This window comes from Sylvia atricapilla, chromosome 1 (assembly GCF_009819655.1).
Source record: "Sylvia atricapilla isolate bSylAtr1 chromosome 1, bSylAtr1.pri, whole genome shotgun sequence".
NCBI lineage: Eukaryota > Metazoa > Chordata > Aves > Passeriformes > Sylviidae > Sylvia > Sylvia atricapilla.
In genome coordinates, this window is record NC_089140.1 from 41,315,106 (window position 1) to 41,387,194 (window position 72,089).

Genomic DNA, 72,089 nt, shown 5'->3' on the forward strand with positions numbered 1-72,089 from the left:
TAATGATGTATTAAATTTCTGCATACTGCTGAAAACTGGAAATTAGTCAATTTTAGATATGAACAGATAAAAATGGGGTTGTCATGATGCCAAGCAGCACTGACACTGAGAACGCAAATACCAGCATGACAAGCTTTATAGTTCTGTTATTCTCATTATTATTCCACTCAGTCTTTCTGGTCTATTGCACCTGGGCATGCAGGTCAGCTTTACATGATCATGTGTAAAATGAGAAAGAATTGTTATAAATCAAAACCATAATAATTTACAACTATTTGGCTGAAAGGCAGACATGTTTTTCTTCTTCTGAGCAAGACCATTTAAATGAGCTCCAGATTCTTCTACACTCTAAATATAAACTTCTCTCCTCCCAATTCTTAGTTTTAATAAACTTATACTGTAGGAGAAAACAAGCATCCATGTGAAAGAAAAAATACAATCTGAAGTGATGAACTGAAGCTCCTAAAGCAGAAATTTGCTGCAGTTTCTGCAGACATGCTCATGCAGCCCTAAGCAAGGCTGTGAGTGAATACATGAGTTCTTTCTGTTTAGCTACATCAGCAAGGCTAAGCAGATCTTGGCAAGTTCATACCACAAGGTTGCTATATTGCTTCCAGTAGCCCTAGTAACTCGTGATTCCACAGACACATCCTTATGATATCCTCAGTGATCTCATTACAGTGTTGCCTCATTCTGTAAGTTAAATAATATCCAGGCTGCTGTGCCTCAGGCCTGCACTACACCACTTGTCTTGTTCTGGAAGTCAGAAACCGAAACGTGTACAAGTCCCTTAATGTAAACGGGCGAGTTTTCCATTGATAAATAACAACCTCTTTCTTCTGCTGGGACTACCTAATTCAGGTGCCAGATGGTTCTCATCACCACACAGCAAGGAAAGGTTTAAATATTGAGAAAAGGCAGCAGTCAGGCAGGATATAGCAGTGATCCAAAAGGATTACCAGCCACTGTAGTAAACAACGTTCCAATTGGTACAGAGAGGCAAAAATTAAATAAAATCCAGATTCCACTTAGCCTCAAGGCAACATTTTCAGAAAAGATCTCATCTTAAAAAAGAAAATGTTGGAAGCATAACCAGTTCAAACTTGTCACAAAAATCATGTGGAAGAAAGAAATTATGTGTAAGAATAACAAACAGGACTGGAATAATTTGGACTCTGAGCCTGCACTATGTTCCCTCTGCTTAAGCTTTTAAGTCAGGACAGCCCTTGAAGAGAAATGGCACTCCCAAAAGGCAGGTGTCTTCCCATGTGACTATAAGATTGAAAAGAAATATTATAAAATGCAAATGATCTGAAATTTGATACGGGGGAAAGTAAACTGTCTTTTTTGAGGGGAGAGAGAACCTGTTTATTTTCTTCTAACTCACACGGTTTACAGAATGATCCGTGACTAAGGAACCTAATGTAATTAGGAACTGAATAACCTAGCAGCAAATGCATCTTAAGTGGAGTTGAATGCTGAATAATGGAAGGAACAGGATGAATTCCTTACATGCTCTGATGGCTTGTGCTCATAATCATTTAGAAAAAGAATTAGACATCTTTCTGAATAGCACGAAGTCCAATGGCAGTATGAAAACCACAAATAACCTTTTAGCCTTCATTAAGAAACAGATAACAAGCAATCTGGAAAATATCAAAGTGCCATTATATGAAATCAACAGCACAATCACATTTGCTTTCTGGTCATCCAATATCTACAAAACCAAAGCACAAGTATTAGAGAACAGGGAAGGGCAATGAAAACAACTAAATGCACAGAATATCTCCATTTTGGAACAGATTGAAAAAAAAAGAAATACAATTTTTGTTTGGAAAGTAAAAGAACCCAAAATGTGGGAATATGTAACAGTATCTTTGAAATAGGTAATGTATGGAGAAATGCAGCAACTGGATCCTAGCTAATAAGAAAGCATTCTAAAACAGAAGATATTTCTACAACTGATAAAACACATGAAATTCAGTGTTCCAGTTCCACAAGATACAATTGAAATAAAGATTTTCACTAGGACTAAAAAAGAGCTACCTGAAAAAATACATTTCAGTAACACCAATCTGGTTGCTTTCAGATATCAATGTACATCAAGATATAACTGCAAATCTTCCAGATTTAGATTATTAGATTCTAATCTTTCTCTAAAAGGTGCAGTATTGGATACTGGTGGTCTTAGGAAATACAGCTCTGTTTGGATCTCGAGGCTGGTCAGATCCCAGTGTTACTTGGGCAGCTTAGGAGTCGTGTCCACTAATAAATTAGCGAGTTTGGAAATTATCCATTTACTTCAGGGTAAAAAAGAAAAAAAAAAAAAAAAAAAGAAAAGAAGAAGAAGAAGGAGAAGGAGAAGAAGAAGGAGAAGGAGAAGGAGAAGAAAAAGAACAAGAAGAAGAAAAAGAAGAAAAAGAAGAAGAAAAAGAAGAAGAAAAAGAAGAAGAAGAAGAAGAAGAAGAAGAAGAAGAAGAAGAAGAAAAAGAAAAAGAAGAAGAAAAAGAAAAAGAAAAAGAAAAGAAAAAGAAAAAGAAAAAGAAAAAGAAAAAGAAAAAGAAAAAGAAAAAGAAAAAGAAAAAGAAAAAGAAAAAGAAAAAGAAAAAGAAAAAGAAAAAGAAAAAGAAAAAGAAAAAGAAAAAGAAAAAGAAAAAGAAAAAGAAAAAGAAAAAGAAAAAGAAAAAGAAAAAGAAAAAGGAGAAGAAAAATGCAAAACATTACATTCCAATGAGTTATTTGTCAAAAAAAGGAAATTAACCAAATCAAACAAATAAACCCCCTACAAAGAAAATATGGGGAGCATAATGCATATATAGGAAGTCTTGTTGCTTTGAGTTGCTGAGCACAAATAACTTTTGCCATTATGTTCAAGACCTACGAATGACGAAAACTTCTGAAAATTATTATTTATATAAACGCCTTTAAATGGAGTGCTTTAGCTAATTGCTAAAAAGGTTAATAGTTTCTCATGCCTCCCCCACCAAGGTTAGCAATTTTAATTGAGCTACTACTTCATGTAGTGAAGCACACTCTCAAGGTATTCAACTTTTTATGAAAGATCAGAACAAGGTTTAGTGATTCCAGTTTTTTTACCCCCTTTGGCTTAATGTAGGAAGTTTCACACAGTATAATTGAAATAAATGAGATATTAAACCCTAAAAGTCAAGGTACATATAATTAAAAAGTAATCACTGCTCACTTCAGCTACCTGCTAGGACATCATCTTATAAGCCTCAAAAGACACATCATTTTAAGTGACTCATTTCTGTCTGCCCTTTATTTACAAATTACCAGCACTATTGAAGTTTGTCTACTTTGATTATTCCACAGGCACCACCTAATAAAGAGGTTTGAGCTTCCCGAGCTCATTTGACAGAGGTTCACAGATCAGACTCAAACCAAGGGCTCCTAGATAAAATGCAGCAAAGCCATCTACTGGAAAATCAATATCTCAGATGTAATGAGTTGTAAGACAAGTAAATTAGAGTACAGATTACTCTGTCAATTGGAACACACAACTTTTCTCTGTAATTAAGTATTTCATATGTGATGCACTGCAGTTGGCACTGGTTCCTTTGTCTAATTACTGTACATTTTATTTTAAATGAACAAGAAACTTCCTAAAATACCTTGGCTTCCAACTCCAAAGGTGCGTGAGCCAAAAGAGGCTCTGGAGTAAGGAGAAACATTTCCTGCCCTAGCAGGAGCTGGCACTGGAAATAAAGTGTGCTGTATAATTAATGTGCCTGTCCTTTCTCACTTTAGTGCTGCTACTGATAGGAAAACAGTTACTTTTAGAACAGCTCTAATCACCACTTATCCAAATCACAGAAACAGTGTGAATATGGAAGGCAACATGAAAAATTATAGCTCAAATCCATAACTCAAGGAAATATTTTCATTTAAAAATACAGCTAAGAAGAATACATAACTCCTTCACGTTATTCTTAAAACAGTCATTGATTAAGAGCTTGCAAATCCCATTCCAGTTTGAAGATGACTGAGGCACCTAAAATACAGTTACACCTGTACTGGCATGGAACTATGCAGTGAGCTCAGGACACGCACAGGCAATTACATTAACTTTGGAAGAAGAAGATCTTGGGCTAGGATGTGATTCTGGACAAACAGAGACTACTCTGAACACTTGAGAAGCCTGTACCATAGCTAGATCTTCCATACTGTTGAAGATGAAGAAAGAGTTTGGAATTTGTCCATGTTACTACAGAAGCATGAAGGACCAGCAATAATTTGAGAGTGAGAGTTCCTATGTTATGTAAACCTCTGGTCTCAGAATGGAGACACCAGAGAGGATGTGGTATTTGCATGCCACAAGGTGGTCTGAAGACTTGTGGATATGAGTAGTGTCTGAACTCTCAGATTTAAGAGTCTGAAAGTTTCCAACTATCTCTTAGCAGATTTAACAAAGATTGATAAGCATGATGCTGGCATTTGAATAGATCTGCAACTTCCCTCTGTTTTTTAAGAATGGTCTGGGAGACTGCAGATGTATGGGTGTGGAGGGTTATATACCAGAAGGACCAACTGAAAATACCCTATCACCATGTATGCACTGATACATGCTTTTTACGAAAGACATTTCATATTATTCTGTGATTTTTAGATACTGTTCATAGAAAGGTTTTGCTCACTCTGAGAACAAAAAAAAACTGAATATCTGTAGTTCTAAAGAACATCTTTGTGGACAGAGATGAAAAGTTCACTTTTTTGTGTTCTTCATTTATTCTTTATCTCCTTCCTTCTGACTGCTACATCTGATCCGCTACCCAGAGAAATCAAAGTGAGATTTTTCTGATCAGTGCTCCACTGCTGGTGTCAGATGTAATCAAAGACTGGGAGTTTATTGCATTACAAAGTGTTGGGATTTAGTAACAGATCAGATCAAACAGGTTAGGGGAAAGTGCCACAGATTGGCATTTAAAGTGCATTGGCTTCTTCTTGAGTAAAACCTGGACACTTGCCAAGGAAGAAAGCTTTTCATATTTTGATACCCACTTTGTCCTTTCAAACAAAGTCACATAAAAAAAGAACCCCCACAGGTTCATGAGAAAACAATTTGTGGAGTGTCTGTTAAGAAGGAATTATGATTTTATTTAACATGCACGATAAAGAAGATTTTTTTTTTCAAAAGAACCAAAAAATATTCTAGATCAAAGCTCTCCTGTGTCACCAATAATAGAGAAGAGAACCTGTGTAATTTTGAGCTATACTTACCTTCATTCTAAGTTCATTTTACATTCCTTGAGTGATGTAAAAAGGTCATGGTGTTAATTAAGATGGGGTCGTTTCTCATCTTCAAAAGTCTTTACCCAAACATTTTCTAGATGCCTAACTGAGAGCTGCTGTGTCTCCTTCAGGCCTAACTACACCATGCAAAGTTTCTAGGAAGCAAATCTAAAAGCACAACACAGAGCTGTGTGTGGTAACTAGCTCAGGTCAACAAGATGTGTCTGATGAGCTCAGGCACCACATTGGAACTATGTGCCCATCCTGCTTCAGAGACTAACTGGTTCAAACATGGCATTACACGTTCCCTCAAAGATTTTCACAAGGCACATGCCTTTCTTATTCTTTCAAACCCCCTCACAATCAAAAATAATCCATTTCCAGCAACACAGACATAAGTCAATAAAGCAAGGACAGCTTTAGGATGATTTTGTGAATCACAGTTTAACAGACCTAAAAAAGCAGCAGCATATTTGTGCATTCTAATTCAGCTGACAGGAATCACGACTTCTTTGCATGACAAGTCTCATCAAAATCAGAAAGATCATAAGGATTTTAAGCACTGATATCCTACATAAGAGCACACGGACCAACTGCTGAGACTACACACTGTCACACTGAAAATCAATAGATGTCCTTTCTACTCTGGCTGCTGAATTTGAGCTACATATTGCAGTCTTGTAGTAGGGTATTCAAACACACAGAGAGAAAATAACTTACTTGCTCATGTTTTTAAATACTGGTTATGATTTTCTGCGATCCTGACCTTTAGTTAGTAAGCTGCACTGCACACCAGTTTTCAACAATAAGCATTTTACAGTTACCTTCACATTGTGCTAAAGAGCTGATAGTGTAATTTTCAACTTCATATTGAATATACATGTCTTCTTTTTAAGGTGAGAAAGCTAGTTTTTTATTACTGACCTGAGAAAACAAGCAAATATAAAATACAATGAAAACAGCACTGTATTTTTCTTTTAACCACAGCATAGATGAGCAAAGTCAGATTTGCCACAGACTGGCTAGATCAAATGCAGAAGTACCCAGCCCTTTGTCTCCATCAGGATTAGACCAAGAAAAAGTGGAAAAAGCTGTACTCCTTTAGAGTAAAACTGCAGGAGACAAAGGTTCTGCCACACTCATGAAAAAGCCAGGGAGCTGGGCACACAGAGTGATCTCACCACCTGAGCAGCCACCGGCTCAAAGTCAAGATACATAACAGATAAGAACTTCAAAACTTTCCCTGTCATTCAGCACTCAGCAGAACTTAAGGTACAACTCACCTGCTAACCTTGAATAGCAGAACGTCAGATTACATAAGGAGGATCATAACACCCTTAGAGTACTCTGATCCTAGAACAATAAGAATTCAGGTGATTCAACCTGCCCACCCCTTATGCTACTTCCTCACAGTTTGCTGCAAAAATTAGATGCCTTTGTCACTCTGCATGTAAGCATCCACTGGACACTGAATATAGGGAACTGGAATGTTTTAGTTTTGCACATCAAACTTCATAAAAATCTATTCTAATCTAATCTTAGTGTCAGGTTCAACCAGGCCATGAAACCCTGAAGAAGGCAAAGGTAAAGTCATTTATGTTTTAATGCAAAAGAACTAGGGAGAGTATTCAGAAAAAGTAATCCTAATTCACTTTTTAATAAGATTAGTTAAACTGCATTAAGTTGGCAAGTGGATGCTTTTAGTCAGAATGAAAGAGGCCTTAACTTGGTTTAGTTTAATTTGCTTTGGAAGAAGTTCAGGAATTAATCTGATTTAACTAAGCCAACTATTAAATCCATTAATTACTTCAGATTCTTGAGTTTTCCTGTGCAGACAAAACCACTTTCACCTTAATTGTCCGAGTCTAAGCTTGAAGATCTAGACAGAACAGCTTAAGGAGCACATTCCAGATACAGATTAGCATCTCCATGGCTAAACCTCATTAAATAATTCTGTGATCTTAATACAATTCTATTGCAGAACAAAAGAGATTAATCACCTTCAGTGGTCTACAGAACAGGTCATGTGTACACTAAACATAACAGACACATTTTGGGCAGGCTCACCAGACACTCTGTTGCTCAAGAGGCTTTTAACTGACAGTGGCTGGAGGTTTTATGGGTCAGATTGTTTTATCAACAGAACTGGTACATTGAAAATATTAAAAATAGATCTCAAAAGGAATAAAATATAGAAGTTTTGTCTCTGACTTTAAATTCACTTTGGCCTCCTATCCAGGTTTTTAAGAGTTTCTCCTAGAGTAGTTGATATGCAAACAAGATAGATACTCTGAAGCAGAAACTTCCAGGTGGCCCTGGGGCAGCAATACATCTCCTGGTGCAGGTATGAGCCCTTCTCAGTATTTTCAAAGCTTTTCCATCTATCACCTAAAGGAAGGTCAAATAGATTGATTATTTTGCCATTCTTCAGAGGATGGAAATTACCATTAGATTAGGGGAAATCTGAACAAGTGACACAAATGCAAATGGAAATTCACTCAAGGCAAGACATGCTGAAGTCAAGCCTGCTACATTTACTCATTTGAGTTTTGTGACACTTTTCAGCCAGGTATCACAAGCTTGCTGCAGGGAACATGTAGACAACAGCCTTACTGTTGCCAACCCAGCCCAAATATTACCTGTATTTTTCACCTGAAAAATCCTTCAAGAACTCATGTTTCCACATTTCTCCTTCTCTCAGCCTTCTCAGGGAGGGGCTTCTACTTTCACTGCCTCACATCCTGACTGACCCCAGAAGGCAGGACTGAGTGCAGCTGGGGGCGTGCCACTTTGCTTTCCAGAGGACCTGTTTAACCTGGATATGGAACAGAATTGTGGGGCAGGATATACCAAATCCATGCTAGTGTTCCTTCAGACCATCAGAAGGAGGGATTGGGAGGTGCAGATTTCAGCACAAAACTCAGAAAAAGACAAGGATATGGTAAAGACACCAAACCATATCTACTCATAGCAGGAAAAGTGTCTCAAACCCATTCATGGCATGTTGGTCTCAGCCTGCATTCGTCTACGTACCATATCCCAGAGCCAATGAACTGATGCCTAAAACACAAGCAATGACACATTTCACACCTCAGAGGGGTGTATGACCTATTCAATCAGAGACTGAACAATGTCTGTCCTATCTGAACATTGCCACATACTCGCCAGCCAGTTAAAAACATCACCATCCACTGGCTGTGACTGACTGAATGGGAGAAATCCTCTAATCCCACCATGAGCTCCTATATCATCATCATGAGGCCAGAGAGATGCCTTGTTCCTGATTTGCTGAATATGCTCAGCACTTTCTTTCACTGCAAAATCTGCCTAGGTGCTCTCTGAAGGTGCAGAACTGATGCAACTCATCTACATTTTGACTAACACCTTTTGGCTAAATCCAGTTGCCACAGAACTAAAGCCATCATGACATAGTCCCAGCCAGTGAAAGTAAACTCACTTACTCATCTAGGAAGTTAACTCTAGAAGGTTGTACCAGGCTGAAAAAGAAATAGTTTTGTGTGGTTTGCCTTCTTCAAGATTGTTAAACTTCTACAACAGCAAACCCCTAAATTTAGCACTAAAAAGACTTTCTATTTTAAGGCATATTTATGACACTAAAAACTGCTATCTTACACACACACAAGCAAGTGCTGTTGCTGGGATTTCTTTATTGACTTAGAAAAAGAAACATTTTCTGCTAGCCTGACATTAAAGCAACAAAATAAGAACCTCATGCACCCTATAAACAAAATATATTGACCATAAAAGCCAAACTCCATGATTAATAGAGAAATAAAATCTTATGTCTAATCATATTATTATGATTGACCTGACCTGACTGTCAGTTACAGTAGTGGGCTGCAGTAAACTTAATTTTCTTCACTCTAGATAGTGCAGGGATGGGGTTTGGATTTGTCCTGAAAACCATGTTGATAACACAGGGGTGTTTTTGCTTCTGCTCAGATGTGCTCACACAGGCCTTTTCTGCTTCTCACATCACCCCTGCAGTGAGAGGGCTGGGGGTGCACAAGGAACTGGGAGAACTGGTGATACAACCAACAGACCAAAGGAACATTTCATGTTGTATGCCATCATGTTCAGCATATAGAAAAATCGGGAGAAGGAAAAAAAAATCAAAGCATTGGAGCTTGTGATCCCAGGTAACCATTAGATGTGATGGAGCCCTGTTTTCCTGGGGATGGTTGACCACCTGCCTGCCCACAGGAAGCAGTGAACTAATTCCCTACTTTGCTTTGCTTCTGTGTGCAGTTCTTCTTTACCTATTAAACTGTCTTTATCTCAACCCGTGAGTTTTCACACTCTTACTCTTCCAATTCTCTCCCCCATCCCACCCAAGGAGTAATTAGTAAGTGGCTGTGTGGTAGCAGGAACCACCTGAATCCACGGAGGGTTAAGGCATACGAGAAGAAGTGCAAGTGTAGCAGTATGGGACCAAAGCTGGCTTGGTTGCCCATGCAACATTTCCTCTCTCCTGTCCTAAGTGGCCACCATAAGCAGCAGACAACAGGAAAAGAATGTTCACAGTCTACAGAGTATCTATCTCCATAACCATCTTTTGTCTTGACACTCTCCAGCCCATCTCCTTTAGCTTTTGGCTGGAAAAAGAGCAAGAAGGAATCCGCAATTAACAAGATTTTCTAAGCATGGTGTTCTATTTGTATTCATCTTTTCCACAAGAAAGAAGAAGGTTGAAGGTATTTTCCACAAGAAAGAATAAAGGTGGAGGAAGAGTCTCTCAAAAGTGCTGTTACAGATGGATAATTGACTATGCACATTCTCACCCACAATGGCTATTTGTCTATGTTTTCAAATAAATTGTATGTAGATATATAAAAGATATTTCCAGACAACACAATGCAACATGAGGTTTCATACTAAGATCACATTAAGCAAGAGAGAGATATACAGGAATTTGCTACAGTAAGTAACTCAGATGCTATGACTTTTCACAAATTTTAACAGAATAGAAGCTCAAGACACAAAGCAAAGACTTTTTGTTTGTTGCTTTTTTTTCTGTGTCAGGCCTGAAGGCCCACAGGACCTGAGGTTCTGGAGGCACTGGGCTCAGCAATGCGAAGAAATATCTTCACTGATACCGTTCTTGCACTCTTTCATGGGAAGGGTAAAAACACAAGTTACTCACTACTGCCACAAAATCTACTCCTGCAGAGCTGTGAACCCATAATGCAGCTGTCAAGGTATGTGAACAAGAATCAAATCTCAGTACAAGTGCTGGATGACACTGAAGCTCCTTTGTGTGAAAGAGTCTTTCCTATTCACCTTCTTCCTTCTCAGCAGTGGCTCCTATTTTCATACTTTGATCAGCCTTAGCACCTTTCCTTATAACCTAAGGACTACAGATCAGCTCCTCAAAGTGCCTAATCCCCTCAGCCACCAGCCTCCTTCCTGCCTGTGCCTAAACTCTCTGGAGTTTCTGAGCCTTTTTTTCCATTGCCTTTCTAGATCTCAGATTTGCAAAGGTATCAACATAGCTTCTAACCAGATATTTTCCAGACTTCCTCCTTTCCACCACAAATCATACTGATCATACACCTTCTCACGGCAAATTTTTCCTACCAGCAATCCTTTCTCAGCATCTTTTGTAACCATATTTCATTTACCCTCAGCTTTTCCATGTTTCTTTAAAGATGCTACCTGCTTCCTGACTCTTCCTTTTCTCTTCTGTAAGTACTTCTTGGTACTTACAATTTCTTCCTTTTCTTTTCACAAATGGTTCAATATGCCCTTTTCTCCCCTCTCTCAGAGGCTGTGTATGCTTCTGTTCTCCACTCATCCTACACTCTGATCCTTCCTTCTTACATTTGATTTTGAAGCTCCATTCCACAAAAACTAAATAAAAGGCAGAAAAGAAAGCAAGCACTAGTAAAGCCCTAATCAGAGCTCCATGCATCCTCCAGCAAAGTTTAGGTTTAGAGGCCTTCAAGGAGAGCAAACAGACCTTATTCAGGTAACACACCGGGAAGAGGAATTGGCTGCACTCAGCTGTCTTGGCTCTCACATCACTGTCAGACAGACACTGCTATGCTCCAGGAAGCCAGGCATTACTCTCAGCGTAGATTATAAACACCAAATATGCAGAAGAACCTTAACACACGGGAAAACTACTCACTTAATATTAGTAAAGCATTCTGGAAAATAAATTCCCAGAAGACTAATGCTCTTCCAGGTGTGTGGCCTTCAGCACAAGCCCCTCAGGTATCCAGCTGAGGCAGTCAATAACTGCTTTGAAAGATGCTCCTACCCAGGGTGAATTATTGCTTAATTAGATGGAGCCAGGATCTTCTATATCACATGAGCAATGCTTTATGAATAAAATCAAGTGTATCCTGCTTTCTAAGCATTCATCTCACTGCAGCACAAAACCTGGGAAGTGACAGTTTGCTACCAGGAGGAAATCTACCCAAAAGAGATGTTTCTCTTATGTTTCAAAAAAAGAGTGCAGCTATAAACAGTTCAAACAACTCAATAGTCTGCAGTGCTGTCAGTCATAAATGCTTATGTGGTGCAGGAGCAGAGAAAAGCTCCAGTCAATATCAGGGCCCTACTGTGATGAGCTGTATTGATGTGGGAAAACAGCCTGGGCAGTTTCCCCACAAAAGCAGCTCCATGGGCACTCTTCTCCTATGCTCACTCTAATGCCCCAGTAAGGAGGACATTACACTAATCCACTTCCAAATCAGCTCGAAGCAATTTCAGAAAGATCCTCTGTTTGGATTAAGGATGGCCACATGAGGAGCTGGCATGCTTTCAAAGTTACATTCTAGATTGTTTTGAAACAGCTTTCACGTAAAAGTGTATACTTTAAAATAAAATCTCTGCCTTGAAGGATTTATTATCCAAAAATCCAATCTTGCAAATGCTTATACACCTTCTCAGCTTGTGATACATAATTAAATCCTTCCTGTGTGTCTTAAGAAGCTTGCATAAAGTTTCATGATCTGAAATGCTGGGAACATTTTTTAATTTCTGAGTTAATTGGAGGTGATCTCCCTCATGTCAAACTCCTAACAACAGGTCAATAAATTCAGTAGGAGGTCTTTTCAAGCAACATTTAAATTTCCAGTTCATAAGAGAAGACTCTAAAATCAGCATATACTTGAGTGAATATTGCACTTCTCAAGAGGATAAAATCACTTATACTTCCTACATTTCAAATGCTTTGCTAAATCAAATACTATAAAGACACATGTTAACACTTTAATTATTTGGTTAGTCCAATAATTACTGAGAGTTTTCTATACAAAATTGGCACATTAATTCCCTCATTAATTTAACTCCTAAAGAGGTAGTGCAAAGGATGAACAGAAGGATGAGGGAAGATTGTAGTTAATACTCCTCTTAAAAGGTTTAGTAACTTGTGCAACACACTAAAAGTCCTACAAACAATACCTAGAGAAACATTTTTGTGATATAGACAGACAGATAGATATGGCTAGAAGTCCAGGGAAACAGTGATAGTAGGATGAACCCAAGGATTAATTAAATAAATAGAATAGCTTAGGTTGGAAGGGGCCTTAAAGGTTATCTACTTCCAATTCTCCCACTCCTTTCACTGGACCAGGTTGTTCAGAGCTCCATCCAATTTGGCCATGAACATTTCCAGGGATGGGACATCCACAACTCACTCAGGTAATTTGTTCCAGTGCCTCACCAGCATCACAGTAAAGAATTTCTTCCAATATCTAACCTAACCCTACTCTCCTTCAGTTTGAAGCTATTCTCCCTTGTCCTGTCACTTCATGCTTTCATAAGAATCTCTCTACATCTCTCCTGTAGGCTCCCTTCAGGTACTAGAAGGCTGCAATTAGGCCACCCCAAAGCTGCCTCTCTTCCAGGCTGAACAAACCCAATTCTCTTATTCTTTTCTTGCAGGATGGGTGCTACATCCTTCTAATCATCTTGATGTCTCTCCTCTGGACTCACTCCAACAGGTCTATGTCTGTCCTGTGCTGAGACCCCAGAGCTGGATGCAGTGTTCCAGGTAGGGTCTCACAGACAAGAGTAGAGAAGAAGAATCCCCTTCTTTGCCCTTCTGGGCACATGGCTTTGGATACTGGCAGGGATAGGATTGGCTTTCTGGGCAGCAAGCCACATTGTGGGCTCATGTCCAGCCTCTCATCCTCCAGCACATCCATGTCCTTCCCACTAGGGATATAGAATAGAGATGCATATAGTGAAAAATTATTCCAGCCTCATTCAGTAGAGGGTTGAGGGCATCAAGTGTCACAAATGAGTGGCACCATCCACAGAAGAAATAACTCAACTGAGAGTGCAGATGGTGTACTAATTCTGCTGAGCAGCTCTACTGGTGGGTCTCTGCCAAAGGTGCTGACTAGACAAAGCTGCTGTTCTCCAAAAGGAAGCCCTGAGCAAATGTAGTCAGAGGCTCTCCAGCAACGAGTGGGAGATGGACTGTATAACACTGAAGGTGCAAACACTAAAGGCAAATGTGGATGATGTGCACTGGACTATTTACCTTTCTGTGGGAACTGTCACCACTGATATTTAGTGTAAAATCTCCTTTGAAAACTGGTAATATACTGGAGACCATGAACTTAGAGAATGCATGCACCATTTATCTCTTCTATAACACAAAATATATGACATTTATAGCTCCCACATGATGCTAAAGTATAAATTCCACCATGAAGAAGAGTAGCTAGCCAGCCAGCTGGCCCCAGTGCCTATCTCCAGATCAAGCCACCAAGTCTCCACATTTTTATTCCAAACCTCAGTCCTCAATGATACAGACCACATGTGATTGAAGACACTCAAGCCTTTGAAAAAGATGAGAGGAGATTAAGTTCCTACAGAGAAGAGGATGAGAGTCCTCTTTGCTACTCAGTGCAAACTTTGAAGCTGAGGCAGTAAAAGTAAGTGGGGAGTGACACTGGAGGGAGACTGTCCAGAACACAGACACATTTAGGCTCTGGTTGAGAAAGGATAAGTGTGGCTGCTCACTTACTTAGGCTAACTAGATTTAGTGTGTGTGTGTGTGTTTCTAACACTTCCTTCCATGTTAGCAGGAAACTTGGCCTTAAATTTTGCTTGGCCTTGTGTTTGGCTGGTTAAGTTTGTCTGAAGCTGTCTACAAGGTGGCTTGGGGAAAACCCTCTGAACTGAGCAGACAGTAAAAATTTCAGTGTGACAATGACAATTGTGGACCTGCAGGCATTTTTAGGAGACCCAGTGCTGAAGGTACTTCTTGCTACACTGTTAATGACCCTGATTTGCAGTTGCTACCATTACTGCCAAGCCTTGGAAAATGTGTTCCCTGTGGCAAACACAAATCGGCATTTCTCTTGCAAAGAACAGATGGATGAGCAGTATCCTGGGACTCTAGGCAAAGCCTGAGGCATCACATCTGGGAAATTTTCAGTTATTTTTCCTTTCTGTGCTTTCATAATTTAGGGACAGCTTAAACGAAGTCAGGCAAATACTGACATAACCTAAGTGACCTTTCTGAAAGTCATATGGTTACACTGCTTTACTGGTAACACTATAAACCAACCTTTTTTTTGTTAATCTAAGCAACTGTTGATGCTTCTTGTTTCCCTTCAGTGGTGATAAATGCCTTTGTTTCTCAGCATACTAATTCATACTGACCCCTCCAGAGTGCTGCAGATAAATCAGCTGGGATTGCAAGAAAGAGGGGCAAGATCTACAATTCCAGAGGTCACTGGACTTAGTATGGTAGCCTCTGTCCCGGTTTACATTGTCTAATCTTTCAACATTCATATATACAGTGGGAGACACCCTGGATGAGCTGGTTATGAAAATAATTGGGGTTTTCATCTCACAGTCTACAGCTGCCCATCTTGAATAGACAACCACCACTCTCCAAGCGAGCCTTACCTTAAAACAAATTTTTGTTTTTTATCAGGTGTCATTCCTCATCAGCTACCATCTAGGTTTCTCTGGGTTACAACAGCTCTGCCAGGCATGTGCATTTCCTGGAAACTTTGTGCCAGCAGCCCCACAGAAACAGTCTGCATGAAAAATTCATTTGCATCAAATCTCTGCAGCATCTATTTTATCAAAGCAAGTGCTTGTATGCTCAATGAGCATAAGCCACAGATGGGAGGTTTTAGGCAATCAGCTGCAAGATTAGGAAGAAAACCAAATACATATCCTGCTTATGTGTTTCTGAATGAAAAAGAAAAACCAAACCAGTAGCATAGAAACAGTAAGAAGCAGGTCACCAATGTCAACTATTCTATCAACTTCAGTAACAGAACATGGATATTTATCTGGAAGGAAAACACATTGCTATATAGTCTGCTTTGATTAACTCAGCACATAAATCCTCTTTTACAGGAATTTTCAAGAGGTATCAAAAGCGTTATCAGAAATGTCAAGGTGAGAACTGTCTAGAACTAGAGTGTGCAGCAGCCACAGTTGAACAAGGCAGAGTGCAACAAGTTGAAAATCCACTGAATTAAAAGTTTTTTATTAATTTAACTTTCTTATAGGAAATCAAAACTCCAGTTTGTTCCTAATCCTCCTCTTGCTAATCAGAAAAGCATCTTCTCTTTAGAACATTATTTTTATTTCATTTCCTGCTATGATTTCCCCAAGCACCTTTGCCAATTGGATGCCTCAGGTCAGATGGATTTTCAAGAATGACTGGACTGCTGAAAAACTTAAAGCTTCTTATAGTCTTAATATCGCCTCAATAATTATATATCCCTCATAGATCCAGAAATAAATATGATTTTTCATAAAGGTGATAGCATATACAAAGAAGATCCAAACTGATTTGCAGTCCTGTGGATGATAAGAGGGTATCCCAACAACTGAAGAAGAAATAGCACTGTTTTGGAGTTCCTAAGAAACCTACAAAAACTGCAGAAACGCCAGGAAGACCCGTTAGACACTTGCAAGAAAAAGAAACTTTATGTGTTGCTGCTACTAATAGACAAAAATAAAAATGAATAAAATTATAAATAAAGTTTTGATAAGATGCTCTCAGTTTTTATTCCATTTCCTAAATGTAGTTTTTGTGATGCTGATCTATATTTTAGCAGCTACACATCATTTTCATTAAATAATTTCCTGTCTTAAAAAATATTTACTTCATTGCAAAATAAAACAAACATATCATAAAGCTGGAAAGGTCTCCATTTTTTGTTTATATATGAAAATCCATTTTATGTGGTCGTTTTATTACAATACCTCATGGAAGCCATACACTGGTTGCTGAATGCTCCCATTCTCCCCCACACATTGTGCTCCCTAGCTGCGTTTTCTCTTCCATCATTAAAGATCTTCTCTCACAAGGGATGATACTGTCATAGTCCTATTATAAGGAAAGGAAAATATGAGCCAACAGGGAAATAGTTTTGAATCCAAAATATAGCTGATTTGAATTAAATGTTCCATATTCAAGTGTTTTGACAAAACCTTTTTTTTTTTTCAAGACAACATAAACAAATTAAATCCTCCATGGAATTATACTCTAAAATTTTGTCAATAACATATCTGGCAATGTATCAACAGTGTAAAGTTGATCTATAAACGAGGTAAAGTTTTGTCTACAAGTATTCAAAGGCAGGTTGCCAAGAGGATGGAGCCAGGCTCTTCTTGGTGGTGCCAAGCAATAGGACAAGACACAACAGCCAGAAACTGATGCCCAGGAAGTTCCCCCTGAACACAAGAACTTACTGGCTTCATGACTGTGCACTGAAACAGGTTGCCCAGAAAGGTTGTGGAGTCTCCCCCACTGGAGATATTCCAGAACCATCTGGACACAATCCTGTGCCATGTGCCCTGGGATGGCCCTGCTCATGCAGGGAGCTTGGGCCAGATGACCCCACTGTGATCCTTTCCAACCTGACCCATTCTGTGATTCTCTGAGTGGTAAACCATGAAACACCACAGTGTTTGCCCATATAAAGGTCACAGGTAAGTAAGTGTAAGAAAGCTAGAAATCCCCAAATTCAGTCATAATAAAACCAGATATTTCTGTAACATCAATAATACCACAGAAATTCATAATATTATAACCTAAGCATAATAGGTCATATGTCATTTATTCAGGCAGAATTTGTTCTTCCCATAGGAGCATCTGTGAGAGGGGCTGATGGAAAGAGACAAGTATTCCATGCCTCATTCTGTTTTCTCCTACTGAACCAAATATATTTACCTAAGGTAGGTAAATATCAGCATAGTAAAACCAGAGAGCCACTGCAGCAAGGGAATGCTAAACTCTTTGCCTTCCCCAGAAAGAGAGCAAACAGGATCTGTGAGAAACAGCAAATGAATGACTCAGACTCCCCGGCATAAAGCAAACATGCCCTCTAAATGTGTCCCACAAGTCTTTTGGGCACTAAAAGCTTTCTTCACCACAGCATTCCAAGTAAGAAAAGGTGTGATACTGCAAAGAGGGTGAAGAATGGCAAATTTTGAAGGAATAATGTCATAATAACCTAACTAAGATTCCTGGTCTCTGTTAGTGCTACAACCACGTGTTCTTAAAAAGATGCTTTTTTTTTATTCTCTTGTGGTTTTTAACATCTACATTGCTTGTTTCTTTCTTCCCACGCAGTTTGGCAGGTAGTTTCTTTTCTTTATTTTGTTTCTCTTTCATCTGTCGGTTTTCAGGAACAAGAACTATGTTTGTGTTTTGAATTTATAGCACAGTAAGAACATACTGAATTTCAAGCCATAATCTAATGTAAAGACATTAAATCACCACAAATAATAAAAGGCTGATATAAATTGTCCTAGACTGCATAGCTGTAAATGCAAGAAACATGAGTCAAGATTAAGTTGTAGTGGCATTTTGGCTGTCTCAATATAGACTAAAGAGAGATGGAACACCTGCTCTGATCTTCACAAATTGAATTTCAGCTCCTCGTAAGATTTTGAGTTCTCATTTGCATTAGGAAAGGACACCATTGTTAATGTAAATTGGACATTTATTCACATAGCAGAAAAGAAAATGTGCAATTTGTCTGCACACAAGTAGTGCAGGCAACTATGCTACCAACAAGAAAACACAAAAGACACCCTAATTACAAGAAAAACTACTGAGTAATTTGTGCATCAATGTTATGCTTCCAATGCTTCAGCAGCATGCAGTCAATGACATTAACATTTATTTTCAGAAACTACCAATAATCCAGTAAGAGGGAAATATTATTTTTTCTGGTACAAAACAGTAGTGAGATGACAGTCATATCTCTCACACTGAGACAGTGGGAAAAGCAGAGATTGTTTGTTTGTTCTGTGTTCCTGAAAATAGTTCTGAAAGCCTTTTCACTGTGAGCTCACCTGAGCTGACATCTTTTCACCATTACAGATAACTCACTATTTCCTGGCTACAGCAAATCCTTATCCAACATCTGTACATGTATGTGGTTGCAAACAGGTAGATAAGCCCATGTGAAACATACTAAAATTCCTGCAGAGCAATTCATCCTCTTGATTCAGTTATTCATCCAAAAATAACGGATACATATGGACTTCAAACATATCATGCTGGTTAGAATTGGCAGGGAGGCTCTGATAAGTGAGTGAAACAGTGAACAAAATCTTTTCCAGAACAAAAGTTACCTTAAGATAACTTCAGAAGTCTTTTTCATATCATCTTGAGATGAGAAACATTTCTTTATTCTCAATTTATTTCTCTGTGGTGGGTCCATTCTGAAGCACAAGCAAAATAGCAGCCCCACTGAGAGAAGAGGAAAAAGAAAGAGAAAGTAAGTGTCTCATTCAAGGAACAGAGATACTTTAACAATGACCAGAGTATCTGTGAATGAATGCTTAAGGTACATTCTTGATCCAAGTTATTTAATCTTATTTAAGTAAGATTGATATAGCTATCAAAGTTATAATATATAATAACTGCCATTTTCATGAAAATAAAGAGTGTTCATGAAGTCATTTGACTCCGCCAGTCCTTCTTTACTCATAGTTAAAATGAGTAAGAACATGGTTTAACAATGAAGAGAAGCCTCTCCCTACCACCACTAGACTATTCTTCTTGAGCACCCCGACAGGTCTACACACACTTCTGTCTTCACACTTCAGCAATAGCACAGCTGTTCCCCAAATGTGTTCAACAACTGCTCTCTAATGCCATCAGTTTCATACTGTAAATGGATCTTAAAATAGCTGGAACATTATGTCCTTTACCATTCTATCTTCTCACCTGGCTGTGAGATTTTTCTTTTTCCCTTTTTTTGATGGATTAAGTAGAACCACAGCAGTTTGTTGATTTGAAAACTAAGCAATCCTTTTAAACTGTCTCTGTGCTCATCCACTGCTATCACTGACTCTACCTGAATTCATTTTGGAGCCTGCATTACAAAAGCTTTATTCTTGAGGGATGTGCATATGCAAGCAGTGTTGATGAAGCCGATAAAATAGACTGATTTCATATCCAGAGACAACTTTGCAGATTCACTTTTGATTCAGCTATTGACACTGGCCCTGTTCACTTTTCTTCTTGCCTGTTTTTTAGGGGCATAGATTGATTCTGCAAACATTTTATTTGTAAGGGATGTCCTCTCACAAGTTCCCCCTTGGTGGAGTGTGGAGGAATACCAGCAATTGCTCTAGCTTTGCACCCTTCCAAGCTTTGTCAGCAGTAACGGGGCTCTACTCAAGCACCAGTGTGATTTTTCTTGGAACCAGCAAAGAAAATAAGCCCTATTGCATTGCCAGAAACCAGGACAAAAATATTTAACAAGGGACTTGACACTAGAAAAGCATTCTTCTCTGTGACTTACAAGTTCCCTTCTGCTCCATTGAGAGGTGTGTGGGAAAACAGGCCAGCTGTTAAGATTTGTCTACAACAGTTCTTCACTCAGGGGGCGTAACTACAGTCGTGTTGCACTCTCTCACACAGAAAGATGAAGAAAACACAGGTTTGTTACCCCAGAACCTCAAAATGAAGCAAATCTTGCACTGGGTACAGAAGGGAACATCAGCAAGGTCAGATCACTCTGCCTCTTCCCCTCGTTCACCAATAGATGGTGGCAAAGGCCCCCTCCGAAGCTGCCACTGGACTTGCACAGTTATTTTTTCAATTCTTCTCATAAGATAGAAAATGGGGAAGGCAGATGCAGACATCTCCCTTTCAACAATCACCTATAAACAAGTCAATAATTTTGTCTAACATACCTGTACATCATTTCTCTGCTAATGCCAGCTTTTTTTGTCTTCAGATAAGAACATATTTGTTTCTTCTTTTGTAAAGTAATAGTAGTGTTTCTCTTTAATTTCACGCAACAGAGCATAGAGAGGAACGTTAAAGGAAGCTCTTCTAAAATGGGTTAAGAAATGATGCTTTCTCCCAGGAACTCAACGCATATTTGGCTGAAAGGGAGGACTGACTAAAGAAAAAAGAATTATTTCAAATTCTCATTGCAGAATGCAGCATTTTAAGAGCAGGCTGCTCTTTTACAAACTGCCAACAGTCAAGGCAACTTCACGTCACTTCAAGAGGCTTCAAAGTGCTGCCTGCCACCCTTGGCCACCCGTGTCAGGCTCAACAGAGTTCTGATGGCTCAGGGGAGCCAAGTATCAGAGCTTTGAAAAGCAGTATTTGGTGGTAAAAGTAGCAAACACTATTTTATTTTTATTGCAAGGCTTTTTAAGTACCATGCTTGTGCTTCAGGGAGTTGGAGTCACCGGACCCAGAAAGAGAGCAGTACAGGTAGAGCACTAAGGGCTGCAAAGCCACTGGCATACATAACACAGAAAGCAGGAGCTCTGCATGTTTGCCAAGTACCTGTCACGATACCACCTAAAGTAAACCAGATGTGCTGGTCAAATATGTATCACACAATAATACCCTGCCTATCCTAACATGACAGTGTTTGCACTTCATGATCATATGCACCGCCTCATCTCATGATCCTGTGTGAGGTTGCCAGCAAATGACCGTCACATTCCACATCAGCCCTTGAGAGATGGCCAAGGCTTTTTAATCTTTAATTTGAGAAAAAAGACCTTTGAGTTCCTTGGGTTCAAATTGGTTTAAAAAAAAATTATTTTAGTCTATTTGTTGTCAGGTTCATCTCTGAACACACTGTGCTAGTTTCTTTTCCCACATACCTTTGCAGAGCACTTCACAAAGATTTTTCTGTGTTTATATAGTTCACATAGATGCTTTTTAGTTCTTTGCTTATTTGCAGTAACTCATCTCCAAGCTGGGGATCTCTGATCAGCTTATTTGTTTAAGTAGCAGTCTGTCAGTATAAATAACCCTTTGTGCATCAAGTTTTCCATCTTGAAAATAAAAGCAAAAAAGATATTCACATATCATTTTCCTCCTTGCAAGCACAGTAAAACTTTCCCCAATATTTTTCCCAGTCAATAATTTTTGATTTTCATACAGATGCTCTAAACTAGTTTTTCTAAACTATAAACCTTCTCCTCCTGAGTTGGAAATGTAGGTATACAGAGAATCCAAAAAGACATTCCTAGTGACCCATAAGGCTCTACTTTTTACCAAAAGACAGAAACAGCAGCTCTGAATCTTTTGTGTTGGATTAGGTAAGCTCCAGACATCCCTTACAACCAAAATTATTCTACAAATCTATGACTCTATAATTCATCAACTTACTAGTTTGCATCTCTGGATTATTTATGAGAGAAGGCTTATATTCCTAAGAAAGAGATAAATTCAAAATAGAGAAGGTGGATAAGTAGTTCAATTTCTATTCTTATCAGTCCTGAGCTGATATAAACATAAAAACTTATAAAATACTCAGGTTCCCAAAAGGCAGTACAGTGCAGGTACTAGTACCTTGCTAGGAGATCATCACAGATAACACACAAATCTCCTAGCACTGAAAGCCTAGACAATCCCTTTTTTACCTCAGTAAGCTATTCCTGTCTTACTGAGTGTTCAATGTGAATTTTTCATTGTCTAGACAAGGTAATGAGGCATGTGTACTAACTTAAAAAAGTAGATGCCTAGCTGTAGGATACATACCAGTGGCTTCATTCATGCCCTCCAGAACCAGCTTATGCTCTTTGATATCATCATGCCTTTATCTGAGACAAGAGGATGCCAAGAAATTGAACTAGGATTTTTCTATTGCTATTGCTATTACTGCTAGGGCTAGTAGCAGTAGTAGCCCAGCAGGTTGAAGAGAACTCAGTTATGTCCCCAGCCACCATCTTATTTATTCTTCATTGGCTGTTACAGATTTTCGGACAGGTTTCTGATGACAGAATAAACTGCTGAGGGTTTCAATACAGATCAAAGTGGGCAATAGCAGCAAAGAAAACTAACAATGGCCCTACCTCTAAGGAAAAAAAAATAAAGTAATGGTTCAAACAGTTGAACAAAAAAAAAAACAGGTTAGGGGGCAGAGCACTGGACTGAACACTGGACACTTTTTGCCACTGTACTTAAGGGAGATTCCTTGGGAAGTTTTGGGAAAAATAACACAAGATCCTGAAGGCAAGAAGGCAAAACATACCTTCAGAAGTCCAATGGTTTCCAAAGCCACCAACTGTGCTCTAGTAAGATGATGTGCAACAAAGACGTAATTTACACGTGGTTTTCCCACCCAGTAGTGTTTTCTCTGTCCAGATACTGCTTCAACCTTCTTCAACATCTGCCAGCTGGTTTGGGAGTAGTGGTGGGAGCACCATGGCTTCAGTTCAAGTAAGTAGGAAAGGGGAATGCTTGTTTATTTTTTGAAGTCAGGGCACACAATGGAAGGAGAAGTATTCAGCTTGAAGAGAAATACTGGTAACTACAATATACTGAGTATAATTATTTGTAAAAGCTCAGCATTTGAACCAATGCCTATTTAAGTCAATGGGCCTTTTTCATTGACTTGGGGTGATAGATAAAATGGGCCATTAGTGCACTTTTTAAAAGCTCTGCTGAACAAATACATCACTAGGTGGTTCAGGATGTTTTTATAATGCCTTGCCTTCTCTCTCAAATACTGCATTTATCTCTAGCCTTGTCCTTTACTGCAGCTTGTATTGTAACACTTTCACCTGCGTCACAGGAGGAGAAGAATTCTCAGGCTCTCATCCTCTTAGTCATAACAGAGAATCTGCCCCATTGGTATCCTCATACCACTGCAGCTCTTTCTGAACAAATAAACTTTATCAGAGTATACAAAGGTAGTTGTGAGAACATCCTCACACTGTATACTTTACAAGCTTTAAAATATTCCACTTGTTTTTCTTTAAAATTCTGGTTAAACTGTTTTGTTACAGAATTTCAGTTACTCTCACTTTGAAGCACAGCAGAGTGAAACAAATGGGCAATAATTATGGATTAATCAAATGAAAAGTATTTGGAACTTTTCTACTCATGATGGACATTTCCCAGAGGAGGAAGAAGAAAAAAAGAAACAACTTTAAGAGAGTCATCTGCATTATGCCAAATTGCCATTCCATTCAGCCTTCTAAAAAGGTCTTGTTATCTGATGGTATTATAATTTAATAGCTACAATTAGGTAAAAGTAGATACCATGGAGAAAACACAGAGTACACAGCAGTAATAAAATATAGTAGCAATAAAATACAGCAGCAGGTTGTCATTTGCTGCCCACATACTGTAAATTTGTGGGTAACTCCATATGTGTTAAGCACCCTGGATTCAATTCACAGAGAAACAGAGCCAAAAAAAGCCACTATCTGTAGTTGTCTGAACCAGGAATGCCTCCCACCTGTAATGACACTGACTTGTTGGCTTTACAATTTTTAAATTTTCTGTTTACTTGAGATGCAAGATCATTGTCGATAGGAGGGAGCAGAGCATGAACAGACAGGTCAGTGAGAAATGCAGTTTACCCACCTGTCACTGCTGGGCTAGACTAACAAATACAGATTGTTGAAACCTGTTGATTTACTTACCGTTGCACCACTGGAATAGAAATGCCCCAAACTAAGCAGTCCTTTGGAAGCATCATTCCCCACAACAGCTGGAATTCCTGGTAAGAAAACATTATTATTTCTTATTAGGACACAGAAGTGATAGGTCAGCATTTCCAGAAGCATCTTGGTTAAAGGCCTGTGTGCTGGTGAATACCATTTTTACTTGAAACACAATATGCAGCATTTAAAAGGAAAACCTTTGAACTGAAGAATAATTTGATTTTCAGAAACATTGACAATGTTACTGAAAACAAAATGTTGGAAATGAGAAATTTGCAGATAACACTGCCTTTCAGCTCCCCTGTGCTTCATGAGGCAACAGTGAGTCACAGCACAAAGACCTTAGTGACAAGAAGCTCTTGCTGACACAGCAGTATCATGAATCAAAAATACGCAGCACCACATAATTAGAAAATTAATAGCTGCTGGAATTGCCATGGCGTCTCTATTCAGTGCTTACTGTGGTTCTGCCCCTGTTTCCTGCCATGTAAGCCTGGAGCAGTAGTGGCAGATCAGCAAACAGCTGGAGGAACTGGGGTGGCTCTGCCTCCCAGGTAACTGGGTGGTCTCCTTTCCTCAGCCAGGATGAACAGCAGTGCTGCCACCCTTGTGAGCCTGAGAGGACCTAAAGGTCTGGGGAAGAGAGGAAAGAGGAGGAGAGAAGAGAGGAGAGGAGTGATCTAACACTTTTGAACGCTGTACTACAAGCCTCTGGCAGCCCAGAATCTCTCTTTTGACAAGTCCTGGCCCACCAGTTTTTCTCCCCAAGCCTACTAATTCCTATACTGAAATCAACTTATTGCAACAACTTTTGGCAGGATATTCCTTCTGTTATCACTATTATTATAGATTCACTAGGTGCCCCTCCCTAAGCCACCTACTTCCTACATCAGTAGCAAATAAACAAAAATGGAGAATGCAGGAGTCCACTTAGAAAGGGTGTCAGCAGGTGGGACACATGCAATGCAAAACACCTTTTTTGTTATTAGTGAAAGAGAACACTAAATCATCTCGAATTAAATCATAAGGCTTTCTATTTGCCTGAATCACAGCTTTTTGCTGATACCCTCTCTACTTACCATGTCAGAGCTTCTGATTTTCCATCTGGGAATTTAACAAACAACATAATTTGCTTCATAAATCTTTGTTAAGATTTTTTGAATACTGGCTATTTCCCCACACACAGGCACATAAATGCACTCCCCTTTCCACAGTAGAGCACTGCATCTCACAGCAGGAGAATGAAGAGAGAGAAAACCAGCTGTAGCACAGTCCTGAGAAAATGAATGTTACTAAGGCTGATATATATTCAGCTTTCCCATGAATTTTGTGGTTTCTCAGAATGAAGACAGCTCTACCTTGTCAAAGAGCAAAAATAATATTTTTACAGGAAATTAAATGTTTGAATTGTTCTGAGACCTCCCACTTTCAAAAATCCTTTGCTTGAAGTAGAAAGATGGGTGAATGAGGGAGGGTTTGACAACAGACAGCAACAAGAGGAAATCAAGGTATTACCCATTCTTACTTAAAAAACTGTCACAGGCTATTCCAAGATGGCACATGTTTGCTCCCTCTCTCAATCCCTCTCCACAGCTCCCATGTCATCATTACTGAAATCAATCAAATCAAACAACACACTGTCTTATCACAAATGTTAAAAATCTGACCTTCATATTCTTCCCCACCAAGGACAAGCAGCTCTTGAGGCAAAACTGTCAGTGTACCCTTATAACAGTACATAAACAAACTAAGGATTACAAGCTCCTAATGAGGTCTTTCAGGCTTTGCAGACCAGGCTTCTCAAATTGCTGTTCTCTGAACAAAGCAATCTTCCTAATCATTGGATTTGTGCCTTCCAATTTTGAGAAGTTTGCAGTGTTGTTCAAATGATATTATCCGCTTTTAGATTTCTTTCTTAAAGAGCTTAACAGAACTATCTGCCCCTTCTCTTGGACCTGCTTCAGGAAATTGTTTGGTCACATAGTAAATCAGCTCTTATTCATAAATTCATAGGCATGAGTCTGAAAATATTGCATATAAATCCCAATGGAATTTTAGTACATATTGCCTGAAAAGTAAATTTCCATGACCAAAACTTTGCAAATGAATTCAGCAACTAAAAAAAATAATTTTCTAGAATATGGAGAATTCTGCCTGCTGGACAAGCATCTAAGAAGATGTTATTTTGACCGTTTTGTTCCTTCCCTGGCTTAAGTTTCCTGCCCTAAGTTCAGCTATGCTGAGGTAGCAGGTCCCTATAATGCTGTCAAGAGAGTTGCAGAAATCTCTCACTCTTGCTGTGCTTTGACCTCATCTGATTTCATTTACATATTCTGCAGATTTTCAGCTTGGCCTGTCAAATTTGCTTGATATATGCCTAACTCTCTCCCTGGGTTCTCTTCCAAGGGTTTTATCACTCTTGTTTACTTCAGTGCACCTACTTCTCAACAACAGTTTAGTTCTTATGCAGAAAAAGACAGTTCTTTCCTTACCCCTTCTCTTTGGCCCAGCTATCCTTCAGAGATGTGGCTGCTCCCAATTGCACAGGACTTTGCCTTTGAGTAGTCGAGGCTTTTTACACCAACAAACACCACAAAGTGTGAATCAAACCCAAAGGCTGTTTGACTGAGAATTTAGAAAGCTAAAATGCTGAAATATGTAGTTTGTAATTAAAGTACTGAGAAAACCTTTACTGAAGAATCACTACAGCAACACCATAATTATGCTGTCCTTCACATCCTGCCATTAGCATTTCTAGAAGTGACATAATAATAATGTGGTCTTTTTTCTCTTTAGGAACTGTCAGCTCTCTTTACAGGATTCAAGTAAGTTTATAAAGAATATAAAGCTCTTAAATGGAAAATGGAAATTATGATTTTTGTGTAAAAGACGTGACAATCATATTAGTAAGCTCATGAAAATCATGCCCATATATGTTTCAAGTCAGTAGAGTAGAACTCCTTTCTTCTTTCCCATTTTTTCCTTATCTATTCAGAGCTGAAGAAAATAAAAAAGCATTTTTAAAAAAAAATCTCTTTTTTTCAGCTTTCCTGTTAACTGTTCAAACCTTATATTATTGTAGGAGCACAGACTGCCTGCACTTCCAGGAACACAGAGAGAGCCCATTTCAATCACTTAGAACCATTGCATTATCCAGCTTGGAAAAGTCCATCTCAGATCATCTAGGCCAAGCACGAGGAAGGGAGATCCTGATCCCAGATGCCAAAAAGACTCTATGCAGGTAACAACCAAGCTGAAAATAACAGAAACATTTTGGGGGATGTCCCAAGGACATCCTTTAGGCAGCAGCTGCCAGCAGACCATGTTTCTTCTCTCTTATAGCAAGGAAAAGGCTGCAGCACGAGCTGCAGCTGATGAGTGCCTGGGAGCCTAATCGGACACATATCCTCTGACCACTACATCCCTCAGGAGATGTCATTTGACTGGCATTCCTACACACTCAGAAGAGCTAAAAGAAAGTATATGGCCCTGTGTTACCTCTTTGGGGACTGTAGTGACCCTGCTGATTCTGAAGGAGAGCTGATACACATTCAAAGCACAAGCTCTCAGGAGTTGTGGCTCACATGAGGCCTTGGCAGCCAATTCTGTTCTGTTAATTCCCAGTCAATTCTAAGTGTTGATACAAGAAAAACGTGTTTATGAAAAGTGCATTTTCTGTCAAGCAAGCAGCACAAGTATAATGGAGTTGAAATGAGATACTTGAATGTTTTAAATCTTTTGTGGAATGTGGAAGAGAAATAAGTGCTAAAACAGATCTAAATGCATTCTTCAGTAGATTTTAATAACTGACTGCTTGAGAATAAATTATATTCAAAAATAAACTATGTCATCTTGACTAAATTGCGTGAAATTATATGGTTAGGATATTTCAAGATCATCAGATGTTACATTGAGGGCAAATATATCTCATTATAACAGTTCTGAGGGAAGGCAAGTGTTTCATGTCTGACACAGAGAGGATACCATTTACCTGTTATATAGGTACATAGAAGATATTGGTTTACTAAGGATAAGCAAGACTGAGTAAAGTAAAATTACTGGGAAAATGTGAATTAAATGTGAACCAAATCTCCATTTACCAAGTTAGTGTAGCACCAAGCTCATATCATAAACTTCATGAAAGTCAGTGTATACTTGTTTGAGCCTAGTACTACCTAAATCTAGCTATACTTCTTTCATAAGTCAGTTCTCACCAGTTGAGAGCAGCAATAGAAATAACTCACAGCTGACAAAATATGCCAGGAAAAATGCTGCTGTTAAAATCTTGAAGTTTTTCTCTGTTTAGAAGCCTGATCCAGACCCTGTGTAATGAAAGTGGCCAGGGGCTCTCACCCCCTTCTAGCCAAAGCTCCTCCTTCCACAACAGAGATCATAGTGGTAAAAGATGATCTGTGTAACACTCTTTCAGGCTGTATACAGTGGAGGAAATAATTTGTCTTTATACCACAATTAAATCAATTTTCAGCTCAAAAATCTCCATTTTTGGAGATTTTTGAGCTGAAACTCAAAAATAACCCAAACTTCCCTTTTAACATATATGTGACAAAGGCTTTAAACTCAAGCTAGTTGGCTTTTAAGATCAGGGAACTAGATCAAACCAGCAGAACTCAGTTGTTCACCCAGTCATTCTGGCTAAGAGCTAGCCTACATCAGCTGGGATGGGAAAGAGTGAATATGTGGGTTGTTCTGATGTTTTCTGTTCTAAATCCCTGCAGCTTCATGCTGGAGTTCTCCCAAATGAGCTAACAAGCTTCTGCCAACTGGAGAAACCCTTCCAAAAGGGCATCATGATGAGTTGAAGAAGGGGAAGGAGAGTTCACATGGTTGTATTTGTATATATCAGATGTCATTCTTTAGACTTCATCAGTCTTCCCACTGGTCTGCTACCCTTTGGCGTGTCAGAACATGTTGAGTCTGCCGATTATCTACCTGCCCTTTAAAGTTCCAGAGTCAAGCTGATCAGCTGCTAACTCACTCTTTTTAAAAGCTGATATGCAATTCCATGCATTGCACTGGTGTTCACACACTCCTAAAAGCTGATTATCCTACTCAACATCACAGCAATCATATACTGTGTAACTGCCTAGCATGACACAGAGACCCCAGATTTCTCAAAAACCTGAGAGAATAAATAATTTCCCTTTAAAAGCTGTCACTGCAGCACAAAATGCTGTGAAGTACATGTAAATAAGGGTAGAACAGGGTATTTGCCTAGGACACCTCCTAGGTAATGTCAGGAAGTGTTACTTTTAAAACAGCACAGGAGAGAAGGAGGTCTTTTGGTAATTATGCAGGTCCTTTTCTTACCTCGGGTTGGGCATCATGGAAAACACTGACACTGATGCTGATAACCAGCATCAGAATTCTGATGAGTTAGAGATGAAAGTCAGAATAATTTTGCTATGAAGGAGCCAAAAAATAACGCAGAGAGTAAGGGAGGGAGTCCCAAACTCAACAGTATTGTGGAGGAGACCTGGCAATAGATGCTGCATTAAAGTGCTTGAATGGTTGATCTAAACAAAGATAGACCTTCTGTGCCTGACAGAGGCTGAGTTTCAGGCAGGTGTTAGTGAAAACCCTTTCTGAACCTATCTGGCTCTATCCTCATATTCTCACATGTATGCTGGAAATTTCCTATCAGCAGCAATTATTTTCCTTCTATTTTCAGATCCCACAGCCCTCAGCAGCATTAGCACTTACCCCTCAGCTGTCTTCTTTCATTTGGCTGGCATCCAGGGCATACTCCTTCTGCACTCCAAGTGCCCTGTGTAAGGCTTCATATGACAAAGCAACAGAGGATAAGTTGGAAACCTCAGGATCAGCTGAGGATTAATGAGCCTTTGGCAGACCTTTGTACTTCTGTGTCAAGTGCAAGGCAAAATCCTTTGATCTTCCCTTGTCTGCATATTTGCGTAGGAACATGTAAACTGAAAAAGAAAACAAATAAATAAAATCCCTTAGGTCCATCAAAATAAGACACCTAATTGGACAAGATTTGTGTCTGAGAAGAAGAATCTGACAATAAGTATGTAAGAGGAGTGTAAGATACACAGATTAATGCACTAATGGAAGGCTGTCATGTGCCACAGGGATGGGCACAGCCTAACAGCTTGGGAAAATGGAATTTACTTACTACTTTCTTTCTTTCGTACTATTCTTAGTAGCAAAACTTTCAATATATACTACAGCCTGTAAGTACACCATATATTTATCGATATATAAAAAACACGTTTGTTTCCTCTTTCCTCCTCATTAAAGGTATGATTTTTCAAAATTGCTTAAGTGACTTTCTCACGTGAATTTAATTGAATCGCATAATTACTGAAGCTGACAGCATGAGGCCAAATGCTGCTCTTGAAATTATTGACTGCTCTGGGAATTTGGTGTTCAGAAGACCACAGATTTTTGCAGAGGCTGAATCCGCAACGTCTGCATAAATGTAGCAGCCTGGGCTGGCCTTTTGGAGCCAGCCATCAGAATTACACCTGCCTTGGGACTGTTGACAAAGCCTTCAACATACATGGCATTTGGAAATAAAACCTCCATCCTTTACAGAAATGGTCTATTCTCCAGATATCTGTTCTGTGCTTTCCCACAGCACTGCTCCATAGTTTGGAGAGAGTGTCATGAATAGGGCAGGTGTTTCTCTAAAAAATAGGATTTCTGATTCCTCTGCCTTTCCTATGACAGTGCCATTTTCAAATCACAACCAAACACATTGGAGAAACACTGCCATGATCTGTGACTGTGATAGTTCTAACAAAGATCACTGAACATTCCCCTCTGACCATGCAGCCATGTGGCTTTAACAGGTATCAGTCCAGCAGGCAGGAAAAAAAGTAGATGCCTCATAGACTTTCACCAGGACTCATTTTTTCTGAGGTGGGAAAACTGGTTGGAAAAGCACCAGCTTTTATTAGGAAAGGACAGTAATGTGGTCATGATAACAGAATCCAACAGAAAGAAAGAAACAAGCAGATTGTGCCTTGCTTGTGGAGATACCCTGCATCTACTTGTTTGTGCATTCCTTGACCTGCCTTGGCCACAGTACCCACCTGAAAATAAACAGTTTACATTGCAAGTGTAGATCGACAGGATTCATTTCAATAGAAGAGGGTTAGACATTGCTGGCAGCCCTGAATGAGTGATAGCATCTCACACCACAAGGAGTGGTGATAAGCAGTTGTGGCATGAGCTTTTAATGATATCTCCTTCCTACTGCAAGCTAACCTGTTTAAAAGTGGTAAAACAGTACTAAATATTTCTTTGTATTTAATGTGATAGAGCACAAAACTGATGCCAGCACTCCCATGAGCCAGCAAGTATTGGAATGAAGTGCAAACCCTTGGGTTACACTACATTCTTATATGCCACAAAGACGGGGGGAAAGTGATTCCAGCTGCTGAAGCATCTGGTAATAGCATTTGTGGAGTATGAATGGGGAACCAAATCCCAGCCTGCTTTACTCATGTGAGTAGTTTTGTGCTGATCTGTTCTTAAAATAATCATCAATTCCCGCTCACTGCTTCCCCCCATAAATTAGTTCCTATGATGTATAACAGCCACTAAAAGAAGAATTGAACAGGGGAAATTAACTTGCTTTTCAGTAGCAGAAATTTATCAAGGCCACACTTCTTACTGGGACAAAAACAATTCATTTAAGCCTTGTCAAGATTTCTAATTAAAAATCCTCTGCTCCCAACTGCAACTCACAAATACTGTGCTTAATTTGGAAGTTAATAATATTTCCATGCATTTCTGCTACACTCTGCTATTGCAGCTATGACTCTGGTCTGATAACAAGAGCATTGTACTCAAGCCAGCAGTAAATGACTTTCCTCATTTCTGTGTAAAAATGAAGCTTACTTAGTAAAAGGGGGATGGGGAGGTTTGAAGCTGTATTTATTGTCTGGATTTCAGCTCTATTGTATGAGATAAGAAAGATTTGTCTCATTATGTGTAGGTTAATGCATCAGATATTGCAGGTATGAAAATATTTGACTTTTTATTGGGACTCAATTGTCTGACTCCAGGCCACCTGCTGCCTGGCAGGTCTGGTCTGCTATCCTTAAGTGTTTGTGTGAACAGTTTGGACCACAGAACACAGCAATGGAAAACCAACTAGCCACAAATAAAGATCAACTATGCTTTTCATTAGTTGTGAGTTGGAAGACTTAGGTAGTGGAGGCCCTCATCATGTTCAAGGACTAATTTTCTGTTCTAGCAGAATCTGAGTAAGATTCTTCTGTTCTGTGATGAATGACTACGATTCCATAGGCACTTCAGGTCTATTACACTTTGGCTGGGTTTTCCATGCAAACTACAATATGGATGTGAAAGAAATAAAACTTTCAATCTTCACCAACATGTAAAAGCTCATCTTAACTTCCTCTAATTCTAGAGGACTATTAGACTGAAGAACTCAGTATGTGACAAATCTCCAATAAGTTATTCATTATATTCATAAAATTCATTATACATCAGTAACATCATGTCTCTTCACCGTCTTGCTTTGCCTACCAGTGGGATCCTTATTTATAATACATGAGACAAAACCACACACAAGAACATTTGCTGACCATACAGTGAGAGACACAAGCATTTATTTTTCTGTACATTAGCTCGTTACCTCTGTAGCTAGAGTAAATTGCCAGAGTTCTTAGGGGATATTGCTTTAAAATAGACAGTTTTAAGGAGAAAAATGAGAGGAAAACAGGACACATTTTCTGACATCTGTAGGAAAGGGTTTTCTAATTATCAGAATCAAAAACAACAGGAGCCACGAGTTTAAAAAAATCATACTAGATGTAAGGTAAGATGGGATTCCTACGTGACCACAAGGCCATCATTAAGTTTGACCCAAACCATACCTTCTAATATAACAACTAAAAAACAAACTTCATTTTCCCAATCTTAAGAAAAAGAAGCATTAAAAAAGCCTCTTAAAAGGAGGACCAGACTTTCTGTTCTTAGCTTTATATAAGTTGGTTATAAATATATCTAATAGTCAAAAAGCAACTAAAGAAATGGCAGCATAAACATTAACAGAGAAAAGCCTCAGTACAATTATTTTGTCCTTTTTTAAAAGCAAAATTTAAATATTATCTGTCCTTGAAGTTTCAGAAGAATTTTGTTGTTTATCTTTCAGTTTAACCACCTTAGGAGTCATTAACAACTAAAACCAAGTTAGAACTAGGTATTTTTTTTTCCTGTAATCATTGAAGGCTGGCATACACACCAATATTTGAACTCAGAGTTCCAATGTACATGTGGCAGACAGGAGAGCCTTTCTATTAATACTGCTAATTCTCTCTTTAAAAATTATTAAGATACAAGATAAGAAAACATCCTCATGTCGTTATAACCTGGACTAAAGCCACCAGAGCCAATACAAGTCTTTCCAACGGTATCAGATCAGGCTGAAAATCCTGAGACAGCACCATCTCTTGAGTTTGATGAGCTATGATTCCTTAGCACTTGTGGCAACACACTGTCACTGCAAAGGTCACATCAACCATGAAATCCAGGCAGTCCTAGCAGCCAGCCTGCCTTTGGTGACATAAGAGAAACTGCAATGGACTTTTTTGCTGTTACTAGTTTGTTTTCAGTGCACAGGAAAAGAGAGAAAAAGAACCAGTCTCAGCTCTGCCACTCTACCTGATATTCTCAAGCTTCATTTTCCTTCCTTCTTTTTTCCAAATTTAAATATTGTACAGTTCATATGATGGTTATTTTTACTTATTAAAATTCTAAGATGCATTTTCTTTTTACCCTCTGTAAAAGAAAAATATTAGGTGTCTTGCGCTACTGAGCTGATATTACTTGTGTAAATAGGTTGATGTTGGAAGACCACAGCTTGACATTCTGTGTAGTTTTTAGGGATGTAACTTTGTTAGGTAAAGCACAGCTAGACAGTTTGTAATGAAAAAAGAATTATAACTGACAGAAATAGCCGAACTAATTTAGCCACGAACATTTACACAGCAACTTACTAAAACATTGAAAGAGCAAAAGCCCACAACTGTCCTTCAGCCACAAACTCCAAACAATCTGGAAAATGCCCTCCACCTCATAACACTCATTCATCTCAGTCCAAAGAGGCTGCAGCACAACTGTTCCTCTGGGACAACCTGACCTTGAGCTCTGAGATCATGCAGCCCATACCAGCACGCTTAATGCCCTACTCCTACTCTTGACAACTCCTGCTCAGATAAGCAGCAAAACTGGAAGGAAACTCAATGCCATTTCTGTAACTTTCTGTTATTTTCTATGCATTAAGAATTGCTCTTTCACACAGACAATAAATACCCAAATTTCTTCATAAACTTCTAATTATTGCATAGTATTTGAAGGATACATGAGTTCCAGCCATCCTGACCTAAACCGTAATCATAGGAAATGCACTTTGAAACTCAATAGTCTAACTGAATTCATATTCATTCTGATCAGCATGGAAATAAACAAGACTGCTGCAGAAGGTTCTGAAACTCTAGAAAGGGTTTCATTATGTATTACGGATATTGGAAAACATTAAATTAATAAATGCAAACCTTTTTACTACATATGAGATCCCATTAAAAAGAGTTCCAAAATTTGTTACTTCCTCTCATTACTGCTGATTGTTGGGGGGTTGATGCCACAAATTTGGTTTCTCTGGAGATACAGGTTTATCTTGCCAGAGGTGAAAGACTTATTGATACTGAAACAGCTTTAAATAAAAAGAGTTTTGTTCAAAACTATAAGCAAACTTGCATGTATAAACCCAGCAAAAATATCTAGTTTCCATAAGTTTTGTGATGGTGATAATAATAATAAAAATAATACGTTTTCTGCTTTTTGACTTAGATCTGTATCTAACAACTACTCAGAAGGGCACCTAATGCAAAGAATACCTTAGCGCCATTTCTATATGAAGCAGGTGGTTTCCTCCACCTTTCCTCTGAAACATCTGGTGCTGGCCACATTCAGAGACAAGTTTGTAGAGCAGATTGATATCAAGACTAATTTGGTATGGTAAATCCTCTGAGACAAATTCCAGCATAGCATGCAGATGTACTGTGACTCTGAAGTCAACAATTTGGCATAATTTATACCATTATATATTTGTCCCCAGTTGGCTGGTTATGGGTTTTGAGGTATTATTGCAGTCCTTCTCCTTTCTAAGTAAGACTTCATTGGATTTTAATAAAAAATATACACAATTGTGTTTTATTTAGCATATTAACTCCTGAATATACAAATGGGTTTTATGTAGGGAGACTGAATTCAAACAGGGGGAATAATACCCTATTTCTGAGATGGTCACATTAGTCATGCAAAGAAGCATGATGCAATACTATGGCCAGGAATCTTATATATGTAAGTGCCTGCTCTCTAGATCTCAACAGGACAGGTGTTTCTACTTCACCAAGTGCTGCCAGGACCTACAAACAGAACTGGAAATGTCTCCCATTGAATTGCTCAATGTAAGGAACACTTCATCACTAAGAATGCTTTTGACCACCTGCAGCCTTCCCTGACACTCATAAATGCATCTTTTCCTTCCTTCACACATCCGTAGAGAAAAGAGTTTAAAACAGAAGCTATGATTTTTTTTTTTTTTTTTTTTTTTTTTTTTTTTTTTTACCTGGGAACAATTTGAGCACTTGTGACCTGTGCAGACAGGAAGCACACAGATGGTCCAATAAGTCCTAGGAGCAAAGAAAGAAAGGAGAGGAATTAATAGCCTAGTCCTCATCCTCCTCTGTCTTTTGGGAAGGGACCTATAGACTCTGATTTCTTTCCTAAATAGAACTGATTTATTCATTGCCTGCTAGGAAAGACTGTGTTCATGTTAGAATCAGCAAATACATCTTTCTTTTATGAAAACTATATCCTTGTTTTTCAAATTGCATTAAATTATCTATTTTCTGCAATTTGGGAAAAGACAAACGGTCACACAACCATTTCCTCTGCAGGCCTTTGTTTACATGTATATCTAGCAATGATAATGTCATAAAACTGCTGTTATACAAAGGTAACCTTAAAAACCAAAGCGTTTGTGTAGTTAAGCTGCTGACAGACCACCCAAGACTGAAACCAAGCCTCCATGACTTCAATTGCAAGCTGTAGATTCAATCAATCTATATTTTACTTTTATTTCTGGATTAAAAATGGATTTCTCCATGCATCCTGCATACAGCAAATACCAACTATTCATTACAATCAATAGAGTGTATTATATTGTGACCTCTCAGCTATAGCAAGATCTTTCACCCAGCAGAAATCATTCTATGTGAAGGGCCCTTGAGCACAAATTAAATGAAAGTAGACTGCAATCGAGGGAAATTATAGACATAACTGCTGTAGAAACGAAGTCAACTCTTTCTCTGCATGATCACAGCAAACAGTGCAGATGCTCTCTACTATTGGCATTGATGTAGGTGCCAAAATTCCTTCCTGCTGAAGGAGTATTAACAAAATTCCTTTTTCCTAAGTGGATGTGTCATCAGTACTACACAAAAACAAGGAATAACAATAGGAGCCCAGGAACCAGTTTGATCTGCTATTGATGTTCTAATACAAATTAGCATCTAATGACAGACACTTCAGTTATGAATAAGAATTTACACATTGCCTGCCTAAGTGATACATGTGGAGTTGTACTGAGTACCCTTAAAGCTCTCCTGCTCCAAGAAGTTTGACAGAATCACACTGTTAAAAACCAAAAACATGTGCTTGCTCAGAAAACTGAACATCTTAACATCTTCTTCTCCTTCCAACTGCTTTTTCAACATAGATTTTACAGGTTTGGTTTTGGTTTTGGGTTTTTTGGAGCTTTTTTGGTTGGTTGGTTGGTTGGTTGGTATTTTTTCTTCTTCTTCTCTACAAAGTCAATAAAACCAAGTCACTCTGGAAGGTAGTAAACCATCCGAATCCAAGCTAGCTTGACAATAGCCAAGAAGTTAAGAACAGATTATGGAATCTGTTTGCCAACAGCTACTAATTAAAAATACAAAATACTACTATATTACTTATGACCATGTTTATCAGAGAGAACTCACTAGCTGGTAAAATATATTACAGTCAGGAAAGAAGCATAGAAAAAGAACAGAGATACTGTTCTTTTGAGCAGAGACATCAACTTCAGGGCTCTAAGCATTTAAACAGAAGATCCATTTTAGCAGAGATTTTGATCTGTCTAGGAGAATAAGCAGGTCTTTCATGAAGGTAGAAACCACTCAGTTTTCCCAAATAAATGAATGCAAAATGCACAGTTCTCCTTTAGGACTCAAAGGCATTAACTGTAGATCACTGAAAGAGCACAGGCCACTTTATTTCAAAGACACCAGTGAATAAGTAAAAAAACAAATAGAAACTTTAGAAAATGGTTAAAATCTATTAGAGGATATTTCCATTTAAAAATATATACTTCACAAACATATCAACTAAAAGAATCCTCCTTTAAAGCTAACTTTCAGTACATGCTAAAAATTAATTTACAGTGCTGACTTCTTAAAGAGAAAAATGCAAATAAAAAGAAAACATGTTGTCTTAATGGAAGTGCTTGCAGGAGACATACCCATTTCCATCAATAAGGAATAGCACGCTCTGGGGACCAGGACAGATGGATGACAGGCAAATGGTGAGAAGTCTGAATTGATCATCTGTAACATCACTTTAAGATTCCCTTCTCTTTCCGTTCTGAAATTGTGAAAAGCTGAGAAATGCAGGAAAATATTAGAGGAGAGGAAACATCTTTTTGCCCATGGAAAAAAAAATGCAAGAATGTACTATCTTTTTTTTATTTATGGCCTCATCTCTTCATTGATTCAGGAAATATTTGCATACATATATATAATTTTTCCCATTAAAGATTTTGGAAAAATGAAAAAGAAAGTCAATTTACTATTTATCTCATCGTGGCTGAGTCCCTTTCACAGGGAATCATCAATCTGCAGTAATTGGACCCAATAGTTGCATCCCACACGTTTCCAAGCCAGTTAAATCTGGCAAGATTCCAAATATTGCCTTTACTCTGTGTGTCTCCAGAGAATTTCTGGATATAGAAATCCTGTCTAAAGCCCTCTGAAAGGGACATTTTAGTCCTAGAGCCCAGGACCAGGAACCAGTGATAAGGCCCAACTCAGTCTCTTGATAGGCACATTTCCCAGAATTAGACCTAGTTGTAGCTATTTTGGTTCATGTTAAAAACAAACAAACAAAAAAAAAACCCCAAAAAAACCAAAACATTCAATGGAATTTCCTACACTTACTTCAATTTTAACTATTTTAGCAATACTAGAGCATCGAAACATTTGCAAAATAAGCCCACAAATCCTTGAAAAACATCTTCCTATGGAGCATTGATCCTTTCCTTTGCAGAAGGATGTTGGACTTACCTTCTTTATTTTTACAGATATGTCTCCTTTACAGCATTGGAGCACTACCATTTTTCTTCATCATCTAGTTGAAATTCTCCCATGTTTTCCCTGTCTCCCCTTCTTTATCAGCAGCTGAGCAGGGATCACATAAAAATCAGTGATTCTGCTAGTAACAACCCTTCTATTTTACCACAGTGGAAACATCTGCTGAGACCTTGATTGGCCTCTTACTGCTTCCTAGGTGCATTCACCACTACCATAAAACAGATACTTTTCTCTACATTGAAGGTCACAGTCATAAATGATGCTCATAAAACAAAGAAAAATTCTTGTACTGACAGGGGCATGTTCCCCACACTGTCACACTATTGATCCTGTCTTTCTGTACCAGAGAATCAACAGACTCTGCTGAAGGACAGCTCCTGCAGCAGGTTATAAAAAATTCCTTCAGCAGAACACAGGCCCTGTGTTACCCTAACACCACGAGGCTCCAATCCCAGTGTCAGCCACCTGTGGTATACTCCTGTGTGGTGCTGCCCATGTGCTTTCTGGCCATCAAACTACTGCTCCTCCTTGCTTTTGCTAATTGGAATTTACGGGTGCAGCATGTGTGTTGCATGCAATTACAGAAGCATCTCTACCTGTGGGCCTGCAATCTAAAAAAAAATCATTTTGTGCTAATGTTTCCTTACAAAGGGCATTGTCATCTACAATAATTCATCAGCACAGTAATATAAACATGAAATTAAGGCATAAGGAGCCTCTCAAATGTAATGATCCGTGAAACAGATAACTTCACAAGATATTGTCGAGGGCTTTCAGGCTAGAGAACACAGATACTCCTTCTTGAAACAAGAAGTCAATACTTGTCCCTGGGCTCTTCATTTGTCAATTTCCTTCACAAATCTCAGTGTAGCCACAATGTGGGTCCCAGCTAATTTTAAAACACCTTGTAAACTGAACCTTGACTGAAGCTGAGCTTTCCAGACCGGGTGGTGAGGTCAACTCACCAAACACCCAACCCCCCAGCTATATAATCAATCATGAAGTCAGGATTTCAGGCTGTGTGTATTTTAAAGTGTATTTTAAATAAAACAGTACTGAAACATTCTTAGCCACCTGACCTGTTAGTCCTAGTAATAAATAGATCAGCTCAGCCAAACCCTGCTGTCACAAAGAGATTAATTTAAATTAAAATAACCCTTTCTTCCTCTTCTCATCAGTTACCACCTAATAGATCAGCTTATGAGACATAAACCAAAGAGCAAGTCAGAAGCAATTAAGGAAGATTTTGTGCATGCTCAGAGGTGGCCACATATGAGACCTGAGAATAAAATTCTGAAAAATTGATTACACAACAACTCAGGAAACCTGTAAACTGAACAACACAATTTCTTTCTCTCCCCACTAACGAATCAGTTTCTTAAGATTAGAGAATTATATCTTTGTGTATGAGTTACATAGAAAATACTTGCACCCTCTATGTATTACTTTCTGAGATATATCTTGGTATTAGCTCCTTTCAGATTGCTCAGTATTTGCACCAATTGCCTCCATTCCTTGCTGCTAACTCTCATGACTCTTGCCATTAATTTTTTGCCTAAAGAAATCATTCTGGAAACCTCCTGAAATATCTCACTTTCTTGGCGCATAAAATTAGGCACTTCTACAAAAAGGGCTGCAGCTTTTTCAAACAGCCAAGTCCTAAACAGGATTACTTGAGTCTTGATTTGATGCCTTTAGGCTCTACACTGTCATGTAAAGGAATCATTAATAAAGCAAGTGTAATTTTTACACCTAGAACAATTCACTCTTCAGTTGGGAAAAAAAGCATTCCAATTCATTTGAGCTGAATTCCCAAGAATCTCTGGGAAAAGGGCCAAGTAAAAACAAAACCATTTCAGCATAAGACCAAAGAAAGCAAAGTAGAACAGGTTTTGATCTTATCCTCTAGACAGCTGTTGACCTACAGCAAAACAAATTATAATCACTTTTAACTAATCAGATTGCTGCCTTTTTCAGCCATACGTTTTCTTTATCTCTGCAAATATAAGGAGTAGATGGAACACTGGATTCCTTACTGTGGTCATCTTGTCCCACAACTTCAGAAAAAATATAAGAGCATTATTTTCACATGCAATCAACAAAACAATATTATCTAGGAATAAACTTTTACCACAGGACAGGAGAAATTTCACTCTCCCTCCTCTGTACTAGAATTATTAAATTGCCTCAGCTATCTGAGAAGCTTTGTTAACTGACCAGAGGACAGTTTGCAATTTGCTTTAATGGAGTACAAACGTAGTAAGAAGCTTCCTTAGATGATCTATAATGTTAGCAAGCTACCTAATAAGTGCACTTAACTAATATTTTAAATATATCTGGAAGACGGGGCATAGGAGATGTCAGAGAGAGAAATCACATGTATTCATGTCTTAGTATTTCTTCACCTCAAGAAGCTATTGAAAGGACCCTGTTAATATGTCAATACTTTTATTTGGAATGAATTTCAGCCTCTTCTCTCTCCTGAAACACTGTTGGTTTTTTGGTGTTTTTTTGTTGTTGTTGTTGTTGTTGGTTTTGGTTTTGGTTTTTTTTTTTTCCTGGGGAATAGGAAGAGCAGGTCTATAAAATTCCTTCCAGGCTGAACAGCAAAAACAGCAGCTGCAGGAGGTATGAGTGGCTTCTTGGCAGAAAAGCGTTCTGTCATACATCAGACCTACACTCATTAGTATTAGTGAGCACTGCTGCAGTCAGGATTAACTGTTATGTATGGGACTCAAGGATATTTTAGCCCCAAACAATGAGAAAGCATACGTAATTTAACACAGGAAGCAATGGTGGCATCAGCTTAGCTGCACTCCTAATTCTTTTGAACAGGATACAAAACTAATGCCCTCCTGTTAGTTTAGCTGAAGACATCCAAAACTTTAAATAGAAAATATAACACAGTCTTGTAATGGGGCAAAATAAAGAAAAACCTGATGTGAACAAAAAAGGAAAAGAAAAAAAAAATGATCATTATTTGGACCTACTTCTGCACAGTATTGAGCACAGGCTGAACATTAAATATTAAGCATTACTAAGCATTAAGAGGTCTCATTACCATTCAGGTAACATCTAACAGAATCAGGCCTTTTACGAGGGGATAGTAGCTACAGGAAAGGTCATAGTAGCATTTTTAATCAGTACATCTCAAAGCACCACAAGAAAGATGCTGGTATCACTACGCCCATTTTACAGATTAGGAAATTGAGGCAAAAAGCTTCATCAAGATTTGACAAGCTACTATTAGAGCTAAAAACAGAACCCAGTTCTCTTAAATCCTCATTTAGTCTAGTCACGAGCTTTTCAGGAGAAAAAGGAGACAGTTATTCTTGGACAATGATAAAGACCTGACTTTTCAGAGGTGCAGTCAGCAAGGGAGAGAGACACTTAAAGCCTACAGAAAAAAAGCACTTATTTTTCCCCTTCTTACAGCCAACACAGTCACCAGATCAATAAGCAGCCTGGAGTGTTAAGACCATGTTTCTTGGCCTGGTTTCAGATGGCATCCCAAACAAACAAATCCAACTGGCCCCGATGGGTTGTTCTGAAGCAAGTGGGATTCCCTTCAGACAGAAAAGTTGTATGCACAGGACAATTTATAGGATCAAGACATAATAGCAAGATGAATTATTAATTTTAGAATGCTTAAAATTGCAACATCCCTTTACATATAAACTATTTCCTACATAGTCTTGACAGTACTCTCATTAAATGCTAATAGATGATTCTGTAATAAACAGAACCTTAAAAATTAATCACTTTTATATACCTTGGGATGTCATGAGTAACAGTATTTTGCAACTTAGGAGTGCACAGAATCTTTGATTTATGATGCATTGACAACTCCTTCTTGGTGTTGAACAACACTTCATTATACTTCATGTTACAAATTTATTTGTTTTGTAGCAAAATTTGCAGTTACTCTATAAATTTCAAAAGTTAGTTGTACAATTTTTCTTTATGAGGATGCAAGAAAATCTCTTTGGATTGACCTTTTTATCATGCAGGCAGAGCAATCCATGTGTGCCAAAATGAGAAACCTGAGGTATATTTTCTTATGAGCTAAAGTGATATACCACTCCCTTAATTAGAAATGCAAGTGGGCTGAAGAGAAAAACTGTAAACAAGTAATGTTTTCAGAAGGTCAGCTTTCTCACGGCCCACTCAGGTGCACAGACCATAATCTACTTCAAGCAAAGCCGCTGCAAGCTGATGTAATGGTTAATTAAATGTGTTGTTCTAAGATACTTTGAAATCCTTCAGTCAAAGGCACCATGCAATCTCAAAAACAATTACATCCAAAAATCACTGTTATCAGCTACTACAATAATATGAATTACATTAACACAGACTGTAGGCCTGCCAGTGGAAACAAACTTGAATTTCAGAGGAGTCCTAAAATGAGATTCTGGTGTTGGGACAGAGGCAAATGACTCAGCCATTAAAAATGCAGTAATGTCTCAGCCTTTTTTTTTTTTTTTTTTTTTTTAATTCTCTTTGGAACAAAACCTTGGAGCCATCCTACGGGGTACATCTCAATTCTGACACAAACAAAAAAGCCTCACAGAAGTCAGCAATTGTTTATCACTGCTGTTCACACAGTTCTAAGCTCATCATAGTCACTTGCTAGGGAAACCACATGATTTCTGCACATTCATGATATTCAAGCTGGAATAATAGCAGAACAAAACAAAAGATTTTACATGAGTTGTATATTTGAGATGCCAAGGGAAAGAAAACAAGATGAGAACCAGGTTACTGACCTAGGCACAAAACGATGTGCATTGAGATCCATTTTTAGCAACAAGGTAAGTTGCTACCCTCGGCTATGAAAAAAGCAGATAAGCATATCATGTAAGCTCTGCAGTCAATGGCAATGTTGGTTTTACTCTAACAATGATTAATTACCTGATTTAATTATTAGTAGTTACCTTGCATGCAGGGCTACAGCACAAACATGAACCAGAATTTTCAATCTCTTTACATCTACAGTTACTAATTCTGTGTACTGTGGGATTTTACACAATGGTGTATATATATAATATATATATATATATATAAAATATATATTTATACAAGTGCTATTATAGCCATTACAGCTATGACAATAGCTGAATCAAATTACTTATTTATTTGCTCATTTAGATTTTAAAATCTGGAAAAACACAAGTTTTATAGTAACTATCAAATAAGTTACATCACTGCAAAACACCTAGAGGTATGTGCAAACACACAATTTACGGTGATGTATAGCAAGAGAAGCATTTAGAGGTATTCTAGATTAATAAAAGATTAAAGCAGGGTAACTTAATTTGGGTATATACATGTCAGCAGAAGAAAATAAATTCCATTTAATTAAGGCTACCATTTTAGAGGAGATTACTCAGGTACACAAAAAAAAAAAGCTGTCTGGAAACCCCCAGAAATTGCTACACAGACAAACTGCAGTAAGGGAACAGGCTACCAAATATCAGCTGATCCATGGGCACAGTCCATGTCAGTTTTCTTAGACCACAGCAAATAGTGATGTAACCAAAGGTAGCCTAGCCATCTCTCCATGAAACCTAAGCTGATTCACATAATTTATCATTCTCCTTGGACATGTACACAGTCACTGTACATCAGCTGATGCACAATATCTTGTCAAGGTGCATCACTGGATGAGGAACACGAGAATGAAGCAAAAATAGGTCTGGCCTTGCACAAGAAAAATAGCTAAATGACCAAGGTAAAATGGAATAAACTCCATTTTTCTAGTTGCTACATTTTCCAGGGATCTGTGCTAGCATAAACTAACTGGTACTGGTGCCAATTTTCTTTAACTAAATGTAAACCTACAGAGATGTATATAAAATGTAGCACCAGTTTGATTCAGTGTGCATTTTAAATTACTCCATGTAACTCAGTTCAATCCACTACATTTAAAGCAGGATTATTTTAATTTGTCTTAAACTGATTAGGAATGCGTTTAAATTAAACCAACATATTCTTAAACCAGAATCCTGGATCATAATATCACAACTCTGGTATAAATGTTTTCTTTTTTAAAAATAACCTGTAGGGTTAAATATCTTCTAACATTCTCATCAGACAGGCCAAAATTAATACTTCCATTTGTAGCCAAGTTTTTAACTCCAGTAGCCTTTTACATCTGCAATTGACCCAAAAGTGGAAATATTTCCATATGCAAGACTATTATAAATTTTCAGCCATGATTTACTCATGGCTGAAATTCAGTCCTACCTGAGAAAGTAATCTGAAGTAAACTCAGAAATAGTTAGTTATTATCCTTGCAAGAAATTAAGTGTTTCTACAGCTTCAGCAATCCAAATGGAAAATGTAAAACCTTTTCCTCCACAGACTAAAGGACTAAAGCTAATTAGACTGAATTATAATGCTCCTTTAAAACCAATGCATATTAAAAGAAGCATATATAAAAGACTAGAAAAAACCAACTTAAAGTAACAAAACCAGTAAATTGTTCATGATTCTGCAAATCAGTACCAAAGGGTTTGCTGTCAGTCTCTTTTAAGATCAAACTGTATAAAAGAGAATTTTTTTACGTGTTTTGACGCAGGAACATCTCAAAAGAGATTTACCAGGTTTATCGCTTTGGTTGGAAGTGCCAAAATATACAGAAAAAATATTACTGTCCAAGATGTCCAATTTGATTTCTAAATAAAACAAGTAATAGTCTGAGTTTCATCCATTACAGGAATCCCAATGGTTAGGGAATCACTCAGACTAAAATGACAGAGCAAAACATCTCAGCACACACAGGAATCAACAAGGCCTTGATCCAGGAAACTGCTCCCTGTTGAGACTCCTTGAGATCAGTTAGACTCAGCATTGACATGGGACGTGGCTTATTCAGAGCAGCTCACAAGACTGAGGCTAAAAATCTAAAAGAAAAGTAAAAGAAAACAGAAATTCCTCTCACTTCAACAAAAAGCCCCTTCTGCATTTTTTAAATTTTACATTTTAATTGTGACTTTTAAATCTTAAAGTAAGATATGAGGAAAATCAAGGTTGATTTTGTTCTTAACATTTTTCAATAGTAAAAAGGGGATACTATAAAAGTACCAAAAAATTGCAAAAAATAACTTTCCATGTATTGCTAATATTCAGTAATTAATAAGTGGAAAAACTATTTTGAAGGGCTAAGAAATTTAATGCGCAGGTATTCCCCCAGCCCATATATTCTTCTCCTCTCCTCTCCTCTCCTCTCCTCTCCTCTCCTCTCCTCTCCTCTCCTCTCCTCTCCTCTCCTCTCCTCTCCTCTCCTCTCCTCTCCTAGTGGCAAACTTCCAAATATCTTTCATTTTCATTAAAAAGTTTCTCAGCTCGTCCTTGTGGGTACAGGGCTGTAAACTGCTAGTTATGGAGAAAGGTCATTCTGAGCTGTTGTGATTCAAGTGCTGGCACAGGTTCTAAAATAAAGCAACCTTCTCAGTGCTGTGATAAAGGCTGAGCCTTCAACATTTCTGGTTTAGCTGCTATTGAAGCTATTGCTGATGCACAGAGTTAGTTATTCTCAGCAATTCATACTACCCTTGGAAAATTTGCAGGGGAAATTGAGAGAAGTCGCACTGTACTTAAAAATCCGCACTATATCTACAGTTTCCATCCATTAGCTTAATAGAATTTAATTTATTCCAAAAAAATCTGCTCCACCATAGAGCTTGTATGCTTCTCCTATTTTCACTGCATTAAGTGAGAAGCAAAAGGCAAACACTTATCCCAGCAGGGAACAGCACGGAGATATTTCATGGCTTTGTAAAGTTTTAAATCAAAGGACACCATGAGATCATCCCATCTGCTTAAATTTCATCATAATCTATTATTATGTTTCATCTGGTCACCTCTGCACTGAGCCTGCCCTGACCTGTGTTTGCTGATTTCCTGTCTACTAAAGTAGACACTAGAGGTTTTGCTTCAGTCATTATTAGCTAAACTGTGGCCTCTGCGGCCCCTGCCACAGCTGCAAATTAATCCTGGGCAAATAAAACAGCACAGTTTTGTGTGGCACTCTCTGCCAGGGCACTTCCCACACTTCCTTGTGTTTGTGTGGTGTGGCAAGTCTGATGTAGGGATGTCCCTCACAGTTCATGGCACTTGAGGATTCTGACAGTAGGAGTGACAGGTATGTCGCACTGTAGTGACAAAATCTGAAAAGATACTTATTCCCCCTCTGCTGGTGCAGATGCCATTCAGGATGACTGACTATCAGACTATTTCCTGAAAGACATGTGTGAAGAGTTCCAGGACTATCAGGCCAAAAATTATCAGAGGGCTGATACAACCACAGCATCTGATCAGGCAGGAATAACTACAGAACAGGTTTTTACACACATTGGAAGGTTCCTTCATGAGTGTGCAGGACACTATGAAGACATTTCTCTGTACTGCAGCTCCAGCACAACTGAGACTAGCAGTTGGCTTCAGGGAAACATAGCCCAAATTTCACTGTCTACTCTTCCTCTGTCATTTGACCCGTAACTAATAGTGCCCTTCCTTCCATTTGAACTTTCCTGCAACCTTGAAAGCCTTTGAAGGCAGCATCTACCCTTTTTCAATCCAGTTTGCAATTGATGTAATTGTGCCCAGCACAACAACACAGGTATGGCCATGGAGTATCTTATATTCACCAAAAAGAGGTGAAAATGGATCAACATAATCATGGCTGTCAAAAAAAAAAAAAAAAAATCAAAGGATTCCTGAATTTCTGAAGAATTTGGAAGAGATTTAATGAGTGGATGTAGTCATCCCATCTTTTTATTCTTGAATGAGAACATGAAGAGACACAGCAGGGACATACTTGTCAAGTGTGAAAAAAAGTGAACCTCCCATGGGGCTCAAGGAAAGGGGAAGCCTGATGCTGAATTAAAAAAAGAGGTAAAAGGAAAGATGTCCAGGTAAAGAGTCCCATGTGATTCCGTAAACTAATTAGGTCTCTCAGTAGCGAGATGGAAAATAACAACAAAGAAAAACCACACAGCAAGGGGACCTTTCTTCCTCTTCACTTTTTTCCTGTACTCAGTCATTTCTGACTTTCCTTAAGGTGCCACTGAGTTCTATAACCTGAGGAAGAGATTAGTCATTGAGTGGGTAGGAGTGTAAAGGAAATGAGGGGTAAGAGAAGACAAACAAGACAAAACAAACCAAACAAGCAAAGGAATCTATGGCACCAGTATCAAAGGAGCAGAAGTCACAATGGCTGAGAACCTGAGGCTGATGTGATTTACTTGCATGCCTTAGGGCATTCAGTTTCACATAATCCACTGTCAAAGTAAATTATAAGTATTACAGTATCTGCTACTGGAACGGATCCAATTCATTCAGAAGGAAACATCAAATGCTGCCTGTAAGGTATATGAGAGCTTAATGACAAGGATTTATACCAAGATACAATCAAAATGAACAAGCTGTACAAAAGAGCAAACCAAAGCTAGGTTGCTTGTGTGTCTCTGTTTTTAATAGCTGCATCTGATTTCTCAAGGGATTATTTTAAACTAACTTTCTTCAAACATAACAGCATTAGGAAACAAAGGAATAAATAATCTTTTTTTGTAACACTGGCCAATAAAGTTACTCTCCTAAGCCTATATTAATATATCAAACCAGACATAATTATTCTATTTTTCAGAGCCTGGCACCTTCTGCTGAAATCAGTAACACCATCTATCTCTCACCACATGGCTTTACCACTACTGCGAAAATGATCCACTCCTGACTGTGATGAAGTAGTGCTGTTTGAAGGAGGAAACTGTGCTGGTAGGCATAGAGAAATGCTTTGAGGAGTTTGAAATCAAAGTACAGCCTCTTTTTGTCAAAGATATGCAGGCAGAGCTATTTATTTAGGACTGGAACTGCTCCATGGATCTTGACCCATTTTTAGGGCAGACAGTTGAATAACAATTTTTACTGTGTCTGCTTGACTCAGAAACACTATCCCATTCTGGCAAAAGAGGACCTTGGCCACATTTATTTCTGATTTTGACCTTCCTTGACTCGTGTCCAATTTCCATGTACTTCAACACAAACCATCTAACATTTTGGAAATTCCAGCTGGCACAGAGCAAAGTAGCATTGTGCCCTCTGAAACACATGTGCTGTGAGTGCATCTAGTCCATTCTGCTCACCTGAAAGTGGCTTCACAACAGGGAACAAATGAATTCCTAGTTCTACCAGATGTCAGGGTGTCTAAAAGATAACAAAACTTCCAAAATTTACATGATGATCAACTCAAATCCCATGGTCTAAGCCTACACTCTGGGAGCAATCCAAACCTCGGCACACAAGTGCAGATTGACTTTCTCTCACCTTCTCCTCTTTCTAGCATAAACACACAGCAGTAGGAATAGCCTATATATTCTAACCTTAAATTCCACTGCACATATTCTTCCTCAAGGAATTAGGTGTTGTGGTGCCCTGACATGGGACCAGGAAGTAAAAAGGCCATACCAAGAGGTGACACAAGTGGGAAAGAAGTAGGGGCTTGCTTAGCACACTCTCACCCAGTGTACAAACTCACAGAGGTAAGCAAGGCAAGTAGAGCTAAATGGCTGGACCTGATGATCTGAAATGTCCTTTTCCAACCTTAACAATTCCATGATTCTGTGGAAATGTCTAGGAGGGGCACAGACATGCATTCATTGCAGAGAAGAATCACGCAATCCTACTGGAAAATCAGAAAGTAAAATAGGAGACTAGAGCAGATTTTCATTTCTAAATTCCAACGCTTCATGGAACCAGGACCGGACAACGATGGTGCACTGGTGCAAGAGTGGCTCCTGGGAAGGAAGCTGTTTTATTAGGTACAGTTTGCTAGCAGACAAACTGCTCTAGCACAGGCAGGATCAGGGAAAACAAAGCCCACAAGAACAGAAAGAATCTTCTAAAGTGATATTCCAAACAGCTGTGAATATCCCTTATGAAGAAAAATTATGCTTCTACGGTTCCTCTAGGAAACAAATGCAAGGTTTGTTTCCAAGGCTTTCATTTGACTTCTCCTGAGGATGTCAACAATGTATTCCTGTATTTTTTACTTCCCTTTAGCAGGAGGATTTCACTGAAAATTGTGGATAGCAAGAGACTAGTTTTAGACCTTTTTACCACAGTATAAATATTTCTACACTATATAATTTCTTTTGCTACAATGAATCATTATAAAGTCAGCTGAAGTTCAAGATAACATATCTTAAGAACCTTAACAGGGGGAAAAAATGGTATCTACCTAATTATACATCAAAGAGCACTTTTGGAATAAATTCTGTTATCTGCAGAGTTAGAATTTTTTAAGTGTTCTACTTTAGTAATAAGAACAGTGCTGCATGAATTAACTATTCTGCATAACTGTGCTCAGATATCAGGGGTGTCCAAATGTACTTTTACATGTCCACTCTATTATTATCACTAGAGATTCTCAGTCCATATTTCCCACTAAAAATATTCAATTCCTAATGCAGAAGTACTTTTACTATGGTCCTTTTTTAATAACTTCAGTCTTGCAGCAGTTCAGCATAATATTTTATAAAGCTTCTTTTGAGTTAAAGGGCATGAAGTTTCAATAATAGCAGTAATGTATATTGAATTTGTATTTCAGTTTTCAATTATTTTCACATTTTTATTATAATTTTCTTTACAAAAATGTCTACATGGGGGCAGTCTCATTTTCTACACAAGAATATATCTACTTCTGACAGCCATCTATCTGGAAACCTTTTTTATTGTATTTGTCACAGCATATTTAGAGGTAAACTTGCTCTTCGACATTTCAAGATACAACAGCATTTTCTCATGCACACTGATGCAAATCCTAAAAATCTCCTATTCTGTGTTGAGAATTTGCCCTAGATAATCGATATTATGTTTTTCAATATGTATTTCAATGTATTTTGAATCTGCATGCTAATTTTCATTTAAAACACTCACTTGAAGATGATCAGAACTTACATTGGAAGGGACCTCTGGAGATCATCTTGTCCAAGCCCCCAGCACAAGCAGGGTCACCTAGAGTTTGTTGCCCAGGATCATGCCCAGACAGCTTTTGAATTTCTCCAATGTCTACAACTCCGTAATATCCCTGGGCAACCTGTGCCAGTGCTCAGTCACCCTCACTGGAAAAAGTGGTTCCTGATGTTCAGAGGGAAACTCCTGCATTTCAATTTGTGTCCATCAGCCCTGTTCCTGTCACTGGGTACCACCAGAAAGAGCCTGGGCCTATCCTCTTTGCCCTCTCCCTGCAGTTATTTGTATATATTGGTGAGATCTCCCTCAGCTCTTCTCTCAGCTGAACAGTCCCAGCTCTCTCAGCCTTTACTCATAGGACAGATGCTCCAGTTTCTTAATAGTTTTCATGGCACTTCTTTGGACTCTCTCCAGTATGTCCCTGTCTCTCTTGTAATGGGAGCCCAGAACTGGACGCAGCACTCCCGGGTGTGGCCTCACCAGTGCTGAGTAGAGAGGAAAGATCACCTCCCTTGACCTGCCAAATGCATCTCAACAATAAAGTAGCTTTTTCGCTGCAAGGGCACATAGCTGGCTCATGTTCAATTTGGATACCATCAGCACTTACAGGCCTTTTTTCTTCCAAGCTGCTTTCCAGCTGGGTGGCCCCCAGCATTTGTTGGTGCAAGGGGTTGTTCATCCCCTCCTTCAACATAAGCCAGCAAAGTGCCCTTGCAGGGAAAAAAAAAAAAAAGAGTAACATCTCCTTGGGCTGAATTAGAGTGTTGCCAGCAGGTCAAGAGAAAAATATAAACACTTCAATGGAGGGTATTTGATCCACTATCAATCATTGGGACACATTGCTTGTTACTGGCCTCAAACTAGATTCTGTGCCACAGATCACAACCCTCAGGGCTCAGCTGTTCACCCAGTTTTCAATCCCCCCCATTGCCTGCTCATGTAGCCCACATTTCAGCTCCTCTGGGAAGTCAAGGCATACAGTACCTGCTCTTAAGTGTATCAGAGTCATAATTCCCTCTCATATTCTTTTATTGTTTATTCACACGTCAATATTCCCGATGGGCTGTGGTTAACATTTGTAATAGAGAGTAGGTTAGACATTTGGCACTTATCAGTTAGTTCATTGCCTCTGAAATCAGTTATTCTTTACTTCTTACACACTAGACTAGGAATCAGCCTTTAATACTGGGAAGCGAAAACAAGAAAAACACAGACAGAATCAAGATCATGCTTTCTTTCTTACTTTGTTAATCTTTTTTTCTTTATAAATTCACTTCTTTGAGGTATCCTTGAGGATGTATCTATGAGGTGTCTAAAAGAACAAAGAATTATGGGCTGGTAATTGGAATGTCCTGTACCCCACAGCCCTTGAAAAAAAAGAAACAAAAGAGCAGGACATGAAAAGCTAAAATAACTAATGGAACAAAAGAAGGAATGTTGACACAATAAAAGAGTATTCAGAGACAACAGCCTTCATTGCTACTCAGCTTTGATTAAACCCCAGAGCAGGACCATCTTGTTTAATGAATGAACCAAGGGGTCCAAAAAAAAAAAAAAAAAAGGAGCGAAAGTCTTAGTGACACAGAACTAACTAAAAACAAATGGAAATCATATACCAAATGAGAAGTCATTCAGAGCAACTTAAAACTATATATATATTATACATTTTATCCCAGTGCAGTTATTTCTTTCAGACAAACTTCATATTCAAATTAAGGTATGTTTACAAATGATTTACCTCTTTACATGAACATCCAAAGACCTCAAAATATCTTCCATTAGAATAAGAGTTAAATTCTTTCTTTTTTAAAGATATTAATTCTCAAAGCAGGAGTGTCATAGGAGACAATTATGAAATCTCAAAGTAAAATCCATCTTTCAAAGGGTAAAAAGTAGTACAGTTACATAATTCAAAAGGTAGAGTAATAAAATAATAATAAACTGGCAGTTTCTTTCTAAAGATCTCAGAAAGCTGTACAAATATTGATGTAGATGTAAGCATTACAATTTATCTAGAAATAAGGAAACAGTTTCATTTTCATTTCAGAGATTTAAAAAAGCACACAAAAGTTAACTATTTAGCTCAGGGCCACTGGGCTTGGCCACTGTTTTCAAAACATAACTGAAAATTGCTCCAAAGTCAGATGCCTGCTTGCTGGATTGCATTCCATTCAGGAGTACTGTCTACTCAGAAAATCGATCACCTTGTGCCTTACAATGACAAACAAAAGAAGTTATAAATCTGTCAATACAGTACCTCGGTAATGGAACACATATCATATACAACATGGAACAAATGAAAAAGTAAAGTTCTGAAAATGGGCTCTTTTTTTCATTTTCTTACTTGCTTTCATTACTGCAGGCAGGTGTGAACAGAGTTGTGTTGAAAGACTTAATGCTTTGAAGAAATGCAGAGCAGAATCACCTGGATAAAATTAAATTCTAGTTTAAAAATGTGGCTGATAATGAAGTGAGAGGAAGAAGGTGAATGCTTACATGCACTCATTTTTTGTCAGTGCAGGGCTGCATCCATTCTACATTACATCCCAAGGTGAGAAGTAATAAGATTCTATCCCACATCCCTGATAATGGGATAATGTACACACAGGGCAATACTGCAATACAATTAGCAACATCCTAGACTGGCTTCTCTAAAGAGGAAGCATAAAGAGAGTAATCCACTGGCATTATGCAGAAATATTTCAATAGAAAAAAGGAGAAATTAAAAAAAAAAAAAAAAAAGAGCGAGAGAGAGGTGAAACTCGTGCTTGATATGGTATTAGTCAGTTTTTATTTTTAAAATAGGATAAAGGATGAGGCACATCTAATGTTGGTTATTAACCTGTTTGTTACCATTACAATGAATTTAGCAGTTTATTTAACAATCAAAGAATTTTAATTTCATTTGAATGTGACTCTTAAACCTAATGGCATTTTTGTGAATCCAATCTGTTGCTGAAGAAGCACTGCTTGTTCAGGTGACATTTGTGTGGAAGTAGCTTTAAATTTACAATTCTGTTATTTCCAAAATGTCATGTATTTCTAAGCAACAAGAAGAACACTAGATCCACGTGATTGTGCAATTTTTTTCCCAATTACCAGTCCAAAACACAGTGGGAAAAATAAGAGATGTTTGGCACAGCCTGAACGCTGAATATCCCAGGACTATTTGGACACTACTGCTTGAATGGTTTTACTTACCATCAATGATGAACACATAGTTCGTTCTAGCCCTATAGATCACACGCTCTGGTAGCTATTTTGTATTGCAAAAGAGCTAAGTAATATTAGAATTGATGCAGTTAGAATAGATGCAGTTGAAAATGTTTTGATTTGTTTTAAAGATAATGTAAAGTTTTGACAGATCTCATAAACCAAAGGCAAAAGGGTCTGTGTTTTAAAAAGCTATAGCAAATTTTTATTTGCACTAACGTCAGTCTGTTAATCTTTATATCAATTCTTCATTTCAGCAACACATGTAGAAGATTAACACACCCACATACATTCCTTTCCTATAATTTTTAGCCATTCACCTAACCAAAAAGACAAATCCTGAAGTGCACTGCAGTCAGAATTACATGGATCTTAACAGATCCAGGCACATATTTTGATGGCCAGGAAACAAGGAATTAGGAAATAGAGCTATAAAGGCTAATGCCAATGTAGAAATTTGCAAATGGAGAGGTTTGGTTCAGGCTGCATCAGGAACTATGGGAGAGGAGGGTAATTGTTTTTTAATTTGCCCATATTACAAGAGGTGAATTTGTATCTTTAAAAATAAACAGCAATTCAAAGTGCATTTTTAGAAGTTCAATACACTAAATATTTTCCTTTGTGTGTTCTAAATGCTGTACAGATTCCCCATCATCCTGTGTTTTCTCAGTTCTCTTACTTATTCCTCAACAGAACAGTGTCAAGGCAAATCACATCAAGACACCTTCACAGAAAAAATGACCACATATATTCAGAAGATATTAATAAATGTTACAGCCCTGATTTATACAAGGCTGTGGCAGGGATTTCTTACACTTTGCACACAAAAGTGCAGTTTATTATAAAAATTCCAACTGCTTTCCATCTTATGACAGCAAGACCTTTCTTATCTTTTGAGAAAAACCTTAAAAGGATATCTCAATGCATTCCTTTTTGTGAGCTTTTTGATAATGCTATGGCAAGTATATTCTCATTTCATCACAAATGAAAAGTAATTTGGATCATCTGAGATTCAAAGCCCACACAATCTACTAGAGAGAAATCATATGAGAAAATGGAAAACAGGAAACAGTTTCTGTATCAGAGCTAAAATAGGTGGTATTTAGAAACAAGAACAAATCAGGTGTTTTACTTCAGATGTCATGGAAGTGGGTATTTTTTCTGCACAAGTTACAACATCATTAATCTACACAATATTCAGAAGCCGGAATTCTGAAACAGAAGCATGCAAGGAAAAGCATCTCCCAATCAACATCCTGCCAATTAAGGTAATAGAGCTTTTACTATAGCTTACAGCTCTATAGAGCTGATAATTAAACCAACTTATGCCCCTGAACTGTTAGTCTTTCGTATCTCAGATAAGTGTCATCAACTGATGATGGGAGAGTCTTTGTCTCTGCACCTGGAAAGCTTTCACCCAGCAAACGCTTCATGAAAACGAGTGTATCTGTGCAGAAAGTTCTAGTTTTACTAAGTGACCCCCTTTTTTGCAAAAGAATGTTTCAACAAAGAATCATTACCCAAATTCTGGAGCCTCCTTATAGAGATATTTCTTCCCAATGCCATTTTTCATTAGGGTCTTTCCACAGAAAGATTGTAACATATTCCTAATAAAACAGTTACCTGAGACAGACAGAGAGACAGACACTATATGATAACAGTGCACAAACAGGATTTAGGAGCCTGCCTAGGAATCTGTATTGAGCAGCAATCAATTATCCACAGTATGCATTACACAGTTTGTAGATGGAGAGTTAGGAGCAGTGCTTAATTTGGTCAGCTATGGCCCCAAAATGGATCTCTCAGTTTTTTGAGTGGGCTGCATGGACAAACAAGTCTTGCAGACTTGAAAAGTATATACTGAATCTGTATACTGTAACTTTCTCATTGTTCAAGGTGCACCACAGGCCTCCAAATCATTTTTTGGCACCTAATTGGAATAGTTAAGACTATAATGTCATTTAATGGGTCCAGAGATTGTTCTCTGGCTGCACACCGCACAGCATTTGACCCTAAGCCCCTCTGGGCCCCATAAACTGCCCCTCTGAGCATAAAATATAATTTTTTTTTATTGTGGTGTTTTTTTTAGCTCAAACCACCTGAAATAACATGTGAGATGTTAATACAGCACCTCTAGTTTTGGTTGTTCTCTCTCTGCATAATTCTAAAATCTAAAAATAGTACATAAATAATCCTTCCATAATGATATGTCACAGTGAAAGAGCAGGCAAAAGAATGAGTAGGTATTACCATATACTACTGCTATGGCTCGTAGCTGTACTGTAATTAAAAATTGTTAATGGTTCTATTATAAGTGTCTAATTCATAGATTTTTATCATTTTATCTTAAAAGATAATGCCTTCATTTTAGTTCATTTACTTGAATGAGTAATCCCAACTTGTGAAAGGAGTCCTCTTAATGAGTCACATCAATAAAGAATTGGTCCCAAAATGAGAATAACTTTTACAGTGTAAACTTTAGCTGAAAGCTATATTTCTTTCTTTTCCCCCTTTACTTCTAAACAAAAAAGAACAGCATCATCTGAACCAAAAACAAAGCGTGTAGACACACTCAGTTAACCCCAGATCTGTTATCAGAATGAAACAGGAAATTTATCAAGTGAGCAGTCATTATAGAGTTATGATTTCTTTTGAAACAAACCTTTGAAATGTAGTTCAGGCATTTATCTTTGCTCACGATCAGTGGTAGTTGCTCTTCTTCTAAAGCAAAATCCAAAAGATCTGATTGCTAATCTTGCATGAGATGCTGAATTTATACTCACACATGATACAGCCCCACACTCACTTCAAATCCTGTAGTAATTAGTCATATGCAAAAGAAATGTTTGTTCCTGCATAATGCCTACATATCGTGACTTCCTGTTGGCAAACATGAGGCTTTTACACCTGCTATGAATGTCTATTTGATCATCTAAGATCTAATCTTTTTCACAACTGTCAGTCCTTCTGAGTACAAAAGAAATTCAGTCATTTTGGTGGAGGTCTTATCTGTGGTTTTTATGCTGTGGGATTTCCCAGATGCACGAGGTAACCCTTGCACTTAACACTTCACATTCTGTAACATTGTTGTTTTTCCCACAACACTATTATTATTTTAGTCACCATGTCACTTTGCGTGCCATTGCACCAACAGAGGTCTTGTGTCACTTAGCATAGCATCACATGGAAGTGCTAAATCACAGTGAAGAATGATATTTCTTTGAGAGATATGAACTCTACGCCACCAAGGCAAATAAAATTATCCAATTTCTTCTCCTAAGGTGAACAAGAGATGTGTATGTATACTGCAGATGGTAGGAAAAATTTAATGCATCAGTTATGGTGACAGAAGGGTGTTACATTCAAGTGCCACAGGGCTAATGGAAAGGCAGCTGAGCCAATAAAGGTTCTGTTGGTTTACCTTTCTTTGAGTTGCTTATTTTAATGGGAATATTGAACTCATAAAACTAGAACAGGGCTTGTAAAGGCAAAGTGTGAGCCTGATGAGCTAAAATCCTGCCATGACAAGCCAGTCCCACAGCTCAGTCCTTTTAGCAATGCAGGAAGCTGCTCTTATCCATGCATCAATTTCAGATCACAAAGAACTTACACAAGAGAAATTAAACATGAAAAAAACATAAGAAACCACAAATAACATTTCAGCAGTAGAACACAACAGAAAACAACATGAAGGAAAGTTTGACTTAGATCTCAGTGGAAGAGGCCAAGACAAGAATGAGCAAAAGTGCTGAGGGTGTTAGCAGCTAAAGCCTTGCTCAAGACAGCAGACATGGATACATGGATTTAAAAAAAGTAGGTTAGGCATGTCTTTGAAAAAGTTCCCCACCATTTAAATTCCAACAGGTTATTAAAAAAAAATAAAAAAAACAGGAGGCCTCCAGATGAGACTCACATGAATTGAGGAATTAATTCAATGTATATATGTATATGTATATATGTATATGCACTGAGCACCAAAGAGGCTTTGACAAAAAGCTAGGTTGTTGGCTTGAATTATTGGAAGTTATTCCTGGGGCAAAGATTTTCTTCCAAGTCTTCAGTTACAAAGAAACTGGCTGAAATGGTCTCAAAATTACCATATGAGGAGAGAATGCACCAGCGAGGTGAATACTTTGGAACAGTCTTGAAAGTCCCCAAGATTAGCAGCTTCCCTGGTTTGTGACATAGGGTGAAAAACAAGATGTATAGAACCAAAACTAAATTAACGCCTCCTCAGGCTATGGAAAGGGCACTGATTCTGGCCTGGACGCAAAGCTGGATATTGGGAATGCAAGTGGGGGATGGTTCTGACCACAGAGGAGGTAGAAATAAAACTCAGGGGATTTTTTACAGCATCTACCAATTTCCAAGCTGGTATCCTGAAAGCTTTATCACATGCATTCACAGGAAAACACTTTTAATAAATGTCTCAATTTGTCATATGAACAGGTAGCAGCATTAATTGAGCTTGTGTTTATGAAGCAGTGAAACAGAAGAAGGGATCCAGTTACTGTAGTATTTGGAACCCGATAGAACACAGTGCTTTTAAACAGATGATGTTGATAGACAGAAATAAATACAAAATTAATTCAAGGGCAGATAAGTCCAGACCGAATTTGATGGTGTTTGGTTGTTTTTTTTTTTAAAGAGAGCAGGCTTTAAAAGAAAATCCTTAATGTCCCCTGTCCAGTCTACAGTAAAATAGCTGATACAAGGCTACGTGGGAAGTTAATAAATAATGCTAGAGAAGAAAGAGGTAAAAGAAAACTGTTAGATGGAAAGGAAAAACGAAAATAGAGTGTTGGGTAGTTGACAGTTTGAAAGGGGCACTTCAACAGTGGAAGGCACTTAATGGTACTTACTCAAGGATCAGTTCTGGGGTGAGTTGGTTTTACATTTTCTTTCATGCTCATGGCATATAAATAAGTGGTATGGTGACTCAAACAAAGAAGCATTGTCAATACAAAACAAAATTAAATCACTGCAGATTAAAATTGGAATGATCTGAGGACAGGAGTAACGGAAAGAAGAGCTTGGACTAAAATACTATTTACTTGAGAACCTAATTGCAATGTTTTTGCCATAAATTAAGGAAATTACTAGTGAAAAATAACTGAAGAAAAGGATCTATCTTGGCTATGAGGCACAGATTTACTAGAAAAAATAGGATTTCCTTCCTCTCTTGCACCACTATTTATCTGAGGATAAATGTACAAGTACAGCACACACTCCCACTGCATATGATGTGATTTCAGATATTCAGCTGAATAGACCCCCAACCTGTGGCAAGAATGAAGGAAAAATCAGGATGTATTTTTGAGTTATTTTCTGTGGACACAGAGAACCATGATTGTCATTATTTGGTGTTGGTAACCAGTGAAACTCTGTACTGCCATTAAATAAAAGGAAGATCAAGCGGAGAGAGGCTACTAGGAAACAAGATTATGGTCGGTGCAATAGCAGAGTTCAGAACCTGAAGGTGCAGGTCTTGGCCAATCCCTTTTCATTGGGCTGAATTGGCAGCCTTTGTTAGTCTGTCTCTATTGGAGGTAAAGTGACAGCTCTGAACTAGGAGCAAAAATCTTGTGGTGTGGTTTTGCTGCTTTTTTGGGGAGGTTAGGGGAAGTTTTGCAGGTTTTTTTGTCTCAGTAGAGCACAGAAAATCTTTGCATTTTTATTTACACATTCATGCAGAACCAAGATTACAGACATAGAATATATATTAACAGAATAACAACTCTGTTTGGATGGTTTTTCTTTCATGCCACTGTAAAGGGTGCATAGTACCATTTTAGACAAACAAAGGACCAGTAACTTCAAAATAGGTCACTGGTGCATTTTTACTCTTTTATACTTCGGATTTTTCACATTCAATCAAAGTAACAAATTGTTGAATCTGTTCTCCTGTCCTCCATAGTAGCCATGGGCAGATAATTCATGCAACAGTTTAAACTTCCTTCCTTAATAAGGAGCTGTTTAATACCATACTGATGCATAAAGTTCCTTCCTCACCTCTGGTAGGTAAAAGTTAGATTATAACCTGTAAACTTAGATCCCAGATAATAGTCATTCTTTGAATATTTCTAATACAAGCTACATTACAGTTGTCATGCACTAAACATCACCGTTAACTGGCAATACTCATCTAGAAATATGGACTATATATGACTCGTCAAAACAACTGATCAAGTCTGTTTACTTTCTTCTCTTATTTTTCCTGAGGCACAAGAGAGGAAGGAGCAGCCAGCCACCTGAATAGCTCTGTGCCCAGTCTTCTTTTCTATCAGCCCAGCACATGGTAGTCAGAGAAAAATGAGAAAATGTCAGTGTTGCTTCTGTGAAAGCAAACAGCAGGGACTGGGAGAGATCAATGATTCTGGAGGTGGCTTTGAAAAACAGCCAAAGCTTTCCTTGATAGATACGGACAAACATATGCTACATGGAGAATCAGCAATATTTCCATTGCTTCAGGGAAGCACCACTCCTTGCAAGTATACCCAGCCTCATTGATTTGGACATGTTCAGTAATCCCAGTTCCACGAGGACTAATCAAATTTAAGTGCAAATCCTTCAGGCCGCCCATTAGGTGCTGGACATGTGAGTATGGAAAGCACCATGACACATGGCCCAAGTGCTTGCATAAGAAGCTGTGCAGCCAGCTGTATCAGAATAACTGTGCGTCACTAACATAAATAAATAATGGGGGAAAAAAAAAAAAAGATTTAAAAAAAGATTTAAAAAAATTAAAAAAAAAAAAAAACATTGTCCACACATTAAAGTACCAATCTAAAATTCAGATTGGCTCTCCATAGGATTCTGTCTATGGTCCAAGGCAAATCATCTAGTGTTGCCCCAGTGCCAATTCTGCTCACTCAGTTAGTGGCACGATAATACTTTTCTCCATTAGAAGCATTTTGTAAGGATCAATACGTTAAGGATTCTTAAATATTCAGATCAAATATTACTGGATGATTAACAAAGTTAGCAAGAAATGCCAGACCCTTTTATTAATGCCATGAAGTTCATTGCCTCAGATCTTGAGGGAGTGATGCCACATTTGTGTAAAAAGGATTTTCTGCTATCAGTTTAAACTGAAAGGCTGTGATTTTATTGTGAACCCTTTGTTCCTGAGTTCTGAGACAGTTAAATCGGTGCACCTCCTTGACCTTCTCTAAACCATTAATAATTTATACACCTCTTTCATTTCACCTCTTATTCATCTCACCTCTTATTCATCTCTGTTGTTACGTAAATACCCTAATCTTTTTAATCTCTGCATGTATGGAACTCTATCCATGCCTCTGATCCTTCTCATTACTATTCTCTATCTCCTATTTCATTTATGGTCTAAGTGAAATTAGGTGACCAAACTGAATTAATAGTCCAAATGGAGGGTTACTATTGTTTCATCTAAGATATCTACAATACATTCGATTTATTTCAGGATAGTTTCCTTTTTTCCCCTTGTGTATGCAAGTGTTTCCAACAGGAAGGCCACAGTAAGAGTATAGTCTTTTCTCTGAATATAGCTGCTGATCATTTAGGATTTCTCAGGCTGAAAAAGCAGGTCTAATAATTTTTTTTCCACTGTCCACTAATCTTTTCGTACTTTATCAGCTGCTGTTGGAGCATAGGCTTCCGAACAGTAGCTCTCTGCATTCCACACCGTAGTGTTCTCTCCATTTTGCTCTTACTAATTTATTCTGTCTCTCCTATGTCAACACAGATTCTCCTAAGATTTGCTCCAAAATCCTGGATTTTCTTCAATTTTATTTGTTACTCAAATATTTAGGATCTCACCATACCTTGTTCTGGTGCCTTATGCCATTGTTTTGCATGAATCCAAACCTGACCATCTGGGCACAACAAGAAGACCTTCTCTCATCTATTTCACTGTTCTGTGTTTAGCTTTGCATACCCTTATCTGCTCCTGTGGACTCTCATTCTTATCTGTTAGGATCTTTTCCCGTCTGCCTTTCTTTCTGTTTTGCATTAAGCCAACAGCCTCCTGCCTGTCTGTACAGCATACCAACTGTGCTGTACCATCATTTTGTGCTACCCATGAGAAGGTGCCCTTGTGCTCCAAATTCTGTTGATGCCAATTTAGTTAAATCCAGCTGCAGCATAGAGTGGACTGTTGTGTCAGTGCAGTAATCTCAGGCCAAACACATATTTTGCAAAACACACCTAGGGCTCCCTAGGGTCTTGCCTGCATGTCCTTCATTAGAAACCTCCCAGAAATGTGAGTCTTGTCTTATGGGTGACTGTTACCAGAAGTAAAATCTATTCTCACCTTCTGCCAGAACTGAGATGGGTAAAGCCTGTATCACATATTGTCTTTGAATTCATCATCCAGTAATATACATGTCCTCAATTAGGTATTTATGTCTGCCAAGCAGGCAGCTCTCTAACTGTGATGTCTCCCATTTCATACATGAACTGCTGTCCATTCCATGCTAACTCCTAAGATTATGACCCAATTCTCTATAAACAAAATGTCCCCACCACACTGTTCCCCATCATCTTGTACAAGAAATAGCTTCATGCATTACGTGGTCCTCACAATCTGGTCAATGCCAGAGTATAAACTCTTTTACTCTTTAATCCCCACTAAGAGTATAGAGTTATGTTGAGAGAGAGAGCACATACACATCTCAAGAAAAGAAGCAAATACAACAGTATAGTCCATTGCTGGAATCCATGTCACAGAGGTGTGTGCACTATGTTCAGAAGAGCCAGTTCAGTGTCAGCTACTAACAGAGCTTGCTCCACCCTACATAGTTCTGCAGTCTTCACAACACTCAACTTGGAATGCAGTTTTTCTGATGGGATGCTCACAGTGCTGGTACATAGAGGTGAGCTGGTGGAAACATTCGTTTGCAAGAGACTTGGTCCCACAGCTCCTTCTTAAAGCAATTTTTTTTGTTTCTCTTGATGCTAACAACTTCTGCAGGCTAATACCTTTTGTAACCATAGAATCCTTGCCTTTCAGCAGAACAAGTACTTTAGGTAAATTCTTTGGCTACAGTACTTTTATTTTTCAAATGTTTGTTCTTGGACACATGAATCTTCTTACAATGGACTGCTGCATATCAAAACCTGTATCAAAGGCTATTTGTAAGAGCATGCAGCATCTAGAAGACAGTTATTCATCCTCATTGCCCCCTCATATACATCAATCTTACATATTCCTAGTAGCATCTCAAGGCCTGAAAATTATTTCCTAGAAATTTACAGAGCCCAGTTCCTTTCACCTTCTCCTTGACCATGTTTTCATTAATATACTTCCCACAGTCTTCACTCATAATTTGTTGCACCTTCATATTGTATTATGTGTTGCCTGTTCCTTGATGCCTCATTTACCTTCAAGAATGTCATCAGTACTACTCTTAGGACTTTTGTGTGTGTGTGTTTCAACTGACATTAGAATTCCTTTGAAGACAGACACTTAATGCTACTTGTGGTCAACCCAATGCTGAAAGTAAAGGTAGTTGCCTTATTATACCAAAACTTTACTTCACCTAAAATGGTATTTTCATCTAAAACAGATCCCATATCCACAGTCTCTGGATAAGGCTAATGACTTATTTTTAGTGTGACTTCAGTACAGGTTCCGATTTTATCTGAATATTGCCTCTCTCATTTCTTTTGGAACTTTATTACCACTGTAGTCTGCTGTAAATAATTACTGTACACAGTGTGGTAGTTGGAATGTTTGCCAGTTCCTTTCTATGGGGAGTTTCAAAACATTTCATTGTCTCACATAGTAAACACGGGAATATACTTCCACTGTAGGTGGCCTTTTCCTTGAAATAAATTTGCGTGCTGCCACACAAATTTCGTTTGTCTTTTCCATCAAGGACTTCATTGCTGTTCAACAGTGGGAGGTAGAGTCCCATTTGGACTACTGGAAATTCTAACAAATAACTTATCATTGGAAGAGGATGGGTTTTTACAGACAACATGTACTCACTTCACTGACTTCAGAAAGGTTTTACTACCTTTGATCACTTTGCTGACACTTCCTAAATCTAACCACTTTTCAGGCTCAGCTATCAGCTGGAATTACAAGGCAGCTGGAATGTAATTGGTTGCCAGTCTAATAGGATATCTTTGAACATTATTTGACATGAATACATATATGCATATATATATATATTATTCTGGGGATCTCTTATACATGACGACTACTTTAATAGGCTTCTTCAGTTTCCCATATTGCTGCTGACCACTATGATGTTAGTTTCAGTTTTGGGATAAAAAGTATTTCTAGCCCTTATTTCTAGCACCACAGACTTGGGCGCTTGTTTTTTTCTGCTTTTCATGCTGCTTTCTGATGTCTGCCCTAAACAACAGCATCAGCCTCAATGTCTCCTAATTCCTCATTTTCTTTATTGTGAGCCAGTAGATTGGTTTGGGCTTTTTTCCTGGTAGCCACTATAACTTTGACACCTTCCCAGGAGAATGCAACAGCCGTGGTTAGTGGAAGTGTTGCTGTTGCACAGGATATACGGTTCCCGTAAGAAAATTTGACAGTCTTTCCTGTAAGAAACTTGTCTGCCACATACAAATCTGCCATTAACAGGGAATCTTTAATGTTTCCAGAGCTTCTGAGACTGCAAAAGACTTCTCATCTCTTGTTATAATTATTTCCCCTTCTGCTTGGCTTTAAGTAGAAAATAACAAGATGCACAACAGTCTCTTGTCCATTATCTCCTTCTGTGGGGTCACATTACTCAATAAGTACTTTTATCTGTCTTCCCAGTGTTTCAGACACAACAGCATCTTGTTTGCTTCTCTTCCATCTTTTCCCAGAAAGATAGCAAAGAAAACCTTTACTGTCATTTTGTCTTTTTTATTCCTTTGTGCACAGGCTGAATTACTTTTTTAACCGCTTCCTTGTTTGGGCAGGTTATTTTGTCTGGAAATCCACCATTAATTTTTTTTAAGTATCTCCAGACGACCTGTTTATTCCTAGTTTTGTTTTCCATTAATAATAGCTGAAGGGGAATGTGTGTCTCTCTCTGCAGTTATTGCTGCTGACATGTTTCCACACCATGTACTGGACAATAGTATCAGAAGACTCCATGTTGGTAACACCAACCTGGCTTTTTAATAAGCTGTTTACACAGATGCTGAGGCTGCAATTAACAGCAAAGCCACATGCACGCGGATTAGCTTATGTGTGGTCTTTCAGATCTCCCTGCAACCCATGTTCTTTCCCCTGGTTTCACACAGATTACTGCACTCAGTTATCTTTATTTACTTTCCCAGCCTAAGGAATTGTACGTGATTTAACAGCAGCTAGAGAAGTCAGATGCTGAGCACTTATCAGTAGTGGCGGCAGCTGTTAGTCCAATAAATCTGTCTTTTCCAGCTTGGCTGGAAAATACCCTATATTTAAGTACTCACTTAAGCAGGACTGAAACTATGTTAAACAGAATTCCTTTCAAACAAGCCAATTTTAAGTATTAGCTCTCACAACTTTATTTACTTCCCAGGAAACTAAGTTTTTGAAACTTTGTCCTCATGTTGCACATATAATACAAAAATACACAGAAGAAATAAGCAGTTTTGAGAACTGATGAGCCTTACTTGAATCCATCACTGTCTTTGTAGATCTTATCTCACTTGAACTGTGTCAACCATAATGGACATCCAAAAAGACTGTGCCTGATAAAGAAGTATATTATGCTGACAGAAGAACCCTTAGCATACTGAGATTTACTCTTTGATCATAGACTATGATGGTATCACCAAAATAAGGATAAAAGGCACATTTAAAATTACCTTAGGTTAAATATTTATACATTACTATTTCTAAATTGAAATGCATATAGAGATGTTCTAAAACATATGATCTACTAAAAATAAACTCTTAGATCTTCCTCTAGTGTTTGACTCAAGCAGCTAAACATAGCAAAATATATCACAATATTTTGATAGAGCATTAGAACATGACGATTAAAATGTGTTCTCTACTGGGCAGGGTTCTTTAGCTATTAATCTGGAAATGCCCCCTAATAATTCAAGCCAGTCAGAAATAATATTGCATTTTAGACTTTGTGCTTAAAGCATTGTGTTTCTCACTGTAAGCCAGCAATTAAAGATTCATTTCATATTTAAAAATTAAACAAATAGCTATAAATGTATGATACAGCACCAATTACAAAATGAAGACAACATTGCCTTTAAGAAAAGCCAGCTGTTTCTCATTCTTCCAAATACATTCAATCTTACTTAAAAAATGAGTATCTATGTAAGGGCATATTGCATTTTTCCAGGAGAAGAGACATAGCATGTTTCCTTTCTTCACACTGTAGAAGAAGTGGCCACATCTGCTCACCTCAGAAAGCATATGGATGTTCAAACACTGTATCAAGGTACATATTTCAAGGAGAAAATTTAACTGCCTGGGTGTCACACTTTAATTCAATATAGCTGAAGCAGGAAGATGAGAATTTTTAAAAATTTTCTGAGTTAATTGATTGATGAATAACAGCTTCCAAGAACAGACCTTTATTCATCTCATTTCATATACTCTGATCTGAAATTCACTTGGATTACCTCAGGTCATAAAAAAATGATAACTAAGGACACACTGAGATGTGCACTGCACACTGCATACTTACATTTTCTATTTTCTAGCATTTTTCTGGGATTTTAATTTACTGAAGGTACATGACCAGACTACCTATTTCTATAAAACTGCTTTTAGAATTTTAGTCAAGAAATATTAGTAGTAAGTATTACCCTGCAGTGTTTCTGTGAAGGGCAGTAACAATCTGGTACCATTTCCCTCTCTCAGGAGAGAGAAACTTTTTACAACTCTTCGACATAAACAAATGGAAAGCTTCTCAGTTCCAATAATAAAATTTTTATAAATATAGTTATTGATGCAAATATTTCCATTTTTTCTGCCAGATTAGCTTTCCTGCCCAAGAGCTTATACAATTGAAGAGGTGTTTGCTAAAATTATAGCTATATAGGTACAAACATCCTAGCAATAAAAGAGCACCAGCACGAAATCTGAAACATGAAATCTATACTTATTGTAGATCTATCCAATTTAATCACTGCTGAATAGTTTTAAAACATTGAATTCCTTTCATTTGTGCAACTCCAGCAAGCATATACACATCAACTCTTTCAATTATAGATACCTAATAGCGAGCAGCCAAATTGTCCAAACAGTAAAAGGGAAATTTAAGAGATTTGGGCTTTGAGATAGCAAGAGTCGATTAGAAACATAATAAAAACATAAAGCTTTGGCACACAGTCCAAAATATATTTTCTTAAAGAATGATCTACCATGGACCATATTCAGCAGCTGTATAGCTGGCAGTAGAACTCATTTGAACTGGGCAGAGCCCTGTACAGAAAGATGTGTTTTTCACGGGACACACATGTTCTACACCGGGTACACATGACACACTCTGACTACACTTAGCCCTTCACTGGGCAACAAATGGAAGACAAAGATATACAGCTTAAATGAGCAAATATTCAACCTGTGAATTACTAGAGGAAAAATTTAAATTCACAGAGAACTCAGGATTGTTTAGCATAATCCTAAAATGTGTTCTGTTCACACAGATTTTTTATTAAAAACCAAACACTCGTTCTTCTAAAATAAATAAATATTTTGCAACAGAACTCCATAATCTTTGACCCTGATCACAGTGGTTTTCTTTTGTCATGAGAGTGAAGGAGTATGAGCAGTTTTAAGCAGGCTATATCAGGTAAATACTATCAATGTGCATATATATTCACTTGGACAGACCAAATTTTTCTCTTACTGATTTTGGCGTCCATCAGCTATATGGATAGACCTTCTTTTTTGTCTTCTGGAATGTCCATAACACTACTGGGAAATTGATTTCTAATTTATAAACTAGGCAGGAACTTCTGTAATAAATGGTGCATTTTAAAACCTCAGATTTTTGAAAGTCAGTTTCTAACATTAATGTGAACTGTCATGGCAACAGGTTTGTTGGGCACAGCTAGAGCAAAGAGGACAAGCAAAGTACAGAACAATAACATTACAGAAGAGGACATTACTGAACAGAAGAGATAAAACGGAAGAGCAAAAATATTATTATGTGAGGAATCAGAAGATTTAAGAAACTATGAACTTCAAAATTACTGTTTTGCTTGGTGAGAGAATAAGTTGTCAGCTAACTGATAACATCTCAATAACTGTGTAGAAATAGCCTAAAGCTCAGACTCAAGCTGAAGTTGCCACTTCTGCACAGTACTTCCCTGCAAAAGCCTACTCAAGGGACAGCTCTACAGCAGCTCAACTAGTGCATCTAGCAGATAAACCCTGTGCATTTTTTAAAGCATATAAACTTTCTTCAGGGATGTGCTGCAGGATACTGTGACTGATTTGCCCTCAGGATGCATGTTATCATGGAGGTCAGCAAACTGAACTCATCTTCTGAGGCCCACTGAGTCCTACTGCAGGAGCTCTGGTGAGCTCAAGCTCCAGCTCAAGGAAAACTGTAACAGAGACATACAGTTTCAAGGTTTCAAAGCATTCTGGGGCTGCGCAGCTCACATGAAATGTGCAGGTACAGCCAGAAGCTATTAACAGCTGTAATTTCTTTGTATCTACCTGCTAAGTTACATAAAGAATAAGAAGGTCACATGGCCAAATATCACTCTACTTGCTCTGATAACTGTTACCCACACATTTATCCTTTCTTAGCTTGTTGCTTTTCTTCGTGGCCTGAAGTTGTGTCAGGGGAGGTTTAGGTTGGATATTAGGAAAAGGTTTCTCACCCAAAGGGTGGCTGAGAACTGGAACAGGCTCCCCAGGGAAGTGGTCACAGCACCAGACTGACAACTCTGTCAAGAAGAGTTTGGACAACACTGTCAGGCACATGGTGTGATTCTTGGGGATGGTGCTGTATGATGATCCTTGTGGGTCCCTTCCAACTCAACTCATTCTGTGATTAAGGATGAGTTCCACAAAGAATTCCAAGGTCTTATTATGAGGACGCTATTTAATACTCAAGACCTTGCATTCAAAACAGCTTGGAAAAGAGAGTTCTATGACACAGGTCTGTTTTTGTCCAAGGTTTTGGGGTATTTAAGTTTGCTCTAATTAAAAGCAAACAAAAACAAACAATAAAGAAAAGCAACACAAAACCAGTAGGTCACACCACCTACAAAATATTTCTTCCACATATTAAACAGGTAAAATTATTCAAAATTAGCTAGTCTGTAGCTCTGATCCCTATTCCTTTCCTTTCTTCTGCTTTCTTCTTTGGTAGTCAGAAATGAGCTCTTGCCCATTTTAATCACATCTTCCCTTCAGAATCAACCAACACGGTCAGCACTATTGGCAAAGAAAAGGATATAACATTTCAAGAGGGAGCAAGCTTACTTGCAAATTCTCATCAATCTCATTTCTGTTTCATTATCTTTCTGGAAAAAATACTTTTATGTCACCACTATATCCTTGCAACAATTATCATCTTCAGCTGTCTTTATTTATTTCTGTAAACTAATGCTTATTTCTGTCTTTACTTATTTCTGTAAACTAATGCTTTTCATTAATAAATAAAAGTGGGATTGAATAAAAAATGCTGGCAAAGCTAGCCAAAAAAATAAAAAGCCTTTGAAGCAAAAGTATTCTGGTGATCATTATCCTTTGACACCATATTAAAGGCTTTCTCTTTTATTCATCTTAACACTGTAGACAGGAGGTAACTGCCTCCAGAGAGCAGTGGAATGAAGGTGCCACAATATTAGCAGTATCACAGCAAGTAGCAGACAGGCTCTGGTGTGACAGAATAATAATAGAAAATACATCCATTTCAGGGAGGAAATATACTAATTTGTAGTCAACTCCACTCGGAGAGATACTGAAAACAATTCCTTAAACTGGCTTCCTAAGAAAGATGGTAGGTTATTAGCTTACTGCCTCTTTCTCAAGAGACACAAACAAGTCCATTACACAGAAGAATGACAAAAGCTGCTTTTGAAGAAGGGTAGTTAACTATCTCTTCTAATACAACTATCACTTGGCCCTTCATCTCACCTGCATCTCACAGCACTTTGTGAAAGCTGCATTTTATAGCCCCTTTCAGAAAGAGAATTCAAAACCAAGGCTTTTCTCAAAGTGGGGATGCCTCTGAGGAACCACAAAAGAGGAAAAAGCATGCCCAACGTGTTTCTCTTCCTGACAAGAAGATTCATTTCCCTATCCTCATCCTTCCAAGATCACACCTCGAGTAAGTTCCATACCACAGCAACAGAAAGAAGGGTAAAGGCAAGCAGACTGACTGAAAGGAAGCACTGAGGGGAAAATAAGGATCTGTAAAACCTTGAAGGAAGTATAATCTGATATGGAATTGTGGAAAGTTTTCCAGCATGTGGAAAGTTTGCACAGTTGAGAGGGCCTAGACCCAGAGGCAAAGACAGTCCATTAACATTTATTAACACTTGGTGCCATGGTTTAGTTGATGTTAATGATCCTGGAAGTCTCTTCCAACCTAATGATTCTGATTCTGATTTAGCTGAGCTGTCAGCCACTTGTGGAAGAAGACCACAGATATGACTACCCTGCACTGCAGTACATAGTTAGTTCTAGTGAGGAATGTGTACCTGCTGCACAATGAGTAACATTCCACCACAACCTAGGGGACAAAATAAAGAAGCACCTAACTGAAGCTATTAGGAAATTTAATAGGCAACAGGTAATTCCTGACCCTGCAGACTGGGGTTTTCTTTTCCCTCAGCTGCTAAATGAGAAAAGTCTCTATTAAGCTTCCAGCAAGTGGAAGATAGTTGAGATCCACCTGTTTATATACAGAAATGTATTTTTCCCCCTCATGTCATTACTCTTCTACAGAGGTCAAGATATGCAAGAAAAATTCTCTCCTGTGCAATTCGCTAGAGCAGAATACAGAGTTCCTCTTCCAAAAATCCTTTAAGCAATGCCTTTCCTAGTAGAGTCTATAATCTACCATGTGGAGGTCACTGCATTGGCTCAATTTCAGCAATTATCTGGAAAACACTTTTTCAGCCACTAAATCAAGTTTGAAAAAAGCAAAATAATTCTCAGTAGTAAGCCTCTGCACTCCTCAGTGTTTAGGCCTCATGGAAACAGTGATTGTATCTCTCACTCCAAAAAACCTACTTACTCTTAGACAGCTCTTCACCATCCCTAGAGTCAGACTTCACACTTAAAATTCATCCCTCTGGATTTAGGCAGGATGTTGAATATGGAACAGTGCCCCAGTTGTTGCTTATTTGGTTTAGAATTCCTGTGAACCATAAATTACAGGGGTTGAGACAGAAGTATTCATGAATGTTCACCTGTATCATCTGATTCCAAGTTTGACTGCAGCTTTCCTTACTGCTGCTATGATCTGTTTCATGGGAATCCTTTTAATACAATTTAATTTCTTAGCTACCACTTCCTTTACACCAAGGGGGAAAAAAAGTGAAAAAGATGAAAAAATTGGTGGGTACCCTAGCAGTGCAATTTTCAGACAATCACTCTGTTTAAATGAACAACAATGACAAAAACATTTATTTTTGAGATCTTTAATTCCAGCCACCCTCAAGCCTTTCAAAATAAATTGCACACTAGAAATAGAGCAAAATACAGTAGATCAGTTCATCTTTCCTATAGTAGAGCTCTACTCTATGCAATACTCCTGCCTGTTCAGTAATGTGGGAAAGACTGCAATTTGCTGCTGTTCCAGTCCCAAGGAACACAAGTCCCTGCTGAGAACTGCAAGTCTGATAAAAATCCCTGTAAGATACATGCCCTTTAGAGAAATGGTGTGCAAGAGGCTTGAAGGGTTTAGTTACTACTCAGCCACGTAAAACATAGCACATAACTTTGAAAACAGTTGTCTTTTCACAAGACATTAATTCTATCACCTTGTATTAATTCTATCACCACATACTTAACTCTACCTGGCCAGGCTCCCCTATGTCTTAAATCTGAGCAAGTATTTGCACTTATTCTGGTTTGAAATAAAGAGCACATATGGTGGCCATCCAACAAGGATGGGACATAAAACATCTTTCTAATAGCACATAGTCCTCTGGATCAAAGAATTGCTTAAAATCTCCAAATTCTTACAAATTGGTAAACTACCACATTAGACAGCTTGACTAAAATGTATGGCCAAAAACCTACTATGATACTACATTTTTTGTCCTAGAAAACTGCAGACTTAATCTGGAGGAAGTATAAAGCTTATTGCTAAAAAGAATCTCTCCAGAACCAACACAAACATCCAAGTAAACTTCTGTTTAATTTTAGTATTAGTAAGTTTGATGGCTGTTGTCACCAAG

General features: G+C 38.2%; 1 long non-coding RNA gene across 1 annotated transcript; it reads right to left on the reverse strand.

Annotated features, from left to right (window-relative positions):
• Positions 1–29,762: 29,762 nt before the first annotated feature.
• On the reverse strand, positions 29,763–38,602 carry LOC136365788 (uncharacterized). Its single transcript, XR_010744430.1, has 4 exons — positions 38,556–38,602; positions 37,736–37,873; positions 35,801–35,864; positions 29,763–30,101 (listed from the first exon to the last, which is right to left on the reverse strand). It is a non-coding gene; the product is annotated as an uncharacterized lncRNA (long non-coding RNA).
• Between the last annotated feature and the right edge of the window lie 33,487 nt (positions 38,603–72,089).